Below are 72,089 nucleotides of genomic sequence, written 5' to 3'. Positions count from 1 at the left end.
AGAAACATCTCACTGCTGTGCTCACTGATCCCATCACATGCATGCGAGAGGAGAAAGTGGCTTTCCCTGTCTCTGATTACCTCATACATCCCCCTCCCACTGCACATGCTGCAGCCACAGATCCTCTATATATCCAAGAATATCTTGGAAATCTATATTCTGTCAATCAAATGAAATCAAGGCTGGATGCCTGAAAAAGTAGGATTTTCTGGTGGATGCTTGGATAATAGTCAGAGGGTGAGGGCATAAATGGAACCTGAGACTGTGCAGGACTGACAGGCAAGGTACACCTAAATTCCCTTCTGCAGTTGCAGTGGCTTTTGCATGGCTGTTTTGCCATGTGTCTGATTGTCCTGTTCACTGAAGTTTCCTAAGAGGAAAAAGGGGTGTGGAGAACAGGGGGATGAGTAGAGTTAGCATTTTCTTTTAATTAAGGGCTGTTTAACAGCTGCTCTAACACTCGCTGCCATGAGCATTTGAGGGGGTTGGTGTATTTACACTCACACTGGAGAATTGAAGGAACAAATAAATCACAAGTTTTCACAGGTATCCAGGGACACCTCTGTTGTTTGTCATAAAATTCTGATGATGAATGAGATATACCAGTCAATGTTTAAATAGAGAACTCCACAGAGTTAGCTAAAAATACTTCTAAAATCTAAATTACCAAGGAAGAAGGGTGGTGTTCTCCTTTTTATATACTTATCTGTTGATATCTATTTACAAGTTATTTATAACGGTACGGGAAAAGAAGTTATTCAGCCAAGAATTGTGATTTATAAATTGATACCTTTAGAGTGAAAGGGGGAAAACCTCATGAATGCCCTCCTTTATCCCAATAGAGAGGTATGAGGTGCTCCTGCCCATGGCAGGGGGCTTGGAACAAGATGATCTTTAAGGTCCATTCCAACCCAAACCATTCTGTGATTCTATGAAGGAGAAAGTGGCTTTCCTTACTCTCTCCTCCTTTAAGCTACATCCATAGCTGCTGCATCATTATGAATGTTCTCTTCACAACAGTAAAAAGATGAGAAGTATGGCTCATCCTCTGCCTGGTGAAAATGGAGCTTTATGCCCATTACCAGAGCAGCAATTTGTAGCTCCTTTCTGGTGGAGTTTCAGGCTGTTCCAGTGTGTCTGAAGGGGCGGCTACCCCACAAGAGCTATTCCTGCTGAAGCTGTGGAATGTTTAGTGTGCTGCCTGGCCCCAAAGAACACATTGGGAAATACTGCGTCTAGCAAATGTTTTCAAGATCTGGGGTGAGATAAAGGCTCCACTAAACCAATGGCAAATTTCCCAGTGTGTCTGTGGGGCCAGGACTCCACACCTTCAGTTTTCCACAGAACACTCAGACCTGCTCATGTGAGATGTGAGCAGTGCTTAAGCTGAAATGGGATCTGCCTGTGGCAGCTTTCATGCACATAATGCTGTAGTTACTTGCTGCTTAATTCTGGCTATTATATAAACGTTGTGGACAGATAATCTGCAGCCACTAAATTCTGTGCTCCTTTTTGGTTTGGTACACACTGGGGCTCAGTTAAGTGCATGAAATTGGTTGTGCTGGGACAGAGAGATCCTGTGTTGTACTTGCATGTGCTGTGTCCTAATTAGAGATGTAATTAACACGATGCATGTTCACACCTTCCTGGAAATTCCTTTCACTATTGAGAAAGTTGACTTTGTGTCATCTGAGAGCCACAGAAGAGTTCTGAAAACTCGTATCTCATGAGAGACTGAATAGGTTTTAGGTCACTTTAAAGATGAGTTGGCTTCAAGCCTCAAACAACTACAGTAATTCCCTGAAGCTCTTCACTGCTTTTTTGCTTTCTTCGAAAGCTTGAACACAGACTGAATCCAAAAGTGCATTCTCAGCTTTAGCTGCACATCAGAGATGTTTATATGGACAAACTGTACAGTTCTCAAACTCCTTTGATTTCAAGTGGCTTTCATGTACATCTACATCATCATGTATAAAGTCCAGGAGATTTTCTAGCACTGACAGCAATTTTGTGTCTAGTTGACATGCACAGGAGTCCTTTACATATTGCCTAGAAGTTAGTGATGAGGATTTGTTTGTTTTCAGTTGATATAAAGGAAACTTTAAATCTTTTTTTCTCCTATTTTTTAATCATTTTAGGGTTAGTTTTCGGAGTAGAGGTCAGTATAAGAAACTGTCAGGATTTCTGCCAGCAACCTGTCTATTTTATAAAGACTGGAAGATTTTTTTTCACTTTTTTATCAGTCTAAGAAGAACAAAGAGCAAGTTGTTATTTACTGAAGACCTTACACATCTGGACAGGGAAGAGAATGGTTTAGTAGCTGGTGACTTACATGAACTGAGGGCAGAGCCTCTGAACTCAGTTTCTGAGTGATCCTTTTCACTGAGAGTAACATACTTTTTCAGGTTTGAAAGTTAGCTGGTTTGCAGCCATAGTGCACAAAAAGACTAACAGAGTTACACAATAAACTAATATATTGGCTTTCCAAAGTATTCCAGTACCAGAAGGGCCTTCAGGAAAAATGTTGTTATCACTATTACTTAATAGGATTATCCAAATATGTCTATTTTACCTGTAGGCTTCCAGTTGCTGCAGTCTCACAACCTCTCTGATTTACATATGATAAAGAGAAAGAGGCTCAGAAGCAAAACAGCTTATGGCAGCTCAGAGGGGAGTACTTGGTTGTTTTAACCTACTCACAGTTACCACGATTACAGTGTCGAAGAACAAGTCCACGTGGTTGAAAATGAGCTAAATTTTCCAGCCTTTCTTTATCTGTTGGCTTTCTGTGGGTAGCAAGTCATCAAAGAGCAAGAGGAATCAGACTTGGGTTCAATTCCTCGTTCTGCTAACGAGGCCTACTCTGGGATATGTCTTCCTTGCATAACTTGTTGATGTGAAAAGGTCATTTTCCAGTCCTGAAGAGACACCACATATGTCTTATGGCAGAGTCTCTCATGCCTCTGTTGTTCCCTGTAAAGTTTGACTTCTAACTGGTGTGATGTTAATTTCTTTCATTTTTATAATGCAGAATATTAGTGAGCTGTAAAACCATGCTCATCATCACGCTCAGTTAACATATTCTTCCCTCCAGGATCTCCACATGTGGCCTGCTCAGAGGCAGTCAGCAGCAAATAAAAATCCAAATGCTGTAAGCACACATTTATTCCCACCCAGTGGTTTGAGTACCTGTAGGCTTAGCTGGGAGCCAGTTCCTAATGGCTTCAAGGCTTATCTGAAGTTTTTGGAACTTCCCTCGTGACAGTTTGAAAAAATGTTCAGTGCTATTGTCAAATGCATCGGTCATTCACCACCCCAATCCGGCCGCTCATCCACTGAGCAGAAATAGTACCTTGTAAGATTACCTGCATTATTTTCTCCCCAGAGATTAGAAAATTCACTGAGTGGAAAAAAGTTTGGGAAGGGCTATTTTATAGAATAGCCCTGTAGTCAAATTCTTATTGATGCTGAAGACATTTTTCCTCTATGCAATCCAAGAGGAACAAAATAATTTTACAGCTGTATGAGACAAGAAATATGATTTAAAAGACTTTTCTGAGTATTACAAGAACTTCTGGAGAAGTTAAAAAAAGACCTAGAGAAATGTGTCTTAAGGGTCCTTCACATAAATATTTTCCCTTCAATTTCAGTCCCAAGATTAATTGTCTCCAGTCTCCAGCGTTACTTCCCGTGCATCAGCGAACAGTCCAGAAGCAAGCTCAGCATTTTTTTTGCCTTCTTAGTGGAGCATTAATCTGTAATTTTTGTGATTTAATAACGTGCTTAAAGAAGTTTTCTTGGCTAAAATCTGATACATAGTGCTGGCGACCTCCAATGCCCTTCCTTTCTCTGAACCAAAGGCTTTAATTGTTCATCCTCTAATACGTACACAGAGGCCACTCGAACGGATGAAATCCAATGTAAATAAATGACATTTGCTGATGAGGTCAACTTTCAATTTAAGATTTATTTTACCCAGATGCCTGAAATGAGTGGTTAGACTACATTCAACGTTCAGGGAAAACTCAGTAGTGAATTGAAGGGGTGACATGTTGAAGGCATCTGTGCTACACTACATTCTAGGGAGGCTACTCTATGTTCAGCCTCTTCAGACCTTATGATGCCATCTTTCATGCTGAGAATGTCAGGTCTGAGAAAATGGAGAGCTGGTGAACAAAAATAAAAAGAGATTATGATAAACAGGATCCAAACTGTATACATATTTATTTGACTTCTGCAGGACAATTACTGGGTCACTTCTCTGCTCCTGCTAATGTCAAAGGGATATAGGCTGACAGTTCTGTGGGAGTGGACTCAGGTTCCCATTCCTTAATCTAATCTACCCTTAAGTGAACTCATCTAACATCAAGATCATGTTCATTATAAATGCCTTTAAATCCTCCTCCTCTCCACCCTTACACAGCATTTAACTAAACAGCATTCAGATGTCCTGAAGATCTAAACCCAAATGTCAAACCAAGGGACCATCCAGTTGTGTGAGAGTTAAATGCACGTTAAACTGTATTTGTGCAGAGACTGGGGTTTTGGACTTCATTTTTGCATTCCTTTCCCTTGCATTTCTGGTAAAAATAAAAAAAAATCTTGTTCATAAACGATATCAGTAATCCTATTATAATCTAATTTACTTCATGCTACTTATGACATGTTTATTTTCTGTAATTCACTTGGCTTTAGTACTCAGGAAAGTACTTTAGTAAAGTTCACTTTGTTTTATTTTCAGTTCTTGCTGTAGATCTTTCATTCCAAAACTTCAGTGACATGTTTATAGAAAATAAAAAAATCCCGCAACTCTGCATTTAAATGTTAAATATATCATTATATGTGAAATACCATAGATATTTATAGGTAATAGCCTATAAATAAATAAATCCACCTTTTCTTTGTGGTCCTACATCAGAAGCTGAGAGTATCCATATCAGGTGTCTGGGAAGCTCTGGATCTTCAGAAATGGCATATTTAAGGCTGAACATCCACAGGACACTGAGCTTTCACAGAGCTGTCCTTTCCCATCAGCATCCTGGCTGACCTCTCTGACCTCTCCTGAGGCAAATGGAGCACTTTTGTTGCCATCTCCATATCCCAATTTGCTGGAGGAGGAGCTGCCAACTCTTAGATATCCATCATGTGCCCAGTCAATGCCATGTTTAATACTTATCAAGCAGAATATATTGACAAATGCATGGGTAAGGGAAACACATTTTAATTGCTAGACAGGCACTCTAGAGAGTCAAAATATTCCCACAAGAAGAAATAATGAGTCACAAGAATTTTTGAGAACTCTGGAGGGGGTTTTCTGTAATACAGGTGCTTCATTCTTCTAAAAGAATTACTGTCTCTACAAGGACATATTTACAAGGTGTCTGGTTCTACAGATCTGTTTGCACAAAACTTACATTTCTACCACTTCACTCAGAGGACAGGCTGTAAAATTAACTAAGAATAACAGAGAAGCTGCTCAACTCTATCCTACTTTAACTAACTGGCTCTTAGTATGATATCATTTCAACTGAGCTCAGCTACATAACATACACTATCAGGGACCCTAGTCACATCTGAAGTCACTGAACCTTTTAATTGAGAGTTGGGGGTTTTTTTTGCCATGAGGTGCTGAACTCTAATAACCAGGGTCTTGATAGTTTGGAATAGGTATTTCAGCGCCTATGCCCTAAATTATCACCCCTGACATTCTTAATTCTGCATATCCAGCTTCTGAGAGCAAATTGAGAATAATGAGTCCTGTGAGGATAAATACACTGAAGAAATGACTAGTGCCATGATATAAATTTTGAGAAGATAAATAGTTCTCTCAACTGTTTTTAAATAGCATTAGAGATGGGAGGGACGTTGGAGTTGTTCTGTCAGAGTCCTTGTGATTCAGTGAGGTCTGAGGGAAAACAAAAATATCCCAGGAACCAATAGGTTTGACTACTAAAGCACACAAGGGGGCTGAAATGAAGTTATATGGAGAATCTCCCTTCCAGCATTTCCCATATTCCGAGTGCTTGACTTAGACTGCTATTGTTCTTCCAACTTTGTTTAAAAGAGGAGTGTATCCACACGTCCTGTGTATAAAATATTACTGCCCACAGAGGGCTGCTTGAGTCGAGCTTTCTCGTGAGAACAGCTCCTGTTATGGCCGTACGGAGATCGGGATGAGAAATCCCAAGGCTCTTAAAGTCATTTCAGGTTCGCTACTGATTTCCACAGTGGATCAGAATTTCACCTTTAATGTTGCTCAGGGTCAAAAAACAACTGAAGGAAATGGAAGCAAACGGTAGTAAAACATCAGCAGTAAACCTGTCTCACAAATTTCTTGTGGTTTTACAAGGATGTAGTTAATAAATTAAGTTGTTGTTACCTAATTAGGTGACTTTTATTGTGCCATCAAACAGAAAACTGATACCAAATGGCATGTGCATATGAATGAATGAGAGAATGGAAACAGCGTTATCAGAGCGGAAAACAGTCTTCATCTGAAGTGTGGGAGCAGAGACTATCTGAAGGACAGTATATTTATATGGAGGAAATAATTAGTGAATGCTAATTATTAAGAAGTTATTGGGGTTTTTTGTCTTTATAGAAGTAAATAAAACTGGTCAAAACCTCATAATTGCAGCACTAAATAATACCTGCATCAGTACTGTGGTTTACATCTCCTCTTTCTCCAAAAGTCACACCAAAAGCATCATGACACCCTTTGAGGGTTCTGCATCCCTTACTTCTTTTCACAGAGCGTGAACCAGAGTAACTGTGTTGGGGGACAAGATGTTCTCGCATTGTTCCTGTTCTCTTTCCCATCTGAGTCACCAGGGCTTTAAAACAAGACTTGTTTAGTGAGGGCAACAGAATTGGGAGGTAAATCCTGAGCAGATTTTTAATGCTACTTTTAACAGTCTCTGCGTCATCACTAAAAGTTCTTCTCTTCATTGAAAAATGTACCTTTATAAAACCAAGCATGCACAAATACAGAATCGTGGAATTGTTAAGGTTGGAAAAGACCTCTATGATCATTGACTCCAACAACTTACCCAGCACCAGCGTGCTCACCACTAACCCCGTCTTGAAGTGCCACATCCCCATGACCTTTGAAAACTTCTGGGGATGGTAATTTCACCACTTCCCTGGGCAGCATGTTCCAATGCCTGACTTCATCTGTGGCAGTGTGGGGACATATTAGGCCTATTGATGATTGTCTGCAACATGCAGCAGCAACAATAGATGCAAGGAGATGTTCAGGAAAGTCAGGGTACCCACAACAGTAAACAAAACTGAGCAGCCCTGGATCCCCACTTCGCCGCGTCCCTCTCTCCTCACACAAGCCTGGTCTTAGGAAACCAGAGGTGCATGGCAACTCCAACCTCAGGGAGACTCAGGCTGATGTCAGGCACCTGAAACACGTGCTGGTCTAACTTTTAGGTTCCTAAATCCTAACCAGCTGCTCAGCTGAACCTTGTTCTCCTCCCACAGTAGCTGTGCTTCTGTCCGAGCTGCCCGTTTCAGCTCATGAAACCTGAGACTGGCTGTGAGCTGCCATCCATCACTGCATGGCCAAAGAGCCTCTTTATACTGATGAGCTGTCACAGGAGAGGGCTCAGCTTTGTGCCTCAGCAGTTTTACTCTACTCATAGGTGGCTACAACAAATCACCAGAAGGGATTTTAATGTCATAACAACTCTGGAAGTAGCGGCTCTTTTCTGCTGGCAGCATGGTTGCACAGGATGGGGTGGGGAAGCTCAGTTGAGGCAAGAGAGCATCCTGAGACAGTATTTCCAAGCCTGATGATGGCTTTGGGGAAGTTCTCTTTAAGCTGAATGATTTTTTTCTTTTAATATTGCTTGAATAACATTGCTATTCACAAATGACCTAGAAATGCTGTGGGAGCGTTGCTCTAGTGATTTATTTGAACAGACCATTTTTACAAGACCTTTGTTGTTTTATTTTGAAGCTGAGCGTTTTCCACCGTGGGGAAAAATCTCAGTAGTTACCTAACTGTTGAGTTTCTACTGTAACAGCAAAAAAGAGCAAAAAAATTGCCAATTGCTCTTTCAGCAAAAAATCAGTGGAAAACGTCAAAGGAAGATTTCCATATGGAGGTTACTTGGAAGTTGAATCACAAGTCGTCATTCTGCATTGTGGGTTGTAAGAATCAGACATAAACTACTTATTCTACAGTGATCTTTCTAGGAGGCATTTACAAGGAGGAATAAATCCAAACCCTCAAATGAAAAAAAATGTACTTACAGCAATTAATCAATCTTTAATAGCTGTCCTGCTATTTAATATCATGTTTGAGGAGACTCACCATGGCTTTGTGGATAAACACTTGTTAAACACAGTTTGCTTCTTCTTTCAAACAATTAGGTTTCAAATGCAGTCAGAGTGTTTAATTTCCCAAGAAGCATTTCCATTTGTTTGTACAACGATTTACTCCTCTATCCTATTTCTGCATATTTTTAAAATAAAACATTTTTTTCTTTTTTGTTTTCTCAGTTTTGGGAATGATATTATGTAGAAGAGAACACTGTTAGGAATTTCTCTCTGGCTATGCATCACCTTTTCATTTCTTAATTTCTAATGACACAAAGCATTATGTCATACATGTAAGTAATATTGTCAGAATAGCCAACTGAAAGCTTGTGTGGGATTTTTTTTTCATTAATTACTGCTATATAAGGGCTCCTGTTTTAAATAGAAAGTAATACTGGTACAAAGAAAGTACCAGTAGCATGTTCTAAACATGTTGTTCAGAGAAGTACAAAAGAACTCAGGTGAAGAAAGTGAGTAGTTGTGAATAGATGAATCAAAATACAATTGAAAAAAGGGACAAGTTGTTGGTTGGATGAGGCTGATGTTGGCCTTGACACACAGAAATATATTATTAATTTTATTACCAACTTTTTTAAAACAACCTTTAATTAGAGGACTGAAAGAAAGCCTTTACTCCTCAGTTAAACCATAAATGTTATGTTGAACATACACTTTAATAGGAAGAAGTGAACAGTTGCATACATGGAGAAAGCTGTTGCTGAAAAAGGGACTAAATCTTGTGGTACATGTTTATTTCTGAATTCCCTTGAGCACAGCTGAAACTCCTTCTCAGAGCAAAATGATCCGTAATTCCTATTGGACACGGGATTTCTGTTAGGGGCTACCTAAAGGGCAAATGCATTAGTTTGTAAATGTCACACCGCTGCAGACTTGGAGAAAGAGAATTAAGCTCTGAGAACAAAGCTTTCCTAATGCCACATGACACGAAGCTCAACAAAGAATATCTTGACAGGTAGGGGGTAGAGGAGGGAAAATCCCATAGCCTGTCTGTCTCAGCAGGAGCACGCAAGAAATGTAGCATGAGGCTTACAGGAAAAAGTACAGAAAGTCTGAAAAATGTGTGCTATACAAACTATATACTGCCTAACACACATTGTTTGTGTTAATTCCTTAGCTCCTTTAGCACAGGGTCTTGCATCAGATCCCTGAGAAATATCTCCTCATTTGCAGCAGTATCTGCCACGCAGAAGTGTGAGACTGCACGAAGATAATTTAATCCGTCAGCAAATTCTGCTGTCGCTCAGTCAATTCAAGTGATAATTCTGCATTCATCTAATGTCAATCTGTCACAAATTAAAGATTATAGGAATGGAATTTTGTGGGTGAGAGCAGAGAGAAGGAACTTTGCTTAGCAAAGACATGCCTCAGAGTTGCATTTAGGGAAAAAAAAAATATGGATTAGCTTGGAAAAAAAAATGCCTTAGCTTCTTCATATCACTTTTAAGAATCCATTTTTTTGTGTGTGTTTCAAGTAATGTAGACTTTGCTTCAATGGTTGCTCTACAGAGCCTTTTCCTTCCATCATCTCAGACTGCATAAAGCTGTAGTGCTTCAGCCAAAGATTCTATATATACCCTGTATTATGTATTCCGACTGCTCAGACATTCTGTCCTTTGAAGCTTAGTTATATTCCAAAAATCAGTTTTGAAATTGTATAAGAGAAGCCACACAGCACTTTCACTCTTATGATTGACTCTATTGACTTTCAACTACTCTAAGTACTCACATAAAGAAACCTAAAAAGTTATGACTTTTGGATTGGTTCAAACACTAAAGGATTTCTTACATTTTTTGTACATCAGTCAGCATTTTTGTATCACTGCTGAAACATACATCTTTGTGTTTTGATGATAAAATGCCATTGGTATAGTTACAACATCTTTTAAAAAAAAAATTAAATATCTATCAGTAATTTGTGTGCCTGCGTAAGACTTTTAATGCTAAAAACTCCCAGGCATGACTGTTGTCTTTCCTCCCTCTGTATTCCTGGCTGCACTCCATAAACATAACCTGGAGCTTTAGTCTCTTTGCTGCAAACAGAGAATGGCCCTCAAATTGGCTAGCATAAATGTGGAGAGAAAGTTTGGGAAACTGAGGGAGATGCCATGCAGTTTATCATGACCATCAGTGACTAAGAGCTGGAAGAACCACAACACTTCAGACATTTTCACACTTATCGAGAGAAACCGCTGGAAAACGTGATAATGAACAGATAATCAGCTGCAGCTTCGTGAAACTTCCCCATTTTCGAATATTCCCTATTTCGCTGCCCTATAGCACAAGTCTGACTTCACAGTCCATAAAAATATTTCTGTTTGTTTGAGCAGCCTCCATTAGCCTGCGCAGCAGGCGGGTGATAGAAAACCAGAGTTATTATAAAGGTGTTTTTGAGTCTCAGAGGGGCAGTTCACAGCTTTCCAAGCTTCCTCTGCTCCTGCTGTCACACTGCAGTGACTGGTGGCCAAGAGCAGCTCCACGGGTGGGGTCTGTCTCCTGCTAGACAGTCTGTTTAACTTCAATTCATCCCCCACGTGCAGCCTAAGGCAAGGCAGAGCTCCAGGGCAGAGACCAGGCAATAATCATTCTCTTCTAAAAGTACCACCAGGAAGCCAGCCAGCAGGATGTCAAGGGACAATGCATGGCCACAGGTTGGCCTTCTCTCTTTTTGCACCAAAGAGGAGGTTGACATATAGGAGGCCTTTTCCAGTTTTTAATTTCCAGTAGGTATATTGTTAGGAAGCTGAGAGCTTCTTCTGTTAACAAAAAACCTCTGGTTTTTAAGCATTAACTTCATTCCATTTGAGGATTGAGAGACCTCCAGATTTCCTTCTGAAAATGTGAGGATAAAAGGGCATTTCAATTCTATCTTGCTCCCTAACCCTCTGTTTCTTCTATTAGTCTGGGAGTATCTATTACAATTATTTACAGAAAGGTATTGTTTGTCTGATGAATGATACGGATTGCATCACCCTTTCATGTTCATGAAAGAAATTCTTGTTACACTGCTGTATTTTAATGGCTCTCTCTGCTGCTGCTGCTGCTGTTTTATAGGCAGTGGCTTAGGAATAGAATGTAGTAGGAGAGAAGATTAAATTTAGCATGGTTCTCCTGCAGATATACACTGGCAACTTGTCTATCATACTTTGTTTGTGTGGAATTGCCACTATGGATGTGACAGTCTGTCACCATACAACCTGCCTGAAAACTTTGCATGTCCCACTGCTGTAGTGTTCACTCACACCATCTTTTCTCCCTGAAGCCTGGGTTTGGTGCATCTATAAAAGAGCACTGTACAGAATAAATAAAGGAATATGTTGTACAGGTTTAACATTTTATAATTTTCCTTGGGCAGCTTGCAGAGCATGACTCCTCCCAAATACAGGAGCCACAGGTAGTGATTTAACTGAGTGGTTTTAGCAAGGGAGCACATTTTGAATGGAAAGTAAACCAGGGGAAACATTGTTAATTTTTAAACTCTTTGTGGTGAAGTATTGCCCATTTTTGTGTGTTCGTGTGTGCATGCACACACCAATTTAATTTGCTGTGTTTGGATTAGTGGATAATTCCAATTATCTGGTACCCAGGTACTGACTGATGTTGTGCCCATGTTATCAAAAGCCAGGGTTGCAGCTATCTTAAGCAGACATAATTCCTGACAAAGCCCTTCCCTTCAGTGGAGTTCCAGGTGGTTGAAGGACTTTTCAAAATAAGTCAGTCACTCAGTGAAATAAGGTCTGTTTAATGTGAGTCATTTTGGCCTCGATACCTTCTGGTCATGGTTTGCCAAATTAGTTTGAAAATCCTAGAAATAAGCAAGTATGTTTTAGACTAACTTTTCTGGACTTCTTCACCATCAATGGCAAGTAAGAGGGACTTCAGAAAGTGAGTTAGATGAGCTTTTTTAGTGAAGTTTGTTGTGTACTCTGACACCAGTCAAGGCAAGGAGTGACTCGTAGACCTTCACAGCATCATACTGCATAACCAGAGAACTAAATACACCCTAATTTGATGCCATAAACAGCATCACTCTGATTAATCCTAGATGGATTTGTCACATTAAAGCAATAGAAGGTAACTTATTAGAAATGTAAGTAGAGATTTTAAGAGCTCTGTCAAAAGTGATTAAGGAAAGTCATGTTCTTCAAATATGAAAGTAAAAAATTGAATCTTACCCTGTTGCTTTGGCATAAAATATACTCCTAAGTGGTAGTTTGTGGGGTTTTTTTTTTCCATTTCTTTCATAGATTTTATTCAAAAGAAAAGTGATCCATTGATTAGGAGAGGACCTTCATAACAGCTTTCTTTCCTCATGCTCTAACTCTGTCTGCCTGAATTGAGCTCCCACATCCTTATTTGTGTTGTCAGTAGCACAGATTTGTTCTAACTCATCCCATCACTTTGTCACTCTCTGATGTTTTGTTTAAAAAACTCTCTTATTTGTTATTGTAATCGACTCATTCTCAGAACCCGTAATAAAGAGGAGCATTTGATAATGTTGTGCTTATTCAGAAAATAGATATGATCTAAAAAAACATGGCTCTGGTTTTAAGGGGAAAACAACCCAACAGTGAACAAAAGCAAACTGTTCCTAAAGGAATGCATGACTGAGAGGACCATTTGATGATCTCAGGCTTACTTAGCAAATAGAGACTGTTTTGAACTCAACACCCAATGGCTACACAAGTAGGGTTATTAGATATTGACAGCAAAACATTGCTGTTTGCTTCTGTTTCTTGCTTTTCACCTTGTTTTTAAGGTGTCCGTAGATACAGAAGGTTGCCTGAAGATAGCAAAGGCTTTGAAACAACAAGTACTGAATGCATGAAGGTACCAGCTGAGGTCATCTAAATAACTTCAAAGTGACAGCCAAGAAATATTTATTCAAATCACATTAGTTTTACACAAAATCTTACTCAATAGCAAGCACTGCGTATTTCTGAGAATGGAAGTATTTTCCATTAATTAGGAGTTCTCAAAAAGTGTATCATGAAATACAAAACACATGCCATTAATCTTCACTTGGGGATAAAGAACAACTCTGATAATATCTGTGCTCATTAAATTTTTCATTCCAAATAGTGTTTATCATACAAATCTCTTGATTCATGAGATTGCTTTTTTCAGATGAGCAGACAGAAAAATTCCCTCTCCGAGGAAAAACTCTCCAACTATTGCTCTTTTTTCATGCAGCAGTTAGATGAAATGGAGAAACAAGATTCCACATGCTTGAAGGAAGTTTCTAATCTGGCAGGATGCCAGAGGAAAATGTACTTCTTCGAGTAAATAATATGAAAAAGAGCAATTGTCTACAGAGGACAAAATGAGAAAACCAGCCATTCTATCTTGTAGCTCATGACTGATAGTAATAGGTCCTATACTCAGCTAATCTTTCTGTAGGACACTAAAGCTCTAACCAAAGGAACACTGCTCATATGATTAATGAAATGCAGTATTTCTTTACAATAAACCTTTTCTGTGTTACCCTCTGTTTTCTCTTGGAAGTCAGTTGCAGTGAACAGATGGTGAGTGGGTCCATGATAAGGCTTTCATGACTATTGTATAAGTATTTAATCTCTTAAAACAAATAAGTTCCAGCATAAATCCTCAAGGCAATACACATAAATAGAAATACACATAAACACACAAATATATTTATATAAAAGAACACATATAAATACATGTAGAAATATATATCAAATCAAATATGCATGTTCAAGAAGTTTCTGTAGAATGTAATGGAGAAAAAGTCTGTAGAGTTTCACAGAAATCCTACTAAAATGTGCAAATAGCAATAATGCTGAATATGTTTTTATGTGATTTTTTAAAATCATTCTTCAGAATCTTGCTATGGACATTCAGCAACTTATTACATTCTACATGAAGGTCAACAAAAGAAGATAAAAGGAGTAATTTGTTGCTTGATTATTTTTAATTTTTTTTTTACATTTCTTTTTAAATTTTTAAAATATTTTAAGGAAAGATATAGGACTTTCTTACAAATATATATCTGCTTTTTGATTCTCCACTGCTATGATCTAATGACTTTTGCTAAAATATCTAGAATTGATATTAAAATTAATATTTAAATTTAATCTCTAGCACCATTAAAGTCATCAATTTCAAGCAACACAAAGGGTTGGAACTGTCACGACTATAGCTGAGCAAATAATTGGATATATTAGTCACAAATTATTGTTTCAATAGATCTTTGAGTGAGTCACTATGACAGCCCTACTTGTAATAATCCATGCTAATTCAATTTGTTTGCACTGGAAAGTGATTATTTTTCAGACAAATCCTTCATGTATATGGATGATATATGAATATCCCAGTTTCAGCTAAAGCTGTACTGCAGTTCAGGTATTTTCATAATTCCTTTTGGAGCTGCTGGTTCTCTGCTTTTCAGGCTTCAGAAACCACAACTGCACTATTGCCAGCCATTAATTAAATGAAGGCTTTTTCATTTGCTGCAAGGTAACTTAGACACTGCCAAAGTGAAGAGAAGAGCTGCACCAATTTCTGCAAGCACAAGCAAACTGTGGCTTCAGATATCAGCATGGCTTTCCAGGTGCCAAAAGGACTGCTTCTCCTTAACACAGGTTTTAAAAGACCTGGTATAAATTTCATCTCCATGAAACTTACCTGCTTTGTAAGAATACCCTCTATAATATTGTAGAATCATGAAATCATAGAATCACAGAATGGTTTGGGTTGGAAGGAGTCTTAAAGACTATCTCATTCCAACCCCCTGACGTGAGCAGGGACACCTTCCACTTGGCCAGGTTTCTCAGAACCTCATCCAACCTGGCCTTGAACACTTCAGGGATGGGGCATCTTTTGTCATACTTTGTTTCTGTTCAGAAAATTGTAAAGGATATTTTTCTTGATGCAGTTTCGTGAAACACAAGTGTTGCATTACAAATAGAAATTGGGATAATTTTCTAAGCATCTTATCTTCAAAAGCATTCTACCATCTTCTGTGTTAAACTCACCACAAAAAGTGATTGGGTAAACACAGTCTACCTGAAAATAGGTATTGGTTTTAAACTAAAAATATTTTATTTCTGTTTTTCTAAGATCAATTATTAATAATGCAGCTTCCTATCCTCTTAAACAGAGAGAAAGCAGAAGTCAAAAGCTATGAAAAAGCAACATTTACACTTTTTGAGCATGAAAAAGTAAAAGGCTCCTTCTTTTACTGACTGGTCTGTATTATGATTATGTTCACGATTGATACATTAAACCTGTTCACAGGCATTGTAGAAGTAGCTATATTTATAGAGTTTTGATCCTAAAAAGTCATTACTTTATGCTTTATTGAAGATGCTTTAGTTCAAAATTGTCTTATAAAACTTTTTTATGAACTCATAAAATAGCAGTAAAAACATTCCTCTCAGTATAACCTGCTAAACTGAAAAAAATTCTTAAAGCAAAAATAATTTTTAAGGTTTGAGTTAGTGAAAAAACAAACAAAACAAAAACAAAACCAAGAAAACTTTTATGCATAGGACTATGCTGGAACATTCTATGTTTCCAGGATATAAGGCACCCAAAAGCTAGGCAACACTGCATATGCACTTTTCCTAAAAATTTCAAGGAGATAATTCAAGGCTTAATAACATAATTTAATGTTCTCAAAGACATTCCTAATCTCTATTTTACCTATCTTATTACTTATTAGCATTTCACAAAATAAATTATACTCCATCTTTGCCCAGGTTTGGGGTCGTTGTTTGACAGTGTAATTCCACCATTCTCCTTTTTTTCTATTTTTTAAGAAAAAAAAAGACATTTGCTGCCAAAGGATTTTCCTAATTCCTCCTTTTTCCACATAAATCCTTTTCTTACATGTCTGGGAATTACTATCAGTATAGGTTTACCTCTGAATAGGGACATTGATGATGGTAGTAATAGCAAGAATAATGAGTAAAAGGCTAATGAGAGGAAGAATCACTACCCAGAGAGTATTTCACAGTTTGAAAATATTGTTCAGATGTTGAACTAGTTCCACCTTCAGAATAAATTTTTCTTTTTCACTGTTATTACATCAGGGAGCTTTATCCCTGATGAGATATTTTTATGTCTTAGTTAATAAAGCTTCATGGCTCTCCTTTCAGGTATCTATAGTAACTTCTCCTTCCCACAGACATAAATCATCTCCAGCTTTATCTCCCCTTTTATTTACATTGGCAGGAACACTTGTTTTGTAATTTTGCAGCATCACCTTAAATGTCGAATCATGACTTTAAAGGATGAAGCAGGAATGAAACCTTCAATTTCTGAGCGTTAGATACAAAGTTGTTCCTACAAAGAACTTGCATTTTTTTTCTTGGCTCTCCCATACCACTTGTGTTTTAAGAACAGTGGATGAAGAGGCATCAAGGGGACAGAGAAGGGGGGGTTTACAGCTTTATGTGTATTTTAAGACCTTTGCAATGCTGCAGCAACCATAGCCTCCAAAAGGACAGAGATATGAAGGGACAGGAGCATCTTCCCCATGAGAGGCTGAGGGAGCTGGAACAGATCAGCCTGGAGGAGAAAAGGCTCAGGGGACCTTATCAATATCTAATGGAGCAAAGGAGACAGACACAGGTTCTTCTCATTGGTGCCCAGTGACAGGCCAAGAGGCAAGGGGAACAAACTGAAATCCAGACAGTTCCTTCTGAAACATAACAAAAACCTGTTCTGCTGTGAGAGGGATCAAACCCTGGCACAGATTTTCTGGTCAGTTAGTAGGGTCTCCATCCTTGGAGATATTCAAAACCCAACAGGACAAGGTCCAGTCTGCTCTAGCTGACTCTGCTTGAACAAGAGATTGGACTAGGCAATCTTCAGAGGTGCCCACCAGCCTCAGCTACTCTGTGATTCTGACATTCCATGGAAGAAAACACTACCCAGGCCACAAATATTTTGCAGAGATGCCCCCGCGGACCTTTTGGCTTTGTCAGTTCTCAGTGCTGATGGGATGAGAGCAGGTGCAGAAGTCTCTTTTCTTTCCTGATCATGGTTTCCTGGCTGCTTCCCCCCAGAGATAAGTAACTGAATCTCCATTCTGTAAGTTCTTATGCCTGTGATAAACTATCAGAGGAGATACTCACTTAAAACCAGCAGTGCCACTGATGCGGTTAGAGCTCAAACATACACAAAACATGTCTGGAATATAAGATCTCTAAACAGCTTTTTCTTTTGAGTCCTGTTGGTATTTTTGGTGGTAGAGCTCTCGACCACTGGAATGCAGAAATTACCATCTCACTTCACTGCTCAGCAGCAGACAGATGACGATAGCACCACCACTCCAGGGAATTCAGCATCACTGCAAGCTTCTGTAACTTCCGCTCTTTGGAAGCTTTGAGTTTCAGGCCAGCCATAAATCTCCAGTCAAACAATCACCATCAGGTGCTGAAGAAACAGGAGAAGGTTTCAAAGGCCCTCTGGTGCCAGGGCACCCGGCACACTGAAAGGAAGGGAGAATGTAGAAAAGCTCAGGGCTTCCTGACATTATTTTAAAAAGCCGTTCAACTGTCAAGCATGAGAGAAGTACGGTATTGCAGCAGCCAGCTCTCTCAACTCTCAGGGGAAAGAATACCTCAGTGCTTCATTACATCTCCAGATATACCACTAGCTGAGCCCCCACTAAAATACCTGCCGTTCTTAATTTAGTCCTTCAAGCAATCAAAACTGAAAATGATGCAAAAGATACTTTTAAAAAAAAAAAAAAAAAAAAAAAAAAGAGGGGAAAAAAAGGGTCCATTCATCTATAAAATCATTGATTGTTTCTTTCTGGTTATTAAGTAAAAAGTAACATAAAGTGTTGCAATTGTATGTTAAACATTTTTGGGGATTCATTATAAATGAACTTCCATGAGAGCATCAGATGATTTTGTGATCACCAGATGCCTAAGCAGTGGCTGGAAGCAGTTAACACATCCTACGTGTTGCAGCATTTCAGTACCTTCAGGTACATCAAATAGGAACTGGATCTGGTATTTCATATACCTTAGATAGTCATATCTCAGTTACTGAGCTCTATGGTAAAGGAAGTAAAATATAACCTAAGGAAATTCTGTGGAATGTCAGTCTGGGAACAAGGAAGACTTCTCCAACCACAGACCTTTGAGTGGTAGTAGTCCTCTTAAATACTACTCATAGGTTTAGTTTCATTTTGGGTGGCAGGGAAAGCTAGATTGCAGACTTTTTCAATATACCATAAAAACGGTATGCTAAAAAAAATACGTTTGGGGTACTAGCCAAGGTCAGATAATAAATTATGGGAAAAATTAAATATAGTGCCCAAATGCAACCCATTTTAGTTACTGGTTCACAAAGGAAGGCTGGCTGGAGGTATGCAGAATTCCCATTATCAGACCACTGGATCATTCTTGGTCTTGTGTGTCACCTCCAGGGAAGATTTAGGCAGAGTAAAGACAGTGCAGTCAGTATTTAACCCATTTAGCTTTGCATGCAGATGGATACAAATATCCCTTTATTATGCCACTTCTCTTAATTGTCATCATATCTGATCACTGGACAACTTGTGGAAGCTAAACTAAAAGGATGAAAGGACTTTTAACTAGCTTTCTTTAACCTAAAAATTTATCCTTTACAGAAAATGAATAACATGCAAGAAGAGTCATGCCAATTGCCAACAAAAATATGTCTTATTTTTCCCCTACAGCTGCAAGCTCTAGCAGAATTTCTTGCATGAAAAAATGTCAGTTTGAAGTTCCAGAACAAGAAAAAATTACTGATTTGGTCCATCTCCTTCAGAGATCATTGCTCTCCTGTTGTAAGGGATTTTCAGAAACAAAAATGATTGTTAGGATGTAACTAAGTCAGTATATTCTCCCTGAAAAGGGAGAAGTCATCAGCTGCTATTTGAGAATTTAAACAACACATCAACTAAGTTGCTTTATTTGCAGTTTTCAGCTTTCCTTCAGCCACTTGCTGCTAACAATCCTGTAAATGTTTGGCATATGTTTGACACTATTAAAAAAAATTTTTTTAAGAAACGCCTCCACTGAAATATTCCTCTTGATGGTTTATGAATTATTCATTCATTAAATTATGACACCCGCATTTAACTGCAAATCCCAAATTAATTGGAAGAACTCCACAACGGTGCTTGTTTTTCTGCTGGGCTGCTTAGCAGTGATGTTAAACTAACTCAGAAGCTTCTTTAAAGGGATCATGACCTGCTTCCAACATCAAAACAACGGAGTAAAACAAAAGCAGCCTGATAGCTGTATGGCACTAAGAGTTAAGCCACTGTTAGAATTAAAATTGTGGACTCCAGTTCTCCAGGCAATCACACACGTGTTCTACTTTAAACGTGCCAGTAGTGCTATTGACTTGCATCACTTAGAGGTACTGAAATATTGTACACATGCTTGAGAGAAATTCTTACCGAGCTTTTTCCTTAAGAATGTGTCCACCCATTTCTACTGACACTCACGGATCAAAATCTGGGCAAATAAGGATGGGAGGTATTGCTAAAAATCCTCACTGCCAGCTGAAAGCAGTGAACACCCACTGCAAAACTTCAATTCTGTTACAGTAGACAGGAGCATCTGCTTTCAAAACGAGCTTTTCTGCCCACAAAGGCTACAGAGATGAGTAAAGAATACCCCAGACTTTTTGTTCCACATGCACTTTCTATTATTTATGATCCTAATTCGTTGTGATGTGTCATGTTAATGCAAGGGTATTACTTTCTCTGTGTATAATAGAATCATAAATATTTGTATATAAATTTATATATGTTATACATCTTGTAGGTAGAGGCTTATACTTTCTTAGGTCAAAATGGCACACACATGACCTTCTCTATTTTTTTTTTTTTCCAAGGTAATATGAAAATATTGGGCAATTTAACTGACTGAAACAATCTCAGTCATGTCCAATTGAATGGCTGCCCACCTCTTCACGTGGAAATAAAAGCTTTTGTTAAAGTACAGATGAATTACTTTACTTAAACCCTGTGAGAAAAAAAAAAAAAAAAAAGGGTATTTTAGCTGTGCATTTGTTTATTAGATCCAGATGTACATTAACTGTCCATAGTCAGTTTTACTAATAAATCATGCCTGAAGGATTTTGTTTTGCAAGATGGCAAGAGAAGAGTGCTGTTGTTTGTTTTGTTGTTGTTGTTGTTTTCTATCACTGTTGATTTATTTGTTTTGTTTTGTTTTCCATTTAGGACCTCCTGACAACAGTGGTACAATATTTGAGCCGCTTTTAGAACAGAAGTGTGAGCTGTACCAAGAGCCACAGCTGAAACGTCGGCAGCATACAGAACAGAATGTGCAGACCTTGTGCAAGGGAGGACTAAAAATAGATAAAAACCAATTCCATACATGGCTCTGCTGTTTTGTTAACACCTACCTAGTAACTGAGACAAAAATGTACTTATGTGTGTTCCTCAGTGCACATGCAAAAGCAGCAGCTTCCCAGCCTGCCTGCAGCTGCATTTAGTAGAAAACCCAAATGTCATCAACTCCTCACTCTTATCCCCTATGCAAGATGAGCCCTTCCAAAGCTCTGCATTTTTCATAGCTTTCCTATAAAGGGAACTCACCTATCCTGCTGTCCCACATAAACCCCAAACAAGATTAGCTATGTTGTCTGAGCCATTTGTACATGGAAATACACACTCATTCTGCTTCCTAAAAATGTTAAGGATGCAAGGAATATTATCTCCTGCAAAGTGCTTAAGTGCCTGTTTCAGGGAATTTGCAGTCCTTGTGATAGCAAGAGAGAAGGCTCTGTGACATCTTGCAGAGCTGGGCGTTATGTCATTCTGTTGTAACCTATCTTGTCTTTTCAATGATAAACTTTCTCAGAGGATGGAGTGGGCTTTTCACAGAGAAACACACACACAAAGCCCCTTATGTTTACAGCATTTTTTACGTGTATAGCAACATTCCACAAACATCATGTGGTTATACAGAGTACTTCTTACCCAAGTTTATTAAATAAAACCTGACATTTGAGATGCTTAGAAGGTATTATTCCTATTTTGAAACAGACAACAGTGATTTTTCCTAATATACACAATTTTTATGACAACCACTTGTGCTCTAACTGAATTATGGTCCAGAGCTAAAGTCATAATTTTATTGAAACCTTCTCCTGCCCTGGAAACATACTTTTTCTGAACATTTTGTGATGTATTTACAGCTTTGGAGGTATTTGTTTTCCTTCTCTTTGACTGCTCTTTCAGGCAGACTGTCAGTTTTTCACTCTCTTGCCTCTGTTCTACTGGCACCAGAAACTAATAGGCCACTTAATGAACATGATATATATGGAAGACAATGACTATGACAACAGTTTCTACTGCCCTGCATTTCTCAGCTCCCAAGATTCTTCCTTCACACATGCTGTGTAAAGACTGTTGGGAGTATGGAAGCAAAATCTGAGCAAAGGTGCTTTATTTCTCATTTTCCTTTGTTGAAGGCCTTTATACTTGGACACAACTAATTCCCTAGGATTAAACTGATTTTTACCAGCAGCATTTGGCTGCATTGCTGCCATGACATAATGTGAAACTCTGCTTCTAGAGCTAAAATTCGTCCTCGTAATCATGAGTAAAATCTAAGCAGCATCAGCAATGCTGAAGATCTGCATGATCTGTGTAGATCCTGGATGCCCTTGCTTGAATCAGCCATGCCATGCTCACACTGGAAAAAGCCAAAACCTGCCATCACGTGGACTGCTTCATGTACAGAACAGTTGAGGTTTTCCTGTTGATGAGAAAGATGAGTTTTCAGTAAGAGTGGCTCATGTTTCATCATTTTTAATGAGAAACATTAAAACTAAAGAGAACATGAGAGGATAGAGCTGCTTTAGACATAATTTAGGAGCTTTGGTATGGCATAAATTATGGCACATTCAAGTAGTCCGAGGATTAAAGGTTTAATCCCGAATTGCCATAGGACCTGGCCTCACTCCTCTCCGTGACTTTCCTGACAGGATGATGAACTTCCTGAGGAGGAAAAACTCTTCTGAAGGCAGCCTTACAAAAGCCAAATCTTCCCAGAGAGTCATCTCATGACTTCTGCATTGCCATTTTTACAAAGCCCATCGCACTGGGGGTTAATGGTGAACAAAGTCTTTGCACACAAGCAGCTGTGAGAGAAAGGGAGCTGAGCTGGTTAAACTACAAGTACACCTTGCAGAAAGCGAGCAGCATAAGTGCAGCCTGCTTTTTTATTTAAAAAAAAAAAAGCAAACCCCACAAAACTTTTAAAAAGTTATTGTCATCCAGGTCAATGGGAAATTAAACATATTGCAGAAAGTAAAAGAGTCTGCTTTGCATAAGTTGGCTAAGGATGGAGATAATAATAATACAGAGATATTTTCTGATGGAAAATTCTTCAGTTTTATCTTTTCCTGAGCTCTTTGATTACAACAGTAAAAAGAAATAAAAGTAAGTATATCCACTCACTGAGATAATTTGAAAACAACTATTTTTCCTGAGAAGTAAAACATCCTTCCAGTACACATTTGCAGTCCTGTATTTTAGGACTGTTTCACTGGCTTTTCTATAAATAACAGGTGCTGACTATGCCTGCAGCTTGTGTCAAGCACTCAGACAGGTATAGCCATTAACAGTTTCCCAGGTTGCTTAGGAAGCAGGGTTGATATGTCAAACAGGACTTGCTGGTTTCACGCTGTAGAAATAAAAACATGTAGGCAGGGTTAAGAAAACTGAGACTTGCTAGATATCATGTTTGACCCCAACCCTTCTTTTCAAGGCTTTTGACATGTCACTGTTTATCTCCCTACTTCATGCTGCAAGGAAACTTATTTACAGCCTCGTGGCCCTTTGCACCATGTCTCTAAGTACAACATATAAATTTATGTGCATTCCAGGAATCTCTGTGCATCTAGAGAAATCCACACGGAACTTTCCATGCCCTTATTCCATCACATTTTTACATGAGCACATGGCTTTTAGAACAGATCCTGCTCATAATTTGGGGCCCTCCTTCTTCTCTGATCCAGCCATCAGATGGATTTTTCATTAATAGGGCCCTAAGACTTTACACTTGACTTTGGAAAAAGAGCAGGCACCAGTGCCAAGTTTTGAACTGTGCAGTTATTGCGATGCAGTTTGTTGTGTTACACACATTCAAATACATAATTCTGGGAGAAACCTGTGCCCAGATCCAAAACTGGGCCTCTGTGGGCAGCAGGCTTTACTGTGCATGTGGCAGCACCAGTCCTGGGCACGTTGTTGTGGATAATTGATGGCTCAGGGCTGATATTTCAGTGTGCTGGAAGTGGAAATGCTGGGGCATTTCTTCACCCAAATAAGTAGTGAGTTATGATGCACACATGCCTTGGCAGAGTGCCTTAGTTTTAGTCATTTAGCACAAAAAAACCCTTCCTTTTTGTCTAAGGTTTCATTCAACTGCCTTCTAGCTCCCTTTATGGTAACATATTCTTACCCATCAACACCCAGCCTTAACAGAAAGGAACATTTCCATATCAGAAATTAATTTCAATTAACTTCATTCGCTGTGATTCAAAGATAGCAGGAAAATGGGGAATACTGCCAAGTGACTATCGCTAACCCCTTGAAATGTCATTACACCTTCCATCACAGGATCTTTGGGCCTCATTAGGAACTCCAGTAAAGCCTATGATCAAGTGCATCACGTGCTCATGAAGCACTGATGGTCATCTTTACCATTAAGTAGGCACTGATACACCTCTGTGGAAACCCTGTCCTCTATAGTCTCAGAGTAACAGACAAATTTTCTGACAGAAGAAACCTGAAATACAGAGAGTTAAGAAACACACAGGAAATCCTTTGACACAGCCAAGATAATTCCTACCATGCAGTTACCTTGCATTTCTTTCCTCAACGCTAAACTGGTTTTTATAAATGAATTCTACTTGAATAGAGTTAAAAAGCTTTCTCCAGGGTTGATATACCACTTATCTTAGAGGCTGGTCTGTGCAGTGCCTGATGCATGGGACATCATGAGATAAATAAACACATGGATGATAAACTAGGAGGAAGGTCTATATCTCTTATTAGGTACCTAGTAGAGCTGTGCCTGGGTCTTGTGTTGGAACTGGCCATTCTTCTGCAATTATTTTCTGACAAAACCATTCAAACAAACCCTTCTCTCCTCTGCATTTTGAAAAAAGGGCTGAACTGCCACCCATCGAATCTGAAATTGTCAAATCATAAGAGGTTTGGGCATTACACATTAAAACTTGCACCAACCTGTCAGTGCTTTGAAATGCAGCCCCAGAGGGACCATTCCCAGAAGTGAGTCAACATCCTGGATGTCCTTGGAGATGGTAGAGAGCCAACCAATGCTAGCTGTGGTGATGGTTTATTTCACATACACTCCAGAACTTGCCGGCAGCAAGGCCAAAACCATGGACTTGTTTAATTCAACCTTTATTATCTGTTTATCATTGTAAGCAGTTACAAGATATGCATCATTGCAGCATCTGGACACACTTTGCAATGACATGGACTGGAGCTGCATCCACTGGCACTGTTAATAGCACTAAGAATTTGTTGTATTCCCACATTGTTTCTATTGTCTTGTACACAATCTGAAACCCCTGCAAAGAGAGACTTCGTCACAAGGAGCTTAAAGGATGGACAAGCAAATTTTTCCAAGTGGTACAACAAGGCATCATTGAGTTTAGCCCTAGTTTTTTGGGGTTTTTTTCAGACTTTTAGCATTAATAAAAGCACAATTCATACTAATGAATTTACTCTGTGAAGACCAAGGACAATAATAGACTCAGCCTTTGCATAAAGCTGAGAATGGAACAATTCTTTTAACACAGCACTGATTCCCCAAAAGAAAACCATATGTCAGGCATCAGGAGTATCTGTCTGTAATGTATATTCTTTTTGAGTAGACACATCTTGATATATGCAACTAATGGATATTTCACTTTACCTCCAGGAATTGCAGTTTATGTTTCTGAGTAACTCCTGAGTTACACATATTCTGAAAACTATGAAATAATACTGCCTGCAGCCATGGCAGTGTGGAGCTCTGAAATCAAATGTCCACTGTTCCTAGATCACTAAGATCTAATTTCATTATTTTATTGAAAACTTACATCAGGACTTCTAGTGTTTTCCAGTGAATATGGTGAATGCTCTACATGAAGCATTTCAGAGAGCTGGTATGGTTGATTCAGGCTGGGAAGGCAAAGCCAAGATGCTGTTCTGTGGTAGAAAGAGAAGTAAAAGAGAAGTAAAAGGGACGTGACCAACTGTCAGATTTAAGATTTCAAGGCTGAAGTTAGGCAGCAGAGGTGAAGTCTTTCTGAACATATTTTAAAACTTCTGTTGAAGTGAACAGTTTTATTAGATTTCATTGTTTCATGGTGTGTGATGTCACTAGAAATTTCGGATGTGAGTATAAAGTGATTCCTTTAAATTTAGAGAATAACTTTTTCCTTATGCATTAGCTATTTTTGACTGGATATCATCCTGGACTACACACATTCCTGGACATTCTTACATCCCAGTAAAACATTTGTGCGTTGCAATTTTAAAACCTCACATACAGCAGGATTTCACTGCTAAGGTTCACTTGCTGTCCTTAGAAAGCACTTAAATGTGTTCCCTTTAAATATATTGGTATTTCTCACAACTCCCTTTAAGCCAAAACAAATAGTATCTTTAGATTAAAAAGCAAAACAAGATTCAAACCTTCTGTGGTTTTCCTTAACTCACAAGAATCTAAAAAAAGGATAGTGGATTTAAGCCAATCCATAAGATCTGCTTTTGTCCTGTAAATTTTCCAGCTAATATCATGAATTGCAAATGGAAAGCTGATCTTGGAGGCTGAACATCCTGAAAGAGACAACTAGCAATAAAGTGGAAAAGACAGGCGTTATCTGCAAAAATACTGTGTTCAGATTTCCAGGAGTCTGTTCACAAGGAACAAAAGTCTCGAAAGCAGGTGATTTGGACCAGCCTGACTCTCTGGGGATATCCAACAGGGCTGGTGTGTCCACCATAGGTTTGCTGTGCCTGTGTGTACAAGGAACAGTCAGTTCTTCCGAGCCCTGGCATCCAGGCATCCCCCACTGCCAGAAAGGGCTCCTGTTGCAATGTGGATTGCATCAAAAGGTCCAAAGTGGGTCTCACCACTGGTCTCTCAAGCTGTGAAGCTGCATTTCTCCTCTCTCCATACTATGAGTTCAGATACTAATGATGCACAGAAGTGAATCTGTGCCCCAGGATTCCTCTAATCCTTTACACTGGGCTGTGTTGTAAAAGCAGTGCAGCAATTAATAAATAGAGGTTTGGGGCTGCTTCTTCTGTTAGGTGCAGAAGAAGCTCCTGTTTATCTCCTACTGAAAACAAATTCCTAAACACCTGCAGAAGTGTTTGGAGAGACTTGGATTATCTCACCTGTTGTACTACTTGTTAGATACAAGGCTTGGGTTTTTGACTTGCTTTTAAAAATAGTAAGAAATAGCTGGTTTTTTCCTTATTTTCATTGCTGCTTGAATCATAGGAATAAAAAATCACAGGAAATAATTTGTGAAGAAGGTGAGAAGACTGTCCTTTTTAGTACAGCTCTTTTCTCATTGCAGACACATGCAGCTGAACCTCTTCAAACCCTGCTTAAGAAAAAAAGATGTGCATCAGTTATATAAAACTGATATCCACAACAGAAAACCTCATGTGTGCTTAGGACAAATCTTGTCAGTAATGTCTACCTGAGAACAACAGGAAGAAAAGTGAAATGGACGTGAAAAGTCCAAGTGCTTTACATCACATAACATCAACAGACACACACAGGTACTCACACACAAACATGTACAACCACATGAGACTTTCAAAGCACAGTTAAACAAGCATTATTTTGCATAACCTAAGCAAAATTTCTAGATGTATTCTGCTTTCCAGAAATCCAGCTGACTCTGGTATTTTGTTAGTGGGTAGTGACTGCAAGCAGGGGATTTGAGTATATATTTATTTATGTACAACCATGTCATCTGCTGGATGCTTCATTATTTTTCTGGCGAATTGAATTGAATGGAAAGAATAAAATGCATGAATGAATGTATGACCTGTCACTGTTTTATTTTCCTCACGGTGAAAAAAACCAGGCAGTGACACAGAAATCCTCACCCACATCATGTCAATGTCCTACTTTGGTCTTACTGTTGCCAGTATGTCCCCAGTGCTAACATTTTTCTGAAAAATGGACTAAGCTGAAATAGCTCTTTTCATATTTACATATTTATAATTTTATAATTTTTATTTTATAATTGCAATCTTTTCTTATAAAACGTACTCTAAGAATTGTTTGTGTGGCTTATTAAAGCCATGTTTTTCTTACAGCATTTTGCAAGAGTTCAAGGTTACACAGTGCATTCTTCTTTCCTCCTTTTTAAGGAGGTGGTGTAATTTGGGGGAAGCAACATAGGCCCCATTTGAAGCCTGGGTTGCTATGGCAAATTCACATTTTGATTCAATGGTATTTTAAATAATAACATGGAATTTTGTGCAAATAGCTAAAATGAAGGTTAAACAAACCTCTCAAATACCCTTAACTTGGGGCAAGATGCTTTTTTTCTGTCAAGCCTCACAATTCCCAAGACCTCTTCCTGTACAGCATCCATGTGCATTTTTAACTACATTTTCACGCTGTTGGTTGTTCTGAACTTCTTGACTCATGGACAGTTTCTGGATAAACAGCACAGGAAGATTCTTTGGCCTTGTTGAAGATGAGTTTTATGAAGAGGAAGGTTCCAGACACCATCCAAAATAGCTGAATACTTTCAGGTACTACCTAATATCTGAGTAGACAGTCAGCTCTCCCTGACACATGATACAGATGAGTGCTGAGGGTTGAAGAAAACTCTCCAAACCCCATCAGCTCCAGTAAAACCTGAGCTGCTATCAACATAGGCAGCCTGATTCATCTCTTTATGGCTTTATCAGTCTGGACAAGCACATGGCTCTTTGGTCTTGCCCCCAGTCTGATGTAGCACTGGAGGGGTCTTTGTCTTCCAAACTGAGAGGAGACTTGTGGTGTTTAAAAACAATTAGCAATAACAAAAGACATATCCCAGGGCACTCACTTATTTGCTCTTCTTGCACCAGAGGTCAGCTTGTTTCAACAAGCATATTTTCTTTGTTTCCTTGTCAATGTTTAGCACATATCAGGGAGAACAATGACGGTTTGCAGAGAGTGTTGTATCCAAAGAATAATGAAAAGATGTGAATTGTGGCAGAGGAAACATCAATATACTCTGAAGAAAGAACAGACCATACTAATTACTATTGCCCTGCCTGCAAGGTAGCAGAGGAGTGGACAAAAATTTGGCTGTGAAAAAATTTGGCTACAGGTCTTCACTGCATTCACCACTGTGGGATCTTATGCTGCTTCTGAATTTCTGCTTTTTTATTTAACAGATGAAATGTAGACAAGGAGGAAATATTTTTTTTTCTAAAACACAAAGGTATCAAGTTACCAACAGATTATAGGAATAAAACTGGCAAATCAAATGCAAACAAAACCGATTCTAAATTAGCAGAAAAATGAATTAGCTTATCTAATTTACCCAATTTCCAAAGCTAAGATCACCTCATGCCCTTCTGTGTAGCAGAAGATTGAGACTGAAGGGCTCTTTTCAGGATGCAATGCCAGGAAGCACTAGGCTACGCTCTTTGCTCTGTCTGCTTTTCTCTCTTATCTCACTTTTTCTCTGTCTTTTGGGCTCCTATTCCCACCAGGGACCCAGAGCCGCAGGGGCTTTGTCATCCCAAGAGCAGCCTCCTGGGGAAAGCCAGGAGGAATGGGCTGGAGGCAAAGCTCGACCTCCCACCTCCTCCCATCTGGCCGCATCTGAGCTGCCCTGAGATCCTGCTCCTTCACAGAGATTTCCCAGGATAAATAAACAATGCAGATATTGGCAACAGAGCTGCAGAGACGGTGGTAGCTCAGAATTTCTGTCTTTTGGGAATGATGCTATTTTTAAACCTGTGTTTAAGGTATGCCAGAATTAAACATTATATTTAATTTCCATACATCTTGAATGATGTTTTGAAAGCTGCATTTCTAGAGGAATGAAATGTTAAATCAAATTTAAGCTCTCAGTATATTGTCTTCCTACAGTTTTCATTTTCTCTCATATTTTACTCTGCCACAGCTAGCTTGTATCATTTATGGGAATAAAATAAAAAATATATCTTTTTTCAAATAATTGTAACTATTGTAATAGTTTGAAATAATTCAAATAATTTCAGCTGTCATGTGGCATGTGATTTAGATACCATAACTTATAACTTCTCTTTCTTGTTTTTTTTTTAATTAAATTGCAGTTACAGTACCACTTAATGCAAACTGAAATATGAGTTATTTTCGGCCCTTGTTGCAATACTTTAAATATGAAGTAAAGAAACAAAATAAGAAAACCAAATTATCATAATGTTGTCAATCTTCCCAGTACAGATTGCCCTTCAGTCTGGTTTTCCTCCTTATTTTTTCCCAGAAACTTCTGTAGTCCTTCTGGTGTTCGTTGTTTTTTGCTGTCATTCCCAACTGCCAAACAACACAACATCAGTTATGCTGGGGGTGTTTCCCCAACAAAAATTACAAATTACTACTTCCCCTATCCCTCCTGCCCCATGCTTCTAACAACACTGATTTACATAAGGAAAGGAGGAAAACTTTATCCGAGGGAAACTGTCTCTGATCTGAGCATAGCCTCAAGAGAAGAGAATAAAATGTTGGGTCTTTGTCAGCCCTACTGTCTTGGAGCAACCTTTGCTATGAAAGCTCACACCACTACTATTGCTGCAAAAAAAAGTTTCTCCTCTTAATATTGTCAAGACCTTTTCTCAAATCTTACTGATTTCAGGCCAACTGCCTTTTCTCTGTCAACAGTGGGTTTTAAATCTCTGCAGGTCTGACCACCTGCAGAAGCCACTAGCTGTGGAAGCTGGGAAAAATAACAACAAGTACACTACATTTCCCATGATTTAGTTCCAAAAATCTTGCACATGTGGTTAATTTAAAGTGTGTGTGTATTCTCAGTGGAATCAACAGGAATATGCAGATGACTAAAGGTAAGCAGATGTGTAATTTGTGGGATCCGGGTCTGAAATTAAGACAAGCTTCAAGAAGTGAAAGCTGCAACAGAAGGGGAAATCAAAAATGACAGGAGCAATAAACAGCAATAATATCGTGGAGTCAGCCTAAGACATGTGTGTGTCATGAGCATCACTACATTGCATTTCAAATTCAAAAAATAAAAGTAACAATGAATTCCAAATCAAAAATAATTTTCTCTTCTTAGAGGGGGATACCTAGAGGCACAGAGTCATAGGGACAGAGTCAAATGAGGAGAAAGCACATTTTTAGAAAGGCTGTTGAAAGATAACCCTTCAAATACCATGCTCACTATACAATACAGAAATAACACCTCAAAATGTTAGAGACCTGCAGCTCCATAACAAAGGTGTTATGAAAGTTGTGTGAGAGATGACCAAACAATCAAGAAGAGGTGAATTTGTCTTTTGAAGCTGAGGACGAGCAGCAAGCTCCTCAAGCACTGCCAATGATGAGCCAGTGTGAGGATTCAGTGGAGAGGTGACCTTAACCAGAGTGATGAGGAGGGAGGACCACGTATGGCAGCTGCATCTGGACGAGCATCAGAGAAGGCAGAGAAGAGGAGGTGACCATTGTCAAAGCCAGAGCAAATAAAGGCATAGGTGAATGTCTCAGCTCTCTCAGCATGAAACTGTCAGACTCAAGACTACTTAAAAAAAAAAAAAACTACATCACTGTAAGACTGAGGATGAATATAATAAGAAATCACCAAAATCTTTTCCTTCATTTTGATTGATTGGAAAATTCTTCCTTACCACTCATCTACTTTGCAGTTTCAATCAGTTTCAACCGACATACAACATATAATCTGAAGGGAGAATTAAAAAAAAAAAAAAAAGACAACAAGGAGAACTGAAAATGTTGTTAAAATATACCCTGATTCACAGCTTTGTTTTGGATGATGATACTGGCCTGAGTGTTTATATAAACATTCCTGGTAACATGCTGGTGTTTCAGAGCTGATGTTGTACCTCCTGTTGCTTTCTTTACAGCAAAAACTCCTCCTCTCAAATGTCCAATCTCCATGCCTCTCTGGAGCCATCCCTCTGTTATTACACACACAGTCAACATCCAAGCACTCAGCAGGAAGTAAACACTTAGGTGTCAATATTCATTCTAATAATATTCTAATGATACAAATTGTATTTTTGACATTAAGCACCTGTTTAAAGTCATTTTTCTGACTGAGCACCTATGCTCTCAGGATTAAGATAGTGAGAATGACAGATGACCTCTAAAGACCATGGGGTGACTGGTCTGTGGGTGGTATCTGCGGGTGGTCTGGAAGGGGAAGGAGATAGGAGCTCAGTAAGACTTTCAAAGGAAAAATACTTAAAAGAGAATTTCTCAGCTCAAATTTATGATGTACATTACCTGTGTCTTGAAAGTTTTATGCTGACAGAGTCAGGGTGATTTCTCATGTCTGGCACTCAGTGGGAGCTCTCTGTACAACTTAGAATGGGGCTTTTGCTTAAATATTCATTTTGACACTCACTCCAGCACAGAGATGGAGCTGAGTCACAGCTTTTGGAGTTATAGCCACATCAGAAAATCCCTACGGTTTGAGGGCAGTTGGACTGATAGTTTTGGCTCAAATCATTGCTGATCTTCTTGTAAACAACTTGGCATCCTTCCTATTTGTACATAGTCAGTGGATGATGTGAACTAGGAGAGAAAATAACTATGCTGAAATAATCCTTTCCCTCCTGTTGTGCATATGAATGAATCTGAGTCTGTCAGAAAGGCAGATATCTGCCAGTACCAGCAGGGAGGTTATTATCTTTGCATATGTTGTTTCCTAAAAAAATCCCCGTTAAGGACCACTGTGGCAATATGCACAATTGTGTTAGAATGCATTTGCCCTCTACCCATTGGCATCCATCTGACTTTTTGATTTCCTGGGTCTCTAAACCCTTCCTAGGGGAACAGCATGACACCCCTAAAGAGATTGCCTTGAACTGCATTCCATTTCATCAGTACAGGACCGTATTCATCCCAGAACAATGCTGCCAAGCAGTTCCCAAATCAGTGCACCCATGAGCAGGACCCACATGATGAGATTGCTGCTGATAGCAAAATTAACCAAAGCTGGAGGACTCCGGTCTGTGCTTTCCATCTGCCTGTTTTGTGTCCCTGGGTTGTCTCTGTCTTCCCTCAGTACAGACCTCCACCTGAAAAAAGGGCAAGAAAAAAAAAAAAGGAGTCATGATCTGTGTGCTTTCCAAACTGCCTTATGTCTTAAATGTACCAGAGATAGCAAATGGCCAACAGGTGAGAGAGAGGGAGGGAGAGAGTCAGCATCATCTATTTGTGTCTGTGCCTGTTTGGTCACATCTGTTCCCAAACTCCTGCACAAACCACAAGCAACTGCTGAAGGCTAGAGGAGGGGCAGCATGAAATTAGGGCACATGAAATCAAGATCAGTCCTTAATACGGGACAGAGCAGAAGAATACACCAAAACACAAGAAACAGCTTGAGAAAAGAATTCTTTAAAAAAGTCAATAATGGCAACATATTTTTTTTGTAAGAAAAAGCAGGATCCCAAAGTAAAAACCACACCATTGGTGGTCACTAGTGCTGTGCTTAAGCTGTCATCTGTTGAATCTGGCAGTCTGCACGTCATTCAACAGATAAATGCCTTTACCAGAGCCCTCCGGACAAGGAGAATGTACAGCGCACACATTCAAACCAGACTGCTAGGGCTGGGGGAAACTCTGTTGGTGGCCACAGACACCGAAGAATCAGGTATAGGAAACTCTGAGTAAAGCAGATGAATGCTCAGAGGAAAAAATAATGAGAAGCAAACCTTTTTTCCCCCCTTCTTATCCCACATTTCGGTTATCCAGACTAATTGCACGGTAATGCAGCCACTCATAAGTCTAAGAATACACACGGATTACGTCTGTGTGGCTAAACTGGAAGTGGTCTTTCCTTTCAGGTAGCCACAGAGTCATACAATCTGCTTTGGGAAAGCAGGATGTATTTTATCTTCTCCCATCCCAGTTGCTCTAAGGAACCACACACTGCCTACTCTGCAACCCATTAAACATGCCACAGCAAAGTGTTTTCCGCTCCGTGCCATGTGGGAGTCTCAGCAAAGCAAAAAAGTGGGATCTTTTTGCAGATTATTTCATGGGCTCAGAAATCCCAAGTCTGTGCAAACATTAAAAAATACTCATAATATTTGAACTGGAAAACATGCTCATTTGCTGTAAGGCCTGTGGATTTCTTAAAAAAATAGAGGATCCTCTTTTCCAGTCATCCCCTCAAATGTGAAGTGGGATAATGAAGAAGAATTCTCAACAATTTTATTGTAGCATGTTTTCATAGGCTATTTACAGCCATTTCAGTTTATTCATTTTTGTACATTTTGTCTCAGTTTTCAAACAAAACCAAAGCTTTCCTGGGGGGTGGCTTCATCCAAGTTTTGTCTTCTGCTCCATTGTTCTTCGATGTACTCCATGGAAATGGGCATATTGCTGGAATCTCCTCCATTCACATCAGCACTGGCACGAAGTTTCGAGGGCAGCAATTATGCCTGGGGCTTTTAAAGGGTGTTTCCAGGGCACTGCAGCCCCTGACACTCCAGCAGGAATGCTAAATGCTGGAACAAACCCACCATGTGTGCTGTTCTCTGAAGATGCTTCTGTGTGATGCAATACAGCTTGAACACCCTCTCTCAAGCAGGGCATCTGCCTCCATTGCTGTGCCAATGTTCTTTGAGTATGTGACCCAGATTTATTACTTAAGCCTCCCTCCTCTTCTTCCCCTCTCACCAGCCGATGACTGGGATTAGCATTTCCTGTGTTATCTGTTGAGTACACATGTAAGGGGACAAGAGGACGAACCTTTTTACAGCAAACAGCAGAGGATCTTCTGCAGACTATTCCCTTTTCACAAGGTATTTTCCACCATATAACGTGGAAGCACAGTTATTAAAATGTTACCTCTACAGAATTTTCCAGTTCCTTTTGTTTATTCCTAATCTACATCATCCGGGCCTCCTGCGCTTTTGGGTGAGCAGTTGGTTTGTAGTCCAACACATGAATTACCTCCACATGCCAAAGAAAGCTTAGGAACTGCCCAGTATATTTCAAAACCTTGAAAAAGTGGGAGGTTGTATCTGGCAGCAGCAATAAGCATTAAACATTCTCAAAGAAAGCTTTGTTATTAAAGAGAGGTAACCCGTTTGGATCAAGAAAGACCAACATAAATCTTCATTCAGAGCTTTAAGAATACCAAGAATTATTCTGAAATTAAATAAGCTTTTTTCTTTCTTCTTTTTCTTTCCCCCCTAAATGTTTTGTTTGGAGGGGTTTTTTCTGTATTTCCTAGGTCTCTGCACTGCTAAATTTTAATCTCTTTGGAAATAAAAGACCTCTCTGATTGCCATTTGGATTGTAGATATTGATTAAAGCATAATCAAAAAAACTCATTTAGTTATGCATGATATTGTTCCTGAAAGCACAGCACACTTCAGGAGTTCTTTTAGACTGACTTTCCTGAAGCAAACAACCTCTCTGCCCCTGCAGTAAAGGTAGCAGGACTACTTCTGTTCTCATGGGATATCCTGAGTGGGAAGGGACCCACTGGAATCATCGAGTCCAACTCCTGGCCCTGAACAGGACATTCCCAAGACTCACACCATGTGCCTGAGAGTGTTGTACAAATACTTCCTGAACTCTCTCAGGCTTGGTGCTACGACCACTTCCCTGGGGAACCTGTTCCAGTGCCCAACCACTCTCTGGGCGAAAAAACTTTTCTTGATATCCAACCTAAATCCCCCCTGACTCAGCTTCCTGCCGTTTCCTTGGGTCCAGTCACTACACTAATCTACAGAACTCGAGGCCATCAGCATTTCCCAGACTGCCTGCACACAGAACTGAACCCTCAGACCCCTTCCCTCTGCCAAATGGCACAGACAGGCCTACAAACCATAGCAATGAGTCAGACCAAACCTGACTGGACCTTCTTTGAGACATGAAATGATTCCATGTAGTCATTCCCCTCGTTGTTTCTCCACTTCTGTTTCCCTGCATTCCTTTATCTCCTTGCTGTAATGGAGGTTTGGATGCTGTGCTGGAAAGCTGAGCCCTACAGGCCATAGACAGTGAGTGAATAAGAAATTCTCCTGGCCAAAGGGTTGATCCTGTAAAATATTTTGGGTAGCAGTCTGCTGTTTTGTTGGCTGCATGAAGAGGAATGATGAGGTAGGAAAGAGAAGCATGAATTTGGAGATGGTGCCTCACATCTGCCTAAGAATCCGGAATCTATGGAATATTTTGAACCTCTGTGGTTGCAAGGCTCTGGAATGTGGTTAAAATAATATGCAAATTGAAAAATAAAAATCCTGCTGAAACTTTGACAGAATGTACCTTCACTGAGCTAAGGCCAGCTGGGAATTTGCTTAAGGCCCAGAATGAAGTGAGGTTTCTGATGCAGATAGCCCACAGTAGAGCAACAATGTTCCATGGATTTTATGAGTTTCAATAACTCTGCTTTAATCAGAAAATTAGGAGTAACCAAGAAACCCCCCTAAGGCCCGATTTGCAACTCCATTAAACCAGTATAACACCAGAGTAATATCATGGTTTTCAACAGAGTTGCGCTGGCATAAATTTGATGTCAGGGGCGGGTGAGTCAAGTTCCAAGACAGCTGCAGATTATTTTCTTCCTATCTGACATTTTAATGCTCAAGTGAAAAAAACATGGTGGAGTTGGGAATGAATCCCAAATGATCTCAACCTGAAAGGCTTGATAGAGAGAGATGTGATTTTAGTGCTGGTTTAATCACTCACATACACAGAATATATCTTAACAAAAGCACCAGCTAAACAACCAGGCTGCCACAGTTCTTAATAAATTAACAACCTGCATTTATACACTGACATTAGTAAAACTTTGTAGGGTATTACAATGGACAAATCCAAATTTTGTATAAGATGTACTGATGATTACTATTTCATTTTTCTGAACACAAAGTTAAAATATTTACCCTATGGCATTAGGAATAATCCTGTAAACTGTAATGGAAGCAAAGAACTTAGCAGTGGTTTTTCTGTGCAGTTGATCTGCAAGAAAATGCATAATTGCCTTAAATTGAAGAACATTATGCTAATTAAAAACAACAAGAAGGAATGTACTTTACAGTGCAGTGAGATTTTAACTTAAGTGAGCCATTTCAGTTTTGTCCCACCTGTAAAACGACAATATTATAATGTTTAGCAAATATTTGCAAAATTACACAAAATCACTTAAAAATGGAAACTTGCTAAATAAGCAAAAAGAAAGCATCTGTAAGTAATCTAACATCTGAACATAAAAATATTAATCAGGAGACAAATATTGCCAAACATACACGTAATTACTTTAGTTCATTAGACCCAAGTCTGATGAATCTCAACGAAACTTGCAAAAATTTGAGATTCAGTCCGTTCTTGCACCACTTTTACATCAACAGAATCCTATTAACTGGAGGTCAGTGGAGACCTTCTGGTGATGTATGAAAAAGAGGAAATCAGGCACTTGGCTTACAGTTTTCCAGGAGAGACATAACCACTTATGATTTCAGTTTCTTAAGTAGAATGAATACAAAAAAACCCAAAGTGCAATTTTTACTGCCAGGAACTGTACAACTCAAGCATGCAAAACGAAGCAATATAGTATTTTAGTGCCAAAGTAAGTTCACTTAAAAATTCTGAAAAACTGCAGTTTGCCAACTCGATGTCTGCTGCATACAACCAGGCAGTAACGAGGGATAAACAGGAAGGTAAATGGCCAGCTTCCTGTACAAATACTTGACTTCATCTTAAATATTAAGCTGAAATCCCCCTACAGCCTTAATTCAAATATGAATCTATCAGTTTTATGCCCTATGCTTACATGGGGGTTTAGCATTTGTGCAACAGCTGGCATCACAAAAGGAGCTGAAGTCAGAACTGATCCTCAGTGAGCATCAACATGCCTTGGGCAAGTCCAGAGTGGTGGGACTTACAGGCTTTCTCTGCTCCATACCACTCTCAGAACAGCTCAAGTTCTTCTACCCAGTTTAGGTCTGGGTACTTATTTAGAGTCACATACATCTGCCAGTGCAAACTTTACACATTTTTCCTAGAGCAGCCCAACAGCCACCTGAGGTCCCAAATGCCTTGTATGTGACACCCAACATTCCATTTCATGTCACATTTACTGACCCACACAGGTGAGTACACCACTGGTGAATTTTGGTGCTTTGTTCCCAGCTCGGTTTCACACATTCATTAGCCAGATAAGACTAAGCTGCAATCTTTTCAAAATTCTAAGGTAGTGGTCACTTAAAAAGAAGAAAGGTCCAAGCATCAAACTTGCTTTATATCTGCATTCCTAACCACTCTCTTCAGAGCTAGGCAACAAACTTCCATGAATAAATGAAGCAATGCAGGACAAGAAATGGAAGGAACAGAATTATGGCTCTACTGAACAGATTATGCACTAGTACACAACCTTGGATGTTTTTTCTTATCATGCATTTATGTGCAAGAAATAGTCCAAAATAACTGGGAGGGCGGCATTTGAAGGACAGAGAAAGAAAGAGGGGAAGACTAAAAATTCTACATTGCCTAGTAATGACAATAAAACGTTGATTCATGTGGAAATATATCTGGCAATATTTCAGGTATAATACTACAGCAGAGAAACAATATTATTCTCTCAACAGAAGAGATGCTAAAAAACTTTATCAACTGTTTCAGAAACCACCGAGGCTGCCTTCTTATGATGGTTATTTAGACTGCCTAGCAGAACTCTGTAGATCTTACAGAAAAAAGTCTTGTTCAATTAAGATCTTTTCATTAAAAAGAAATTATTAAACTGTACATTGTTTATCTTACTTTGATCAGCATAGACTAAGTGTTTCATTCTTAAAAGCAATGTTTACAATCTACTGTACCATCTCCTGGAGTGCAATCCTAGTGTATCTTGCAGAATAAGGCTTTTACTACAATTTTTGGTGCCACAGGAAGCGATGTCTCAATCTAATTGTCACTGAGCAGATCATTTTCAAAATGTCCACGTCCATTTCTTTGTGAGTCATTGAGCCTGCTGGTTAAATTAATTCCTTCTCCAGTTAAAACTTGGATGCATAGTTATAAAGGAAAGTTATACTAGTCTTTTTTAGAGAGCTCTTCAAGTCCTTTGTTCAGACGGCATTTTTCAAAGAAAGCAGGGGAATCAAAGGTATTTGAATTTTCCTTTCCTTAATCACCTACCAAATTCTGCAGCTTTCCTGACCTGTAGAGCCAGAACAATGCTGCCAAGTTTTGCAGTACCCAATTCACCATCACTATTACTTGAATACAGGAAGCTCATGGCTGGTGAGAGGAAACCACAGTTCGCCTGCTTTTTGTGCTTCAGTGTCCAAAAAGGAAAGAAATGTTCCTTTTACAGCCTTCTGAGCTACTAAACACATAAGCCTTGATTAATGTATGTATGCTCAGTGGTTCGTGTTTTTGGACTGGATTGAGAAGACCGACTGATCCCATCAAGCCAGATACCTAAATTGGAAACAAAATATCCTTTAACAATTTCAATCCACAGGTTTCACTACAAAAAGATTTTTCAAGTTGTCCAGAAAACTCATGTTCTGTTCTCTGGAAACCATTTCCCATGCTTCAGGCTTGTTTATAGTAAATAAATCATGTGCTGGATTAACAGAAAACCCAAGTCAGGGTTTAGCTTGAGTCTTTAAGCTTAAGAGTTTACAAAGAGATTCAGCAAACTTTTTTGGGGTTTTTTTTTTCTTCTTTCCTACCCAAGACCAACTGAAAGAAATCAAGTCTCCAGCAAAGACATGACGGGCAATTTCATTTTGTCACATGACGAATACTCCCCAAAAGATGACTTAATCAATTATGCTAGAGGCACAAAAACCTCTGTTTTTCTTACTTCAGCTCCAATTGAGCAAGGGATAATTTCTTATTATTATATAATGTTTCTTATCCTCCTAATTTCAATTATCCTTGAATATGATTTTCAGTATATTCATAGTATTACTTCAACAATATATTGACACAAGCTCTTTTCTCACAGCGCTGTATGATGCATACATATGATGCTAAACGAAATATTTTTCTCAGTATCAACAGCCATTCCCCCCCAAGAGCTTTAGTACCTTGTCCAATAACAACATGAAGACCACTCATGAAGAATAGTTTCATGAGTCCCCTGGGCCCAGAGTTTATTGAGCGTAGTTTGGCCGACCTGGCAGTAAGTACTCATGAAAACAATATCTTTATGGCACATATAATTGTGATAACTATTACACCCCATTTCCAATTTCTTCCAATTTAGAAGGATCAGTTGCTTTTGGAATCTGGCAGCTCCTCATATTGCTGAGTTTTTTAGTTATTGAAGTTGCACGAGTTTGCCATAGATTCATCACAAGATTCATAAGAAAATACACTGGAAATAGTACATAATATGTGCTAATAAAAAAAAAAAAAAATCTAACTCTATATTAACTTTATTTGGATCTATTTTGACTTTCAATTTTCAGCCATTTAAAAAATTTCATATCTTGAGGTACTGAAATTGTTAACATCAGCCAGGCTACTAAACCAAACTTCCATTCCACTCAATAAAATTGAAGCACCACTTCTTCAAATTCCAAAGTAAAGTCTAATGTACATTACCATTTCTCATTCTATTTCCTGAATAAAAATTACTTTTTTCTTTTCTTTTTTTTTTTTTCTAATGGAGAAAGAACAAGACATATCCATCCCAGTGAAACTACAGGACTATAATTCCCTAGCAAAAATAAGGGTTTTCCCACAACACAATGTTCACATAGCACAAAGCTTTAGGGAAGACAGAAATTTTCCTTTGTGTTCCCAAGAGTCAAACCAGGTAACCTTTCCCCCAGAATCCTGGATCAAGAGTCTCACTCTTGAGTGCATAACTAACTTTGTTAATTGTGTCTGAAAGCTGCGGTACCTAATACAGAGTTGCTATTTTCAGAAGAGAGTACCTAAAATTTTAGCTCTGTGATATCATTCTGGTGGCCAAAGCTATGAATTTAGAATCTCTGACTTCTTATTATTGTTTCCAAATCAGTAAAGAGATGGGAAAATCTAAAATGGAGCTTGACTTTACTAATTAGGGTACAATAAGACCAAGTTATAATACGTGTTTTGTTTCCCTGCTGTAGAGTCTTCCATCTTGCCCTGACATCCAGCGCAATACCAAGAGGTCAGCACAAACCATTGCCCCTTCTGAGGTGTTGGGTGTGTCTCTGCTTCTGTCTGGGCATCCATACAAATTATTTCCCCATACTTTGTGTACATTTAGACTGGAGAGTGCGTTCATTGCAGCAGAGGGCAGTAGTATTCATTCACAAGCCAGACAGAGCTGTGTACAGTACATATAAATACCAGTGCAGTTGTCAGACAATTTAGGCAAAGGAAGTGTGTTGAAGGAAAAACAGTTCTTCCCTGGAAATGAATTGTATTTTTAATACCTTGATCATAATTGAGCATAATGAACTCACATCACACTCTTTACAGATAAAGACAGGTAATCAGATTTTGTAATCCCAATGCTGAAATCGTCCTCCACATCTTAAAATTAGTAACCTCTTAGGAAATCAGTCCAAATTTATGAGTGAACAGAGACTGCAACCACTTGTGCTTCATGCAACAATATGTGTAATTTAAAAATCTGCAATATTGAACTTGGGGCTATCCCTACCCCATTAAAAAGAAAAGTCTCCTCCAAGCCAGTGGAAATTGGCAATCTTCACTGTGTAGCAACAGCTTACAGAAATATATCTCCATTTGTAATCATTTTAGTGTATGGATGATGACATTTGCAAACATCTGGATCTGATGATGTCCACAGGAGATTCCAAAATGGTAGTGTATAAATGCGATGATACAATAAATACAAGATGTTTTGTTTTAGATTGAAATAGCAGAATAAAGACAAGGGCAGATTTAGATAAAGCATTCAAGCATGGACTTCAGGTGGCAGCGTGCAGGCCTCCTAACTCTGGAGAGCACCTCCAGCTACAGCCACCTCCTGAGATCTCAGAGCAGCCCTGCAGCTGCTCTCCAGCCAAAATTCTTAACAGCTCTGTGCTCACCAAACTATGCGCCTGTAATTTAAACCATCCACTGCTCAACATAATTAAGAACCAATCTCTGAGTCCAGAACAATAGTCTGCTCAAGCACTAGCACATGGGAGCGAAATGAGACTTTATGTCTTGGCTCATATTTTCTTTCATCATTTTTTTTTTCTCTTCCAAACCTTAGCTTCCCCTCTCCTCCCTGCAGCACACCCATGGGCAGTTTTCAGGTCACTGTAGTCTCCTCCAGGCTTTATTCGACACTGAGACGGAGCTGCAAAATTACCCCAAATGTATCGTCACATAGGAGTGCTAAAGCAATAAATTTTGGGTCTCTGACTTAGCAGTGGCTCACTTGGAGATCTAATGGAGACACACCAAAACCCAAACTGCTACTGTTATTTCTGGTCCACCCCAGCTACTCTCAGTGTGGAATGGAGGGGAAATGGTGGGCTTCACACAGACTTTGCTGTTTCTCAAAGCCTGGATGACTCGAGAACTAATTTATGCCTCAGCTTGACCAAGGGCAGCCACAGGGACATCTCTGACAGCCAAGAATAGCTCATATGGAGCAGCCCTAGGAGATTGCTGGCTTCCCACTACATTCCCTGCTCCACCATGCAAGGGCTGAGAAGGCTGAGAGAAATAAAATCGGGTTTACAACACAATTTTCATCTGTCAGAAAAATTTTCTTCTGGACAGGGCAGGCACCAGGTGACCAGAAGAAGGCTTGGTAGCCAGTCTTCCTCATCCCTGGGGTGTGTGACACTGCTAACCACGTGTGCACAAAGCCTTTTGCCATGGGCTACACAAGGCCACTGTTAATGAGATGCAACTTCAGCGTAGGTTAAACGGTTTAAACGAAGCAATAGAGCAATGAAGGAAAACAATTAACATTGACAAAAGTGCAAGACTTTCTGGGCCACAAGCAGAGAGAAGAGATACACTGGCATGGAAAACAATCAGAAGTGAGCTGTTTTTCCTACAAGTGCTGAGCTTTTTGAATAGGACTTTCCTCACTTCAAGCTACTGACAAAGATATAAACTCAGGAAATATTTTCTGTTTTGCATAACAAGGTCTAGCAAAGGAGGCCAGGGAAGGAATTCAAAATATATTTTGAAGGTCTGAAATCAAAACCACGTGGAGACTCATGAAAACACACAGCAGTCAGGGGTTAACAAAGGTGAAATCTACACGAGGTTCGTGTCCTACCTTTTCACTGTGTATTCCTTACAAATGAACCAGTGTCTTTCCCCATAGAAAGGCCACCACTACTATCCCTAGGACTGGAGACCAAAAAAATTGTATTTGCAGTTCAAACCCCTCTACCCTCACCATGGGGCACTGCTCATTATACCATCTCTCTAACTCCAGCTGACCACCTCTCTGACTCCAGCTTGCATTATCGAAACTCAGAATAATAGGTAGATCAAGCAGCATCAGGGCCTTTTTATCCCCTAATTAACTTTTGCTGCCATTAAATTAGACACTTCTGAAATTGTCTTTGTAGGACATACCCACTGAAGCTGAGCAGTAACTGTGCCTGTTTACTTTGCTAATCAAAAATAAGGTATGTGCACAGTTTGTGTCATGTTTCCATGGAAACGTGGAAGGAATTGGAAGTCCGGAAGAATTGGAGCCATCCACTTCCCAGCCCATAGCTCATTTCCATTATGGAAGCAAAAATCTGTGTTTTTAGGAGCTTGGACACTGTTGTCATTTCATTAAAATTGTTCCTAAGCTTCTCAGATTCTGTGTGGTGTATAATGGGGTTTGTATGCTGCTCACACACGGCCTGACGCTTCTGCATACGGCTCCACATATGAAAAGAAGGAGAAAATCACCACTGTTAATGTCAGTCTCTATTGCTATTGGCACCAGAGCTACTTCTCTTTAAAGTTAACATTTGGCACTAGAACTACTTTTCCTTAACATTAACATTTGTCTGCTAGAGGCATCTACACCACTTGTGTGCACAGTAAAGTACAACATTTCAAAGTCCAGAGCCATCAGGACATCTTTGCTTCAGATCTTGAATTCAATTGCCTGATATCTCTGCGCATTTGAGCCAGAGGAACTACTTCAAATAATTCTTAGATCTGAGAGCACAAAGCTCTTTGTTCACAGGTTCCCTTCTGCCTTCAGAATACGTGTTATATAAATTTATCATTGTCTTCACTTCTCTCCTTCAGAACCTTAAACATCATGTGTTTGCCCCAAATTGCACACCATTATGCATGTTTCTGCACACACACTCTGAGCAACAAAGCTAGCATATCACATCACCTTATCCTACAGCATCACATCAGAGTTTATCCTACAACAATTCACCTCTCTGCATTAACCATGTGAATAAACTATGGATGAAAGAGGGGCCTTCTTTCCAGTCCTCTTATCTATGAATTGGTGTAACTATTATCAGGAAAATGGTGACTCACTTGCTTCAGTTTCACATGATAACTTCACTGGATTTGTTTAAACACACTTGTGTCCCAGTCCTCTAACACACTAACATATTTGTTGTAGAATCACTGCAGCTGTTATTTTACAGATCATGTATTTTACAAGAGGACCACTATCAAATGTTTTAGATCAGATTTGGGTCCGTGTCCCTGTCAGATTGAATAATGATCACCTTTCCATGCTAATGAAGGAGGGCAAACTTCAAGGTAGGGAAAAAAATCGCTTGTGTGTAGATTTGCAACAGGAGGGAAAAGAAAGCAGTCCAATGCAATCTCAGTACACTGTTTTTAAAAGGTGAAAGTCACCAATCCTGCCCTTCCTTTCCCTTTTCCTCCCCAGACTCCAGAGGTTGTTTTTCCCTTCCTGCTCTTATCAGTTCCCAGGCTGTGCTTCTTAGAGAGAGTGCATTTTCAAAATGAAAATCTCCTTGCAGCTCCCCATGACTCACAGGCTGTGCCTCCCTGGTGCTGAGGCCTGGGCTTTCCATGAAGGGCGATGGAAATATTCTTTTACAGAACACAGTTCCTTTTAGAGCCCTGCTTAATTTACTGGTGTGACATTTCCTGGGAGAAAGCAGCCACACTTCTCTCTCCTGTGATTTGCTAAACAGTATGAACTACAATAAAACTCAAACCCCTGCAAATACCTGAAAAGCCCTTGTTGGGGCATTCTTGACCAATTATTTCATTGGAAGTGGCTCACGTTAACTAAGCAATTAATGGAAACTTAAAGAAAACAAGAAATTTGGAAAAAGCAAACATTGAATAGCTGGCAGTCAAGTGAATGTTGATTTTTTTCTACTCACAGGCAATTTTAATTCCAATTTTGTTCACTTAGTCAGACACTAAATCTAGGTACCCTGTCAATCTACTTTTTAAAATTCTGGCTAATTTACAGTTTCTCACTGAACAATTTATAAATAATATGTGCTGACCTGTTTTTATAAAGCTGTCAAAAGCTGATGCCTGCCCCTCTTTTGGTACTCGGTGTGGAAACTGAGAGGAGAAAACAGCGGTGAAATGACTGCAGAAAATAAAAATTCACTAACACCCTTCCTCTCAAGACAACAAAGTGGGAGCAGACAACCCTTTTCACTATCTTAACTCTGGAGCTAGGAAGTATTCAGATAGCCATAACCTTTAGCAGAAATTGGGATCGGACCTTTCCCGGGGTGAGGCGAGCTGGAATCACAGCCTCAGTCTCTTAGGAAACGCTGAGCCTGTATCTGCTTTCTGTGCAGAGATTTATTTCTCTGTGGGACTTGGCTGGATGGTGTTGGAGATGAGCCTGTTGGGTTGACTCCCACTGCCCTTTTAACCTGTGCATTGATGCAGCATCTCCCTCTCAGGCAATTGGAGAAGAGATAACCTGTGCTTATCAGCTAAAACTGGTCACTTCTTCATCTGAAAGTGAACAGGATATCTTGCCCAATATTGGTTTAAAACACACCCTCCCTGCCAGCACTGAAAGCTATGAAAAATGGATAATGCCTGAAAGCTGTGAAGCTTTGATTTTTATTTTATTGGTTGTGTCTGCTGTACACCTGTGACCTAATGTAAAATTCTACTGGAGGTGGAATGCATCCCTGTGAATTCCCACAGGCAGAGTAGCATATAAAAAAATAAGAGTCTCCTTGGCTATTGCCAAAATTATTGGAAATCTCAATTTATAAGAGTTTTAAAACCTGGTACCAGCTGGCAGCTACTGTTTGTAGGGGATTCATTTTGGTTATGGTAATAAATAACTGCTTTATTTTGAGATAATAACAAGCTCTTGTTTCAAGTTGAAATCCAATAAGGTAAAACAACCTTGCACCAAAATACCCGCTATTACAGTATCTTGGGAAGAAAGGTAACTATTCCTACATGGTTATTCCTAAACCAACACAATGGAAGGGACTAGCATGCCTGGAGTTTGCAACTTTTACAATTAAATGTCACTAAGTAAAACTATCTTATAAACACAGCAGAGAATTAAGTGTGCTCTGACAGAGCTTTATATTTAAAATGAAACTTTAACTCTTGTCCATCAATGCCAATGGCAGAGATTAATATTCTGTACAGATGAAAATTTGCATAAAGAAAATATTGTCCCAAGATCACTGGATATGGCAGAAATGAAAGAGTGTGAAAGCATGAAATAAAGAACTAAAATTATGGGATGAAGCTTAAATTGCCACATCAGCACTTTTCAGAGAAAGCCCCTTACCCTTTCCCAGGCTGAACTCCCCTCTCTGCTGTGTGAGTCACTTGGTCCTGACTGTCCCTCCAGCACTAATATATGTGAGGAATTGTGGTATCAAATGAAACCACCATCAGGATGGCCAGCAGCAAAACCCTCAGCAGGCTTATGTCACCATCAAGGCTTCTTGAGTCACGAAAATCTTTTCTTTGTGGCTTTGCATCACTTGTATAAAATGATCTGGTAGATGTCTGAAATAATAGCTAGTTTTCCCCAGAGTCAGTAATTCTGAGGGAAAAGTAAACTGTATGAATCATTGTATGAATGTGTTTCACTCCTCTCTGGACCTCTCTGGACTCAGGAGGAATCGGGAGTATGAATAAGGTAAAATAGTGGCACACAGATCACCTGCCTTTTTTTACCAGGGCTGGACATGAGCCTGATGAGAAAACAAGGGGATCAGTTCCAATGTCCTGAGTATGGATGGCTGCAAAACATGTCATTCCAAGAACTGGGGAGACTGAATACAAATGAAAATATTTACATCAGCTCAAAGAGTAGGGAGAAATAGAAATAAAATACTGCAGCTACCTGTACTTCAAATTTAGACTAAGAGATGGGAAGAGGAAGAGGAGAAGGACAGAGAAAAGCACAGCTGTCACAGTGCCACTAGGTCAGGAAAGTAGGGGACTGTGAAGCCCTTCTATGAGGAACATCAGTTCAGGAGCACAGGACTGGGGGAGGCACTGACCATTTGCTGGTCATCCAGCACAGCATCACTCAGTTTATGTGCTTAAGAAGGAAGAGTGTATAAGCTGCTGAGGATTTTAAAGAGCAGTTTAACCTCAGAAAATGGGTTTGGGATCCAGTTTAGGGAACCTAAGTTCCAGAGTGGAATCATATTAAGAGTATCACCCTCTTAATATTCTTAATACTCTCTGTATCTCTAGGCAGTCTCTTGCTGACCACTAAAGGGGTTTTGTGAACCCAGTTTAAATTAACTCCTATGGTGACTTTTGTGCACTACTTTAGGACCATAATTAATCATTTTCTTGGACCAAATTCTTGATGCTTCACTAACTATATGCTCTGGAACTTGGAAACAATATCACTAACAACTTTGGGTACCAAGATAAATATTTCATCAACTATGTCAAAGATTAGAGACCTTTTCAGAGTATTTGCCTGTCTCTCTAATAAATTAAAATGGACACAGCATAGGCATCTGTAACTCTGGATCAAACACGAGGTTTAAAAGTTAGCAAACAAATACTCCAATGGTTGAAACTTCAAGGGACCCCACAGCCACCAAAGAAACTTTTTACTTCACCTCTTTGTCGTGGAGTAGATATTTTCCACATGAAACAGGGTCATGAGCCACCATAATGCTAAATACAGCTGTGAATGCAGCAGGAAATCTGGGAAGCAGATTGCAAGGAAAACTTTCTCAGACTTTCACAGAAGAGGACTGAGTGCTCAGCTGAGTGCTGTCTCCCTGAGATTCCACAATCACAACATGAGACCTTTCACCTTTTGTTGCAGTAAATGGGCTACACCTGCCAGGCAGAATGAGTTCTGACAAGGAGAAGAGATGATTTGAGGAAATGCATTATTTGTTGTCATTGATGTTTTAATAAAACCAGTTTTGTCCACTTTACAAAGACCATGTGTTGACATAGAGACAATATATCATGATAAGACCCTGAAAGCTATTGTTTATTATCTCTACATACTAAAACATAGTTTTCGATGCTCCTCAAGCTGTTTCTGTCTTTTCCTTGTTTGGCTTTGTTTTCTGAATGCCTTGTCTGAGACTTGCCTTTTAACTTTCCTCAGGAAATCCTGTAGAGCAGAGCTTTCACAAAACTCTTGCAACTGCGAACTTGAAATCTTTAATGAAATTAAACTGAAAGCATGAAAAGAAGATAAAGCTCCTCTAACAGTTTGTGAGTCATAAGAATCCTACAATCAAACATGCCTGGCACGAAGGACATCAGCAAACCTGGAAGAAATGGCAGGTCTCTGGTGGTGAGTTAACACTGGGCAGAGCTGTATGCCCAAGAGGAGACAAAGAAATAGAGCAGTGGGAGAAGAAGGAGCCTCACTGACTGAAGCAGCAATGAAGATTCTTGGTTCTTTTTATTTGCATTTACCCCAGGGATATGTCATCATGGACATATAATCCCATGTTTTTAAAAGAAAAAGACTGTTCTATGACCTCGTGTTGACTACCCATCCTGGGGGTAAATGCTTTTTCCTTGATGATTTGGAGACTCTTTGCAAGAAGAGGCAGCACAAATGCCAGAATCACTGGGATAACTTACTTGTGGGTAACACTCAGAGCCACATCTCACAGGGTCCTGGGTCTGTACTGGTAAATATGCATGTGGCACAAATTTCTGACAGGCCTTTTGTCTCAGATTTGGAGAACAAAAAAGATTTTGTTGCATCCCAGGGATGAGCCTGAAAAAAATGATTGTTTTTCTTTTATTTCTGTGTTGTTGTTTTAATTAGGAAATCACAAAAGTTATTGTAATGAACTGAACATCTGAAAGAGAAAGGTAAAATTAAATCTAAATGCCCTTGATAGGAGTGCTTTGATGTAATGTTTAGTTTAGCTGAGAGATAGAAGTGTAGAAAAGAGGGGTAGGATGGTTTATGTCTGTCAAGTCTCCTACCATAACTGAAAAGAATGATCTGAACAGTCTGTTGTTAAAATGTCTGAGGCAGATGTTACTTTTACCACCACAGTCAAAGCAAGGGTCTCCAGTGTTTGACTTTCAAAATCCCCTCTAAGTTTCTTACAGAGACATAAAATGGTTTGTTTATTAAATTTGTAATTTTACGAAACTTGTGGGGTCCAGAATGAAGTGCCTGATTCTGTGCAATCTCTGGTGGGACATACATTTCCATAATCTCTTTAAGAACGTATCTCCTGCAGTTCACACCAAGTGTCACATTGATAATCTAAGACGACCCTATATAATATTTTTTCTTTCATTATCATTTCTGCTATATTTGTCTTTAACACTTACCAATTCAGCCATTTTATTCTTGTGAACACATGCTGAAACTCCATTTCAATTTCCAATGCCTGAATATATTCATGCTTACTTGCTGCTTTTTTCTCTCAAGAGATTTCAAAGGTGTTTTCAAACCTCATATATGAAAGATTCATTTCTCCACCCACAAAAGATTGATCATTACTCAGAAGCAGAGTGCAGTAAAGCTAAACACTGAGGAAGAGCTGATGTCAAGAAATACAAGTGGAAGCTTTCCTGAAATCTATGTTCAATTAGGATATTTTTGTTTCCTTAGCAGTCTGATCAGGCAGCCGCCTCTTTGCGTACCAGAAATCAAAAATGGAATAACAGCCCAGTGACAACACTGGGAAACAATGCAGCTAGATGGGTCTATTGTCTGCATTTAAATTTCTCCATTGCTAGATAATAGTGATTAACTCACATCAAACTCTGAGCGACAGAATACAGGCAGAATTCAGGCAGGGAAAGGAGCTATGGCTCCAAAAGTGTATAGGATATACCTCCTAATGCCAAACAGCATTTAAAAGTCCTGGAGAAGACTCTAAGCCCATTGCAGTCACCCACTGTTCCATGTCTAATGTCCCACAGGAGTTTAAAGCCATGAGCAGCAGCACCACAAAACCCCAGCACTCCCCCAGGAGCTGCCCCGATCTCCAGAACTGCAGCAATCATCAGCCAGACCTGAATGTTTAGGATTGCTGCAACTAATCGGGATCAGGACCTGAACTCTGAAGAAGGGTCTGAGAGGACCAACAGATGAGAAACACATTATGACAGCATCATCCAGTCACCGTGGATCCACAAACACCACCGGAAAGTCACACACTGATTGCCCAAATCTGACCTGGGACTGACATAAACCAAACTGCCCCCGGGACAAAAGTGTGGCAGCCTGCCCTGGGGTGGCAGGTGAGCTGGGAAGGGCAGGGAAGGGAAACAGAGGGCAAAAAGTAGGGATGAGGAGTCATCATGCCTAGGCAGGAGGGGTCTGGTCTTCTTCCCAAAAAAGAGAAACAGAAAACACAAGTAAAATAAAGCAAATAGCAGATGATACAGAAAAGAGAGGAAAATCTCATTGAGTAAATTTCAAAATGTTTCCTGCCTGACTCTGAGACACCGATTACTACTTAAAGACATGGAAGTTTCTCTACTATTACTCTTGGGAAAAGGAAACAGTAATGGACCTCCACAGAAAGGGAATTTTGTTTCTTTGCAAATATTTTACATATCTTTATATGTCTTGGTAGAATTTGTATGCAAGTGTGCAATGAAATCAGTACACAGATGCCAGAGTTAATGCTCTTAACATGTTTATACAGCAACAAGCAGATTTAGACATAGAAACAGGAGATGAAGTGGCTCCCCAATATCAAGGCTTCCCCAAAAATATTCTTTCACCACTGATGATTTACCACAATATACAAATACAAATATATATATGTAAAAGTATATAAATATAAATAGGAATATCTGCTATGCCAATACCAGTACCCTGTACATCCCTGACTTCTCTAGAAACGAATACAAAGGGAAAGCTTCTCTGCTGATTCTAGGAATAAAAAGACATTGATAACAAGAACAGGAATTCTGTAGTGATGTAAGCAAAAACTATGTTTAATGAGAAGGATCAGTAATTCTATGTATAAACACCCTATGACTTTCATCTAAGTGAAGAAATCTGTAAGAGGAGGTACATCCTTTGTTTGTTGCACCAGCTGGGAACGAGCACAACCTCAGGTGGCATAAACTATTCCTGAACACCTTTAAGGAGTGGATTAAATCCCTTGACTCAATTCCCTGAAATCAGAGGAATGAGCTGTTGCCTCCAGTCACACCTCGTGGCCTTTGTGGTCGAAACAGAAAGTTGCCTTTTATGTGTTACAGCAAAGCCAGAGAATCAAATCACATCCAAAATAAAGTGAAATCTCTCTTTGATAAATACCCCTACCTTTTACTCAAGGAACCCTGAGGTTAGTCTTAAAACACTGCATGATACTTTACTTTTAACTTGAGCATATCTTTCCTGAATTCTTTCCAGATTATTTTGTCATTCTTCATCACATTTCAAAATTGAGACATCACTTCTAGATTATTCAGCTTTCTTTTTTTCTTTTTAATTGTGTATTATTTTCTGAGAAAAAATGCCTTATGCCTGCTGTCTATTTTATTTGGACTCAAACAGCCAGAAACAGTTTGGTGCTGGTGTAACCAGTCAGACCCATTTAAGTGTAATCGACTACAAAGACCAGCAGAGATAAGCAGGAGGTTTTGTAAACAACTTTAGTGCTTCCAAACCAGCCATCCTGCGATTCTATTGCCCACATGAGAGGCCAGGTCCTGGTGTGCAGTGAGTTTATCAGGAGTGCCCTGCAGCCAAAAGTGGAGCTGAAGTCAAAGGTGAGCTTTACAGCAAGGCAGCTCAAGACTTCTGGCTCCCTATCTGTCCCTGTGGTGGCTTGAATGGAAGGAAAGAAATAAGGGAAGGGTAGGGAAAAAGGAAAAGGGAAAATGGAGAAAGGAAAAGGGAATAGGGAAAGAAGAAATACTTTTGTGAACCAATTCTCAGAGCCTCTAGTCAAACTAAGTTAAATTTTCAAAAGTCCACCAGGTGAACTCAGCAGGGTATCATGAAGTCCTTTGAGAGGCTCATCCTGTGCAAGTGCCAGCAGAGGCACAGAGAAGTTTTGCTGCTGGTACCTCTGCTAATTTTATCCCACGCTTTCTCTAGCTCCTCCTGTTTCTGCCTTCTGCTGGTCTCCAAGTGCTGCTGCTGGGGACCTTCTCCATGAGGCTGAAGCAGTGAGAGCAAGGATAACAGCACTAAGGTTCCAACTTTTCAGGCTGTGGGGAACCAATCCTGAGGGTTCTGAAGAGTAGCAGTACTTGAAAACACTTGCCAGTATGTTGTTCTCTCTCTTTCTGTACAGTTCTTACTAATATCTGGTCACAAAATGTTGTACTTGCACACCAGATGTTATTATTTCAGTCTTCATAAAATATATTTGTTCAAGGTTGTATGAAAAGCCAAACACCAAATGCTTAAGAAAGCGTATGTGGACGAGTCAAGTGTGCTGCAGCAGTTCCTCAGAAAGCCCATTCCATTCTCTGTCCTCTGGTCCTTTATCTGCTGTATTCTGCAGAGGGCAATGTCCCTGCTGAAGACAAGCCATAATTCTTGATGGTGACCTCCAAACATTCCTAGAGAGAAGGATGTAACACCAGTAGAAAGTGATTCCTTGGAACGCAGCGTTGGCACTCAATGCTAGAGGAGCTTAGACACATCGTAGTGTTCTTTCTCCCCAGCTGGAAGGATTTCAGTAGAAGCCTAACATAGATTATCACACCAAACAAGAAGAAGCCCCAAAACTCTGCATTTCTGTGCACCTCTAAGCAAAGTACGTGAAACGTGAAAGGAGGAGTGGGGGGTTTGAAAAATAACATGGCTTTACAATAGTTGTTATCCCTTTAGGTACACTATAAGCAAGACATAAAAATTTTCACATTCAGCTCTAACCATGACAATTTTTGGTCCCATTCCAAATACATTTTACTCCTCTAGATGCGAAAAGCTTTATTTCTACTACTCTCAGCAAACAGAGGAGCTCAGAAAACATCGCAGAGGAACCTACTGTTGACGGAATCACAGCAATTTTTATGGCTGAGCTTACATTTACAAGCAGGAGTATCAGCGGGGTCACAGCCCTGCTTCATGTCATGTGACAGCTGAACAAAGTTGAACACACACACAGTCAGACATTTAGGTGGCCAGCTGGCACAGGAGGTAAGCACGGCGGTATCACTTTGCCCACCCACATAGACAGTGTTCTAAAACCAGTAAATAGAAATACAACAGTAGTTTTATAGAAAGGCCGGACCACAAATAATTAATCCATGGGATTAATATGCTTACATCAGACAGAAAGGCAGAACTCACCAGCCAAACTTTACCTTATATAAAATTTTCTGGAACACGTACTGTTGTCAAATGTCACTAATATAAAAAATACAGCTCTGAAACTGTCCAAACTTTTTGTCGTTTCATGCAACCAGCTACACGAGTAGAAGCCTTCCTTGAGAGACATGCCATATTTTGATACACAACTCCCTCTGCACCATGGAAACAACTCTGATATCTGTCACATAGACAGTTTCCCTCAGGACTAAACTCATTCTGCAGCTATCTCATTAAAGTGATGATGATTACAATCATATTAGTGAATATGAAAGCTGCCTGCACTACAAAGTTATCCCTGGTAACTGAGCATTGAAGAGAATTTAGAACACAATACAGGTGAAATGTTAGGAAATGTGCTCTTCTCTCTTTTATTCTCAAGAATATCTCTCTGCAGCTGTGTCAGTTGGAAAAAGCAATACAATTCTTCTTCATTATTAAATGAAAATTAATTTTAATTTTATGCTTTAAAAGTAATGTAGACTTATCATTTGTATTAACCTAACTGTGACCTACGTGAGTACCCTTGGGACTGTCAAAGTTTTAAGTTAAAAAAGTTAATAAAAATTATATTAAAAGTGGAGTTTGCCACTTAATTATAAAATCAATGCTCCAGCTTAATGTTATTGAGGACAATAATGAGAGGTTTAATTCTTTAAAATACTGGAGAGCTATTCAAAATACATTCACTTTCTTTGCAAGAAAAAACATAATTTCAATAATTTGAACTGTACTTTATGTACAAAGGCCATGTCTCTTTCCTACATTACTATTATGTTAATGCTACATAACTTCAGTATTTCACTATGCTGGCATTAAAGGTAAGGAGAGGCCAAAGAGAGCTGATTTTTCTCCTATACTGCTCTGAGATGAAATACCAAACATTTAAACTAAATTTTCCCCAATAAACTGGAGCAAGATAACCAAGCTTCTGCTCTTCTAATTCCTTCCCAGGAAAGCTACAAATGGTGTTCTGGGCCACCATAAGCCACAGGAGGAGACGAGCAAAGAAACAAACTGGAACTAGAGATGCAAATATCAACACCTAACCAAGAAATCTGTGTTTTTCTGTGTTTTGGGGTTGATACATTAAAAATACAACCCATAGTATAGAATTTCCTCAGCAATTCCCTTATGTGCTTCCAGAACGTTTTTCTTAGCTATTTTCCTACAGATCGTAAAAAGAGCAAAATCAACCAAAAACCCAATAACTACTTTTTTTTTTTTTTTTTTTTAAATCAAACTGTTTTGGAGACAGAACTTTATTAGACTGCCCATATGATGTAGCTTTACAGACAAAAGTAAACACTCCTTAAAGCAGTGCACAGCTAGTGTTTATTTGCAGCCAGATAGCATCAAAACTAAGAATTTAAGATCATTCCAGAAAAGACTGGAGAGTTAAAAGATACCAAGAGTCACCTTCGTAATGAATGAGAAAAACCAAATTTGGCTAGGGCTCTAAAACAAACTATAAGTCTCAGAACATGATCCAACCTGTACCACATCAGGGAATCAGGGCACTCAGTCTCACATGCGAACTAGTATTGACTTTTACAGAGTATTTCTTTTCCCACTGATACAAGGATTTGATCCTGGCCAGATTGATGCACCAGGTACCCACACAGCTGACCCAAGTACAAAGTGAGCTCTGCATGTTATGTGTGCTGGGGATACCAGGCTCACCAAGCCTGCAGCGTGTTTTTCTGCAGCTGCTCCATGAATCCTGCTCATCAGATTTGCTGCATATTCCTCAAGGGATTTTAAAATAAGTTTAACTCTCCCAATTCCCAGGCTGAATCAGGAAGACTACCACTTCCTTGTAATTCTGATTGGAAAGGAACAGAGCTAATAAGGGGGGGGGGGCCCCCACAGAATATTCTTCCACACACCTCTGCTTTTGAGAGAGAAGAAATACATTTTCATGTGCTTCAAAATTCAGGTTCAGGCCCAATTTCACTTTAGTTCTCATTTCATCTTCTCTTAGTTTTCACCTGGTTTTACTAGAATTCCTGAAGCTTTACTTCATGCATTTGCTCCCTTGCACTTTATCTCTCAGAGATCACAGGTAGGGTTTCACTCCTGGCACGCCGCGCACGGCTACCGGAGCATGTTAGCAATTAGGGCAGCCCACGGGCTGGCTGCAAGGAGCAGGAGCTGCAGATCTCCACGTGGGATGAAAACAGAGCACTGTTGTAGCTGACACCTGGCTCTCCAGTACCATTTTCCCACTGGGTATTTTGTCATACGAAAGAAAATCCTCTGCAGAAGCACGAGACTGTCACTGATCGCAGTCACGGGTCCGTGAAAGCCGTGAAATCACTGCCAGCTTCAAAAAGGGCTTTGAAGTAAAGGGACACATATACCAATAACAACCAGATAACATCTTTCACTTTCCCTTCCTGAGTTTCCTCCTGGGCCCTTTCCCTCACCTTTTTTCTCTTTCTCTCACTCCATACCTCACCAAAACCTCAGACTTATGGTTGGACTCGATGATCTTAGAGGTCTTTTCCAACCTTAACAATTTGGTGATTCTGTGATTTTTACCACTGCTCCGCCTTACTTAATGCCACACATGTGAAAAACCCATGGCTCCACCTGCTTTACAGTTAGATTATGCATTTCTTTCCCATTAGTACACATCAGATATAATCATGGTTTTCAACAGAATGGGAAAATAATGTGTAGGGGATCCATATGTAAAACAAAGCTCAATGTTTTGTTTACATATTTCATGAATTAAGACACTCTTTTAGATCCTCAGCTGCTGCCAGGTTGTGTTGATAATCATCATGCACGATAGCTACTATTTGTTGTATGTTCTACTAAATTATCACACATGCAACCAAGTTGGTGGCTTTCTCTGCAAGAGATATACATCACAGGAAAAGAAGGTTTATTAAATCTCTCCATTTTCATGGAGGCAACAAAAGTATCTGACTATAATTCCACCTGTAATACTAATGAACTGAGAATGAATAATGAAAAATCGGAACCCTCTACAGTGACATGATTTTCAATACTAACCTCTTCACAGATATATGGTGGGCTGAGTAACACAAGACCATCAGGAATATAAAATCTTGAGACAATATATTTAAAGAAGGATGCTTACAATTCATATTTCAACATGAGTAGAAACTTCACCAACTAGCACTTTTTACTATAACAGCATATCCAAGTTTTCCCTTCAAATTTAGGTGTTTAATGCTTAAAATAAATACCTGTTTATTACCTATCTAATAAAAAATTGAAGAGTCAAAAAGACTCTTAGATCATACAGGACAACTAATGATAAATATTATCTTGGTTTGCTTTCTAGAATTCTTTATTATAAATAATTTTCTTCTTTTTGTCCCAATAGTGAAATACATTTTGAATTAGGCATCTGATACCAAGGCTATTGCACTACACATAGCTGAAGACATATTTGGTGAAAAAGTGTTTTAGTAGTTAAAATACACCTTGATATCTGGGTTGTCTTATACTTTATGTCATACAAAATTATTTCAAGTTCAACACTTTCATTGTTTGCAGTAATCCTTTCAATTTTTGGCATGGAGAGAGTCATGCCAAACAGGTCACAAAATTGCCTTTCCCTTCTACTGTGAAATTTCATTTGGGTCTGAAAAACCCCCTGAGCTCATGGGGCTGTGACCTCAGTCAGGAAGTCCACAATTTCTAGTGTTCATCAGCAGGAGGGCAATGAGCTCCTCAGTCTCATGGCCAACTTCAGCAACAGCCACATCCCTTGAGACTGAGCTTTAGAAAAGGCAGCTTGACAGCTCAGTTGGTTAACATCTATGTAAAAAATTCTTCTCAGCCAAATCCCTCGCAGTGCTGTGTAGTGACATTGTTACATTTGCAGATAATGGCATTTTGTTCAGACTGAGTTGCTTTTTTTTCTACTAAAAACACACACACCTCTAAATAGATGCTGTTTCATCCCAGGAAATGAAGATCAGTCCTGAATTTAAGATACTCTGTCCTCTAAGCATCTTCTCTTTCTCTCTCTCTATTTTTTTTTTAGCCAGGTTAAATCTGCCTTGATATCATTAAACACCTTTCTTCCTCTCCTAAAGGTCTCCCTCTGTAAGATGGAAATAGCAGCCCTGTATGTCAAAAGGAGATAAACGCTTTAATATTCTCCAGGTACTTCGCTGGTACATTGATGGATATCCTAAATGAAGCTAAAAGTAAATGTACAATTCCACATTTAATTCCAGCCTTAAAGACAGAAAGGACTCTGCAGTGAATAATGAAAAGACGAAAGTAGGAAACTGTCTAGAGTATGTGTGAGCATGTAATTAAAGGCTGCACCTTAATGCAAAAGGCATATGAACTAGAACTGCAAATCCACTTAGTGTTAACACTCTTTGCTTCATAGAACTTCACAGATTAATGTTCTTTTAATGTATTTATGAGCAATGATGTACAAACTTATATATATTTAAGCACTGAATGAGCAATGGATCAAGTCTGACTCAGGAGAGAATTATTGTACAACAACTACAGGAAATAAAATCTGGATAAGAAATGTCATTTGTACTGGAAATTAATTCCAAAACAGTCATCAATTTATTCATGGAGCTCTAACAAAAAGGATAAATTTTGCTTTCCAAGTTAAAATTAGAAAAGTCATTATAAAAAAAAAAAAAATCCCACCATTACCTTAAACCCATTTTAACCAACTCAGAAAAAACTCCATTTATTACAAACTATAACTTTGCAGTCACCATTACTTCCCCGCTATTGTGATAATTTACACAGCTGCCACCCCACACCATGCATTCCCTATGGGCTCATCTCCCTTTTCCTCTTGGTGATCTCCTGATGCCACAGTTCAGATTTGGTCCACTCACTACCCACCCTGCACAGTGATGGACATTTGAGTTCTGCTTTCAGGCTCACTGGAGACAGGGTTGAGGCCAGGCTGGAGAAATCCTTGGGGAAGGGAAAACCACTTGATTTTTGTGTTTTTATGGAGTGTGGCTATGACCCCACCATCTCTGCTAATACCTTATTTGATGGCTGGCTTGCCTTCCCTGAAAATGTGGTGCCCTGTTGCATCCTGCTACCCACACAAAAAGTGAGACCTCCCCCTGGGGGGGGGGAAAAAGGTGAAAAGGAGGCAAACACAGAGCAAACATGAGAGTGTGCACAGCCATAGTCTCGGGACACACTGACTCGCTTCTCTGAAAGGCTTCCTCAGAAGCTCCCCACCCTGCCCCTTCCCTCTCCCCACAGACCCATAACAGGATTCACATTAGGACTGCTCTTCACGGATGTTAATTCAGCTCAGTTTAAATTGACTCAAAGCTCAAACGAAGGGAGAGAACAAAGGGTAAAATAAATAAAAGTAGTGAAGCAATTGCTCAGTCAGTGTAATTGCATAGACTTCAATAGGACTACACTAATTTCCAGCAGCTGGAGCTCTGGTGCTATATTTTTATTTACTTTACCTCCTGTATTTAATTTCCTACCCTCCCATTTGTTTGTTATTTTCATGTCCTATGGTGGCTTCATTTGGAGTGTAAATTTCTTGAGGAATCGTTGGGGGGGGTGCGGGGTTTAAACAACCACCCAAGTCTAGGACATAAAATAAATGCATTCCACTAAAAGATAGGTAGGAGAGATGTGGTAGGTATTGATACAGTAAAAATTTATATCTATATCCAGCTCCACAAAATTTTCCACCTTGGACAAGATCTTATTTCATGCACAAAGTTCATTGTTCCATTTTACAATTCATAACTTAGGAATAATATTTTCTTGGTCAGGTCTTCTATGAAATAGTCTGCTTATGTTTTTGGACAGACATGCTTTGGTTCCTTGAAAATATGAAAATTTAACAGATATGTTTCTTAATGACCATCATATAAATTGACTGTAGAACCCACTTCCCCACCAACTATTTGAGAAAGAGTTGGGTGGATGACATACAAAGTGATGTTTGGAAAGCATCACAGGACTCTCTGCTGCCTAAGCTACTGCCAGTGAGCAGACAGACCTAAAACCACAACGTGATGATCTTCCACTTTCAGAGCTTTATCCTACTTCTCAAAAGAGGGAGCATTGAGAGAACTGGTGACTATTTTCTAGCTGGTGCAACTTCTTTTGGTGGTCTTTTCTTCTTATATTTGTATCCCTACCAAAGCAACCAAAGCCAGAAATTCAAAATCAGCCAAATTGTGTATTTTGGTGAGAACTTTTTACAGAGAACACCCTAATTCTAGGTCTCAGAAGTTTAAATCTGTTGAGCCACAAACCAAAAAAGACCAACACTAATGACAAAAACTGATACGTAGATGCACTGAAATGCAGTATAATACCCTCACTTCTGTAATAGATCCCCAGGGGCCTTGCTATTGTTTACAAGGAAAAAAAAATATTGCTGAGGATTATTATGTGACAAAAGCCCTCAAAATTTTTATGTTAATAAACTGAGCTCTGCTTCAAAGTTCTTTCTTTGCATAGTCAAGGTGAGGTTGGTAAAAATATTTTTATTTGTGTTCTCATTTTTTTCTTAGTAACTATAACACCTTAGATAGAAGAGATTTAGGTATCATTAAGTATTGTATAGCTATCACTGCAAATTATCAGCTTATTTAATACTTATTTAATATTTAATAAATTATATGGAGTCAGTTTTATCAATGTGGGGGAGGAGAGGGGGAAATCCATAAAGCAGTAACAATTCCTAGTCAAATAGTTCTCTTGGCACCAGCTGCACAAAATGCTTAGGACTAGGACTGAGAGGACATAAACCCTGCAATCCTGTAATGAAAATGAGATTAGACCTTGACTGTTCCCAAGGGGAGGAAAGGCTCTTCTAATACAAAGCATCCCTGTGCACGTGCAGCGGGGGCTGGGAGTCAGCCTGTGCCCTCACTGCATGGAAATATGAAGGTTAGTGTTATTTAATGTTGATAATTATCTTTATGCAGATAGACACACAGGTTACATATACAGTTCTTGCTCTTTACCTGTCTTTCTGGCAATTTTTCGATTACACTCCTCAGATCTACCTCTCAGCACCTGATATTGACATATGTTAATGTGTAACACAAAACAGTGTTTTACTCACCACTTACTTCCATCCTTTCTGTACAGTGCTTCCACCGCTAAAAAGGAAACTTCTGGTCACAATCTGTGAAGATATTTTTAAGGTATAAGTTTTTACCTTGGAGTTTAGCCAACTTAATGATACAAACCACCATGTCTTTATTTCCTAACAATGGGTAGGGATGAGGTCTTGAACAACCATTCAGGTCAAAGTAATCTGGTTTCATGGTTTCTGTAGCAAAAGTTACTATAATTTTCTACATGCCAGATCCATTATCAAAGTCCTGCTTGTCAGTACTAAGGAATTTTAAATAAAAATAACAAAGCATTTTTGCGTTTTAGTCCTAAAGCTGGACTTCTTAGGCAAACCCGCTCCTAACTTTCATATAACTTTCAAAATAACATATTTTCCATTAGCTGGAAATATCAATGTATCAATTTAGAAAAAAAAAAATCCTATTTAAATGGAGTGCAAATCATTCTGTCACCCAGGCTCGAAGATTTTGTTTACAGTTATTTTTGCAGACCATTTTCATATAAATATGCCATAAATATTTTTCCATTAGGTTTCCATTTCCTAAGGTACAAATGCCATTCTGAAATAGAATATCATCATGATAATTTGCACTGGTGTGGCAGCGTAGGTGGAGGCAAGCACAAAAGAAATTGGTTTGTGGAAGAAAGACTGATTGCTGAGGAATCTGGTGCTACAGTGTTTTAATAAGAGAATCCTTCTGTCAGAAACCAGGTTATTTAAATAGTGGGTATGAATCTGATTTTTGACAGAAGACTATTACTGTTATTTTCCCAGGAATCTGTTGTTTCTAAGGTTTTGCATTAATACTTTTGGATGATGTAAGGCTCGCTAAATAATGCAAAACTCACCCCATCTCCTCAAGATCAAAAGCCCCAGTATTCCCCCTGAAATTAAGCCAGCACTCATGTGGACTTAACAAGGACAGTGGGTCAAACGCTGAGCTGAAGAACGGAAGTTGAAATGGAAGTTGTAAAATTTGGTCTGGGGACTATTACAGAGCCAGCAGTTAATGAGTTTAGTCCAGCAGTAAATCAGGAAAGGTCTAACAGTGAAGGGACTAAAGAGCTCTGTGGTGTCTATGGTGTTTTTCCTGTACTTCAAGAGATTTCACTTTCAGAGTTGTTACACGAGATGAATTTGTTCAAACAAAGCCTCAAGGGATTTGCTCTATTAGTCCTAGATGGGAAGAAGAGTCTAATTTCTTTAGTACAGACTGTATCCAATTTACAATTCCTCTGAAATATCTTTGCACACAAATATTTGTATCTACTTATTGTGAGAAGCCTTTCCTTGAGAAAAAATATACCCAGCTTTTACCAGTAATGCATTGCAATTCATAATATCTTTATCCTGTAAATATCTGTATTAAATGGATCCTAAAAATAACTGATCTTATTACTGGTGTAAAAATGACTATCAGTTTTTGAAAGTTATTGATCTCATCTCAGCTATTTTGCGTTGCCTGCATGCACTTCTAATGCTAGCACTCATAAACATCTTAGTCTTAAAGTGCCTGGTGAGAAAGACATTTTTCCTGGGCTGAAGCACACCTAAATGAGAACAGCAGGAGACTAGGAACCTAGAAGCTAAGGATTTCTTTAGGTTTGTTTTGCTCATCTTCTGGTTTTGTGTTAAACCTTTCAAATATTCCACCTTACTGGTCATCACAAGAAGCTCAGTTATAGGTTCATCTTGGTACAGCCTGCGCAAGACCTCTAAATGAAGTTTATTATATGGAAAAGTTTTATCCTATTTCATACTTATTTTTAGATTTCTATCAGACAAAAACAAATCATAAACAAGCCTGAAGTTCCTGAAACCATATTAAATCCAAAAATGTGCAATTCTTTTTCTTCTTTTCAAATTAACAACTTGGCTTTTACATCAGTAACAAACTGAACTGTATTGAGTAAAATTTATAGATGACTTTTCATCTTAAGCACAGGTTATGATGTGTTTATTTCATTTTTAGTTTAAAACAAATATATATTAATATTCCATTATAAGTATAATTAAACTCAAACCCAGTCCAATTTAAGCAGAGACTAAAGAGTTTATTTGTAAGTTATTTATCCCATTGTCAGCAGCATTTGTCCTATAATGCACTTATTTTTGCTGTTCCTGTCTGTGAAATAAAAATAGAAAAAAACCGTAAAGAAATCATTTCCCCTAGATAATTTATCATGATATAAATTTCATGTATCACATGTATAAACCCTGGAAGTATCATTTAAAATTTATATTATCCAATTATTAATTGTTGCTGTCATCATGAATTATTTCATTGTGTCAGGTAAGAACTGAAGTTATCAATTAAGGTAAAATAAGAACTCATCCCAATTGACTCAGTCTGGCCACATAATTAGCAGTCATTTATAGACTCTCCCATTCATGGTGTCACTCCATTTACAGACTACAATAGTGAGGGAAAATGAATGTCCCAAATTGTTTTAGGCAGATATAATGTGCAAATTGCTGTTCCAAGTATAGTGATAATGTCATTTATGGGACAATTCTGTGGGAAAAGAAAATCGTTATAACTATGACACATATTTTTATAAACCTTTCTACTGCAAGTAGAATCAAGGCAAGAGTCTTTGGATATTGAAGCTTTCCCAATTTTAGGGAATAATTATTTTCCTGTAATGATAAAATTGAGGGAACCCAGAGTGCTCCTTTAGAACCAGTCAAATATGTTTTAAATGCCACAAAATACAGACTGTAAGGTAAATATTACATTACTGTAGCCCACACCATTTTCCTTGTCCTGCTAAAAGCTGAAAATAGATTCCTCACAGCAGGGGTTTATGTGTAAATTCTTACTGCCCAATGACACCAAAAGACAGAATCACTAAAATTTTTAGATCTTTTTTCTGCCTTTCTCAAATGTAAAGGCTTTTTCTATGGCTTTTTCCATGTAGATTGGATTCCATAACCACTCACTCAGCACTGCATGAATTTTGGCCCATTTCAGAGGCCAGGGATAGTATAAATATATATAAATAACAGTGCGCTTTTAAATGTCTTCGTTTTCTCAGAGGGTGAAAAAAGAATAGAAGTAGACTGCTGAACTTCAACGGGTAAATTTTGCCATATGTTAGCATTTCAAAAAGTTAATTAAAAATATGTTCTCCTAAAGAGACTCATCTGAATAAATATTTAAAACTTCAGAATTTTGGAACTCAAGCCCGTAGTCCTTATGTTTATACACTAAAGGTAGCATAAGTGGCATTTTATCAAAGATCAATTTAAGTTTAAAAAAGGGATAAATTAAGCAAAAATTTTTTAAAAATTGAAAGGAGAAATAAATCTATGAACTCTGAATTGTATTTTTATTAAAGTTCAGAGTTTTGACTGTAAGACTATGATAAATTTTTAAAAACAAACTGGGAAACATCCAAAAATTTGTATTTTTCTTCCCCTTCAGATGGTATGGGAAAACCCTTCAACAAATACATGTCTGCATTTGCACAACAGTTTCAAATTACAAACTGCATTCTCTAGCTTTTACAGGAAACCACTGTGCTTGGTGGCAGTATTAAGTTATTTTTTTATTGGCCTAGGATGTGTACTGGTTGAAGCAAAACTATTTGGTCAACCACACATACAGGACTGTTTACCCACAATTAACGCAGCACACATCAATCACGTGTGATTGAGGATGTGAGCAGGACGTGCAGACAGACACAGGGCTGACTGGAAGCCCCAAGTTTACCTCCACGATCTGTAAATTTTCCCCAGTCAACCACACAAATGTTTCCTCTAAGCACAAAGAGATGGAAGATGAACTCTCAATTCTAAAGAACCAGCCCCTCAGATTTTAAGCTATTTTTGACACCTTCTCCTCCCCAGCTGTGTTGATCTTACTTCTGCCTGAGTGGGCCAAAGGATGCAAACTCTTCTGCATTCATTTAGTGACTACATAAAGCAGAAGAAACTTGGCACCATAATCTCAAAGCACTCTGGAAAAAGTACCAGTTACATTTAATTCTAAATCAGTAGACCTTCAAAATTATTGTTGAAAGCCTATGAAAAAACACAAAAAAGAGAAATTCTTAGAAAACTGGAAAAAAAGGTGGGCAGAAGCTTTATACGTTATATACCCAAATACCCTTTTTCTCCTCCTGTCATTGTCTGCCACAGAGTCAGGAGCTGGGTGGAAATGAGTCTACAGTGCTAGAGAAAGAAACCCTCCACTGACTGAAGTAACTGCTGCAAAGTGGAGGGGACAAGACACCCATGAACCTGGGAACACATCTCCACCCAATTCTGCAGGCACCACAGTTTTGTTGCTGCTACTGCTCTCTGTGGAAAAAGAATGCAAAGGCTTTCAACGTCCAACATGCCCTTATCTGAAATTTATGAATATGTACATATTTGTCCTTGGGTTCTCTCAGACAGTAATTCTTAATTTAAGGGTCACATCCAGAGATAAAATACTGTAAATAGCAACAGTGTTTATTCATTACAACAGTTTGCATCGCCACGATCCTTGACGGTTTTAAGGTAAAACAGAATCTGTGACGCAGGATACTCCAAAGCCTGAAATTGGTGCCGTCATAAAATAACCCAAGACAAGGGAAATACCAGATGTACTGTGTTATCTGGCAGCAATTAAAGAATGTGGAATGGCAGATATATCCTATAAGGCTGCCTGGAACATCTTCAGTGGGTTAATTCCGTGTGGAATCCTACTCTGCATTTCTCACATGAATTTTCACAACATCTTAGGAAATCCTTTTTACTGTTTGGAAACTTTGCTCTACTGGCAGATTGTAAGGGACAAGCAAATTTTTCTAAGCACCCTGAATGCTAAATTCTAGATGTGGCACTTTGAAATAGCTCATTAAAAGCCATCTTATTTCAAATTCAAGATATAAAAGCTTTCATTTCTGTAATGCCCGGGAAACTCTCCAAATAAAACCCAAGGTTCTACCATGCACATTTTGCAAACATTTCCCAATGTTCTATGCTTTTTCCACAAGTACGGCAGCCAAAAAAGTCCTCTACAAATTAACAACAGCCACTCATCCAGAAAAATAAAGTTAACGTTCTGACATGTCAAAGCTTCCCTTTAGTGTGGAGCTCAGATCATTTCTGGATTTTTTTTATCCCAGTTCCTGGGCCTCTAAGGTACCAGCTAGTCAGGCCTTTGGGCAACCTTGTGTGTGTTTGGATCACATAAAAAGAAAATTAGACCCTCTGCTTTTCATTTTACTGAGAGCTTGGGACTGTAGTCCATGATGTTAATATTGGCATTCCAGGATGTACAACTATTGTTCTCCTTTGAATTTTTCTTATTACTAGCCAGGGCAACCGGTATTTGGACTTCTCTGTGGGCTTTAAAAAAGAATAATCCCAGGCTTGTTCCCATTCTCGTTCAAGTAACAAAACATTTGCCATGACTTCCGTAGAGTGCCAGGCCCCCAAGGAGGACTTTCTCAACATTCAGCTTCAGCTTTTGAAGTTCCACATGGCTCAAACCAAAAGCTGACTCACTTGGGAGGAGCAATATCTTGAATTCTTTGCACGCTGAAATACACATTCCAAAACTTGCAGAGTCCAGTTTAAAAATAGAAATATTTTTTGCCAAACAAGCCATGTTTTTTCCTTCATTTTTTCCATGGTATCTGTGATTTACTGTGACCTTGGCAAGTTCAGGTGTAACTTGCTGTTATCACAAGAAGATGCACTTAAGGAAGTGTAGATGGGGATTTATGTTGTCTGGAGAAGTCACTTTCAGACAAAGTCATTTGTGTAACCATTTCCACTTCAGCGCAGGAACAGGGTGATGTCAAGGAAGAGTATGGCTGCTGTGGCAAGGGTGAAACAGCTTTCCCAGGGGAAGCTGACCTGTTATTTCTTTTGCAAAAACCTTCAGAACTTTCTTAAAAGGGACTCAGTATTTGGTGAAGCATTACGGACTTTTTGGAAAATGTGCTTTGCTTTGTAAGAAGTTACTCAGAATGTGGTTCAAAATGTGTTTTTCTAACTGAAGAGAAACGTGTGGTGCATATGAAAAAATACAGAAACCCATGAAAGATATCTTTGTTAAATGTCAGTGATATGTGTCTGTTATTTTTTCTGTCTTGCAGGCTAATAAACTTAAGACCAGTTGCTTTACAGACAGGGTAGTTATTAGCTCTCAGTAGAAAATAATGTACCACAGGGAATTTACAGTATAAGGAAAATGCTCTTAAATATTTGGGGCCAGCTGAGCCACCCAGGTTAAGTGTTTTCTGGCAGTAGAGGTGTTATTGTTGCCATAGCCCTGCCACATGATGTTATTCTCCCAAGTAAAATGTAGTTCTCATATTAAAGACCTCTGCTTAAGTCCATGATTTCCTTCTCATACCCAGAATGAAAGAGATGTTTTTGAGGATTGTGCAAAAAAGCAAAAAGAACAAAACTGCTATCAGTATTTTAAACAAAGCAGGTGGAATCCAATAAAAAGGCATTTTATTTCTGATTGCTGTCACAGAAAATGGAATCATTGGAGGACTACATTATTGACTAGAGTGACTGTACACTTGTTGCTTCCGTCTGTCAGGAAGAGCAGAAGACACACAAACCCAAAAATAAGACACTACAAAAACATCTCTGTGGGAAGGTATCTAACCCTAATGGTTTTATTTTCATGGAATCTCCTTTTTGCTATGAGACATATTCTATTTTTTCTTAATTGTAACTTGAGTCTAACTAATGAAGATCCAGACTGGCAATAAGAACAGCTGCCATTGCAAACCCAACAGCCAGACTGTGGGGTGATTGTCAAGATTATCTACCACCTTCCAGACAGAAAAATAAACATGAAATTGTGTTTTCAAACCCCTCAAACAATGTCTGGCTATACACATTCTTGGCCTTATACTCTGCTTTTAATAATGTAAATATAAAATTATTCTGCATTAAAACTTGACAAAATTGCTTCATCCCTTATTCCAGGGAACCTATAGCAAAGCTGAGGTTTTATGAGTGTGAGTAGATTAGACCTGCAATGTTATTTTTAGTCCTGTAGTTATTCATGAGCAAAGGGTTTTTTAGATACAAACCAGGTGCAGACCAGCTGCTTTGTGTATCTGTGAAAGTGGCCTCAAACTGAACAAAAACATTGCAGATACCTATCTTTGAATAACTGCATTTCTGTGACACAAAATTCCTCCATGTTATTCTTGTGCAACATTTTTCCATAACTAAATAATTGGTGTGCTCCTCAGCTGAGGTCAAAGCTATGCCACATCTGCCTAAGCAGAGCCTCCAAAGGGCACTCTCATGGCCACACTGGGAAGGCGCAGAGAACTCCTTCCCGGGTCCATGGACCATCCTGGGATAGAAGGAGCCCCCTCCCAGCCTCTGCTACATGCTGAAAGAGCCAAACAATAGGAGCATAGATAGAAAAACAGCAAATCCTGCCAAACAGGCTGTTTGAGACAAGGACTGTAAACCCCAGTGGAGGTCAGTGTCTCCTTGACCGTAAACAAATGACAATGATTAATATTAACATGTAAATTTGTGTGGGGAAGGGAAGAGATGCCTTAAGGAAAGCTACAATGCTCAGTAATAACCTAAACTTCATTTCACATATCTCACAGTGATTTGCACTTAGCTTCTGAGTAAAGGCCGGAAGCAACGTTTGATTGGAAAAATATTATGCAGCCAGAAAGCAAGAGCTGAGAGAAAGGAGCCTACAGCACTTGAGACTAGGGGCTGGAAGTTCCATCTGATAGAAAACTGAATGCCTGTTGATCTGGAGTAAACATAATGTGAAACATGTTTGCCGAGTGAGAAAAATGTTGGTTGGGCAATATCAAAAGCAGCTGTGGTGTGACAGTCGAAAACCAATTAAGTAAATGTGACATGGCAGCAAAAGAGTCCGTGTGGATTTGGGTCTGTGACGTTACTAGAGGGGTCAGTGATGTAGAAGTGTCTCAAAAAGCTGCAACTGTGATGACAGCACAGGGGACCTGCCAAGGGTGGGGGGAAATATGTGTATTACTTAGATTCTGTGTATCTTTCTTTTATAATTATTATAATTATTCATTAAATCGCTCAGATTTCCAGTTGATCAGACACCTCTCATGCTATGGTGAGGCTAAATTAACAACACAAGTAGTCATGCTCATCTGATATTTACCTAATATTCTCCATTTCCTGGATTTCTTCTTGTTTTTCTTTACACCGATCTTGAAAATAAACAAACAAACAATCAAACCACATAACCAAAAAAAAAACCCCAAAAAACCCACTAATATGCAATTTATTCTGCCAGACAAGAAACGTGTTAGATTGTGCTGTGATTTTCAAATCTGTGAGAATATAATAAAATATCTATACATTTTTACTACCAAGAGCAGATCTACAGCCGCCATTCTTCTCCTTTGCAGGAATATGCAGTGCCTGCAACGGAATGGGTTTCCATAATGAGGTATTACTAAAAGAAAAAATCACTGGTTTGTATAAAGAGACCAGATATTGACACAGTGATCGAAGACCGGGTAGGTAAGATACACTGTATATCAATATTTTGTGAAGTGACATGGGATGAGAAACTGGCTCTTGTACTTGAAAATACTGGAAAGCCAAAATTCAAACAAAGATAACGAGGCTCATGTCCTTTTCATCTCTTTTTGTGGGTTTCCTTCTTGAACAAAGAAACTAGTATTCAATTTTTCTGGTTATTTGAATCACATAAGATATTTCATCAATGAGTCATTGTCAAGAGACCAGATGAAAAAACTTCATCATCAGGAGATAATGTAACAAAGCAATGTAAGTTTATGTTGCAGATTGTTATGCAGGAGTTTCAACATACTAGGATTCTCGTTTCAATGTCTGCTTACAATAATTCAGTCAAACATGGTCTGTTCTATGCCCCAAATTGTGTTAACAGTTCTTTTTCCTGAAGCTTTCCACATTTCCATAGATCTGGAGCAACGTTCTTTCAAGCTTCCCAGACATACTCCCACCTTTTCCTTAAGGGAGCACTTCGGGAGGAATGGATGGTTTAGTCTCCATGACCCCCTCACACAGTGGTGCCACTGTGACTGCCAAGAAGTGACTGACATGGGCTTTAAGTGCCAGGGGAAGGCCAGGAGTAGCCAGACAGACACCAGTGACTCACCCCGCACTTAACGCGCGTTTCTGCTGCTGTTAATCTGCCTGAATCAGTGACCTACAGCTAATGGATTCAATAGGCTTTCTGCTTAAGTCTGACCAAGCTATTACTAACACAGCTGGGCGAAAAAAGCACAAAAAATACTTTGAATATGATTATGATCTTTTAATGACTTTCTCTATTCCTAATGCTTTCAAGCCCACTTGCTTCATGGTCAGACTAATGTCTAAAGCAACCATCTCAAGCAGCAATGGGTTATCTTTGGTGCCTACAAGCCATTCCACTTGGTGAGCTTCCCTTTTTCTTCCAACAGCAGCTGGGAAAGTAATTGCTGGTGGAAACACATGGACACAGTAAGCTTCAGCACCGCCAGGACTGCATTAGACCATGTGGTTAACTTGAACTGCATGCGTTTGGATTCCCTGCCTTAATTCTGAACCCACAACATAAGGGGAGCATATTTGCCTGCTCCCACATCATTAATTGCAATCACTGTTATCCAAATAATCTGGTTCATAGATAAAAATCGTTTCAAAAGAACACTGGGAGAAAGACAATAGATCAGCTAACAATAGACTGGCTAATCATTTAGGAAAACTAATAAAATTATAGTGACATATTAATAAACCATTCTGACTCCTGGCTCATCCCGTATTTGGTCTATAAAGTACAACAAATCCAAAATCCATCTGCTAAATTCCACTGACACTGAAATCTATAGGAACTCTTGGTTCTTGTGTAGGGTGACGGGTCAGCTCAGTGAGTTCAGCCAAGCACTAAGGTCTGAATTTGGCTTCAGGAATTCTGACATGCCTCCACCTCCAAGGGATCGCAAAGGTTTACCAAGCGCTGTAAATAGCCCAAGCACAAGGCTCCAAGTGAGCAAAGGACACAAGAAGCAGCTGCATTAGGTTTTAGCAATAAAAACGTTGTTACCTTCTGCCTTACATAGATTTTCTACGTGACAAACATCAGAATTAAACAGTTGCAATATTCAGCACATTTTTATCCAGATAAATATTGAAAACATATTTAATGCAATATTGAAGGGATTACGGAATTCAGAAAAGGGAAAGTCTGACTAATGCTGCAGCTGTGCAGCATTCCAGTGAATCCAAGCCATTGCCAGCATTTATTAGCCACTCAGCCTTTGACAATAAACAATCTCCAGCTCATGATCATATATCCAGACAGATAGATGTACAGTATTGCCTACACAGACACATTAACACTGTCCTGTCTACATGAATATTCTCCAGCATTAGCTTTAGTTCAGTGAGCCTCCTTCAAAAGGCACGATTCAATTTTGATTTTTTTCTTTAATGATTGTAAACAATTACAGTATAACATGTCTTTTTGTGCATTTACTTTTGTTTTCTGGAATAACTACAGGGGTCTGAAGTATGTGAAGACTGTTTATTCCTGACATCAAAATGAAGAATTTAGCCATTTTACAAAATCAAATTTTAGGTTGGAAAAATGTTTTTCCCCATAATATTTGGAATCAAACTACTTAAAGTTACAATAGTAACTACAATAGGGAGCAGGTTTTCACCCACTGGAGTAGGTGTGCTTTAAGAAAGGAAACACCAGTGGAAATGTCTAGCATGCGCTTCTCAGGGAAAAGTACAGTATTGGAAATATCAAAGAAATAATCATGATGCTATCCCATTAAATCAGATGAAGAAAAAACTCAGGGATTGTTTCCCACCCTTTTGTGGAACAAGCAACATAAGTTTTGTGAAGTCTCTTCCATTTCAGCATGCATTCCACATTCGATTCAGATAACCAGGCACACGCAGGACGGACTCAAAGCTGCCTCTCTTATCTTAGGCCACCACCACATCATAAACTTCAGTTAAGAGCTTTATTTATGTTTGGTGTCTAGTGAAGGTTCAGAAGAGGAAACAAAGAGAGGATTGTCATTAACTAAACAGAACTTTGCAGTGTGAAAGGGTTTTGGTTTCTTGAAATACCTGCTTTGCCAAGGACATGCTCAAGAGTTTATATCATAAAAACCAGGACACTTGCCTTGAAATACAGCATTAAAACTGGACTAATACCAGCCAAGATGAATCTCCAATCTGAGAGACTGCTCTGAGAACGGTCTAAACAAGAAAACAAGAATGCTTTGCAAAGGAAAAGCCAGGGAAATGATTCAATGCTTCTGATAATACAAAGCAGAAAGTCACACGAGAGAGCCTCTCATATAAAAATATGTATTGTTTCAACACACAAGATAAAATAATTACTTGGCCCCCTTCCTCTTCTGTTTCTTTTAGTAAATGAAGAATGAAATGTCACCAGTATTATTCAGTTATAGTCTTGTCAAAGTTCAACATATCAGAGAAAATCTCCAATAATACTAAGAAAGAGATTGTTGTCAGCTGGAGAGTGTTTTATTGTGGTACCTTTATATGATAGTTTTATAAATATAGTCCAAGAACAAGTGGAAAAAGTAACAGATTCCTTGCAATATAGGGAAGGATTAGGGTAAGAATAATATATCTATTTTCATTTTTCCTCCAGTGCTGAACGTTCCAACACTAAGCACAATGGGAAAGTATCTTAGAAACATATTTTTCATTAACATAAAATTTTCCCTTCAGCACAACCATCTTTGGAGTTGTACTTAAATTTATCACTTAAAATGATAATTCTCAAAGT

General features: G+C 39.0%; 2 long non-coding RNA genes across 4 annotated transcripts; both read right to left on the bottom strand.

Annotated features, from left to right (window-relative positions):
- Window positions 1-15,159: 15,159 nt before the first annotated feature.
- Window positions 15,160-27,274, bottom strand: LOC121674307. Its single transcript, XR_006019537.1, has 3 exons — window positions 26,753-27,274; window positions 25,447-25,555; window positions 15,160-17,803 (listed from the first exon to the last, which is right to left on the bottom strand). It is a non-coding gene; the product is annotated as an uncharacterized LOC121674307 (long non-coding RNA).
- Window positions 27,275-32,372: 5,098 nt separating this feature from the next.
- On the bottom strand, window positions 32,373-68,495 carry LOC121674336. 3 transcript variants are annotated; one of them, XR_006019556.1, is made up of 3 exons: window positions 68,442-68,495; window positions 60,293-60,355; window positions 32,373-32,638 (listed from the first exon to the last, which is right to left on the bottom strand). It is a non-coding gene; the product is annotated as an uncharacterized LOC121674336 (long non-coding RNA). The 3 variants fall into 3 exon arrangements; XR_006019557.1 differs by lacking the exon at window positions 32,373-32,638 and adding an exon at window positions 50,520-52,454; XR_006019558.1 differs by lacking the exon at window positions 32,373-32,638 and adding an exon at window positions 59,002-59,353.
- Between the last annotated feature and the right edge of the window lie 3,594 nt (window positions 68,496-72,089).

Source organism: Corvus kubaryi, unplaced genomic scaffold (assembly GCF_017639235.1).
Source record: "Corvus kubaryi isolate FWS band 111438036 unplaced genomic scaffold, C.kubaryi_AGA036_p1.0 67, whole genome shotgun sequence".
In the NCBI taxonomy this organism is placed as follows: Eukaryota; Metazoa; Chordata; class Aves; order Passeriformes; family Corvidae; genus Corvus; species Corvus kubaryi.
The sequence above is the reverse complement of the archived record's forward strand: the minus strand, read 5'-3'. Positions and strand labels throughout refer to the sequence as shown.